This window comes from Salvia splendens, chromosome 20, assembly GCF_004379255.2.
Source record: "Salvia splendens isolate huo1 chromosome 20, SspV2, whole genome shotgun sequence".
Taxonomy (NCBI): domain Eukaryota; kingdom Viridiplantae; phylum Streptophyta; class Magnoliopsida; order Lamiales; family Lamiaceae; genus Salvia; species Salvia splendens.
The window spans coordinates 25,978,848-26,037,623 of record NC_056051.1 but is presented as its reverse complement, the minus strand read 5'-3'; the positions used below and the strand labels follow the sequence as shown (position 1 = coordinate 26,037,623).

Genomic DNA, 58,776 nt, shown 5'->3' with positions numbered 1-58,776 from the left:
CGTCGTCGATCTTCTTCGAGTGATTGTTCCATTAATTGGCGCATTTGCTCAAAAGGATCCATTTGTTTGAGTTGATTGAAGATGGAAATTGGAGTGATAGAGAGGATTTGAGAGGAATAGATGTGTGTTTGTGTTTGAAATGAGTATGGAATAGAATTATTTATAGAGTAAAAAAATTAAAAATTTAAAAAATGAAAATAAATATTTAACGGTAATATCACCGTTTGAAAAAAAAAAAAATTTTTTTATTAAAAATCGATTTTTTTTAAAAAAAAATGAATTATTGCGTCATCAGTGACGACGCCCACTCGCGGGCCAGCGAGTGGGCGTCACGCACGCATGGGGACGTGCCACGTGTCCCTGGCGCGTGGCGAGACAGCTCGTCTCGTGTCTCTCCGAGACGAGCTACGCGACGAGACGGTCGCGAGCTGGAGACGAGATGGGCGCTGCAATGCGTCTCGCGGGGGTCTCGTCTCTCCGAGACGAGACGCGAGCCCGGCGCGAGACGCGTTGTGGATGGTCTTAGACCGTAGTCTCACTTGATTATTATATTTTCATTTTGTTTTATTTACTTCTCAAATTATCATGTTGAATTTCAAAATTATCTTGATTAGTGGGTTTAGAATTGTTTTATTTTATGTTTGTGACATAAATAAGTACATAGTCATGTCAAAACGTTATTAGACACTTTCGAGAGAATACAATTCAATAAGATCTTGTAATGTAATAGGTTAAAGTTAAAAGTAAACTTTTATAGAATCAGTCGTGTCGGAAAGCACCGTGAGCATCCCTAAGATCGCGGGGTACATTAATTAGACCATTTATTATTATAGGTAAAAATTAAGTATACATTTATCGAATCAGTCGTGTTGAAAAACACTGCAATCATCCCGAAGATCGCGGGCAAATTTGTATACTTTTTATGTAAACAACATGTCTTTAACACCACTAAATATGTCGTCTTGCACATGAATGAACCTACAAAGAAATTAAACATCTTAATTTAATATTCTGTCTACAAATTTAATCAGACTTCATTTTAAATGACTTATCCCTTAATTAATAAATCAAATGTTGGGATATAAATGGTACTACCAGTTAATTTCTTTATAATCTCTTGATATACATATATCAATGCACATCAAATCAATATTTTGATATTTTAGCATGATACATTTATTAAATAAAATTTGTCGAGAAGCACTGCAAGCATCCCGAATATTGCGGCACATCTATATACGTTTAATGAAAACATAATACAATTTAATGTACCACTATATTAATTAGACCTTGTATTATTTTTTAGGTGAAAAAATAGATGTACTATTCTCGAATCTGTTGTGTCGGGAAGCACCACAAGCATCCTGAATATTGTGGGTACATTATTTAGACCTTGTATTAATATAGGTGAAAATTTAATTATACTTTTATCGAATCAGTCGTGTTGAGACGCACCACAAGCATCCCGAAGATTGTGGACACGTCTGTATACTTTTAATGAAAATAACATGTGTGTAACACCACATAAAATATGTCGTTTAGTGTGTAAATGAAACCATTAGATAAAATAAAACATCATTATTAGACTTATAAATCTTACAGAACCAATTCATGATTAAAATAACTTATCCCCTTAACTAGAATATCAGTGTTGGGATATAAGTTCATTTCCTTATAATCTTCAGGTATACATGATATCAATACACGTACCTGACTCTGATAATTTAGCATGATACATTTGTTAAATAAAATCAGTCGTATCAGGAAGCACCGCAAGCATCCCGAAGATCACGGGAACATCCATACACTTTTACTAAAAACAATATTTCTTTAACATCACCAAAATATTTAGTTTTATATGCAAACAAAACCATTAAGATAACTTAAAACATTTTAATTTTATATATTTAGTTTACAAATCTTACGGAGTCGAACATTATATGATTATATAAATGACTTACCCCTTAATAGAAACTCAAATGTAGGGATATAAATGGGTAATTAATTTGATTATAATATCTTGATATCCATGATGATATCAATACACATACCAAGTGATGGAGTACGAAATAAACAAGCCCAACAGCAGTAAAGCCCGAGACAGAGTATCAGTTCGGCATGACTAAAGAGTATCAGTCCGGCGTGACTAAAGAGTTCGGCCCCAGCCTACAGCTCGGTGAAAGCCAACCAATCAAGCTCTGCCCTCAGGTCGGCATCAAGCTCTACTCTCAGATCGGCAAAAGCTGCTCAGCAATAGTTCAACAGTTCGGTCTCAGCATCGGCAAAAGCTGCTCGGCAATACCGAACTGGGAGACACGATCTATCTAGTGGTGGACCCATGCAGCCTCCACGACATCCACGACATCCACGACATAATTACTGATGATGTAAGCCACCGCCTAGTTAGTGGCCATGCAGGATCTCATGACCTCCGTGACCTCCACGACTTAAGGTGGTGATGCAAGCCACGATCTCAGTTCAATATATAAATAGAACTTAGATCTGGTAGAAGAGGGTTGGAAGCTCTCTAGAGAGAAAACACCATATAGCAAGTCTGTGTTGTAAGCTGTAATTCCAGATCAAGCAATACAAACCTGCCCCCATTTCTCCCCGTGGACGTAGATTTACCTCAGTAAATCGAACCACGTAAATTCTCTGTGTTGATCTTCATTTATTTCCTGCATTTACAAACATCAAAAATTCGCCGCTTCATCACTGGCGCCGTCTGTGGGAAACTCAGAACCAAATTTGTGATAAAGCGAGTTTTTGATCCTCCTCCACCAAAAAAATGCATTCCAGATCACGTAACACCCATAATTCTGTCCGTGACAACCGTGAGGAAGTAAGTCTAGCTCGCAGGTCTGAAAAACGGCCTCGGGAGACATCTACTTCCAGTTCTCACGAAGGAGCAAGCCACTCCAGGAGTCATCGCACAGAATCTTCCCAGCAGCCCGATTTAAATGAGGTTGTCAAGCTGTTTTTGGCCGAGAAGCAGGAGGAGTTCTTAGCCTTCCTGCAAAAAAGCCAGCAGCCGGAGAAGAAAACGGGGGATTCTCCCTCCTCCTTCAGACATGAAAGTCACTACCGCAGTAGTGACGTGTCCTCCAGGAGAGAGAATCCTCACCCCCGACATGTTCTTCCTCGCCGAACTCCTTTTGAAAGAATTCAGAGGGCACCGGTACGAAGTAGATTGGGACCACGTCTCAACCCTGAGACGCCACCCACTCAGTTCGTACCATTGAACAAGTCAAGAGCGGAAATTTTCGAACTACATCCCGAAATGTTCGAAAAACCAAAACGGATGACGAAATCGGCCACACGCCGAAGTCTTGACGCATATTGCTCCTTCCATCAAACCCACGGTCACGATACCGAGGAGTGCCGAAATTTGGCTGCAGATATTGATGTCCTGGTGAAAACAGGAACGCTAAAAAAATACCAAAGCAAGCAGCCGAAAAACAAAAAACAAAAAGCAGAGGGGTACGAGCTGCTTTCCTCAGAATCCGAAAAGGCAACAGGATCCCGAAGACGATGACGAGCAACAATATGATGGAGTAGTCCTGACCATTGATGCTTTCCCTGCCGGGAAGGCTAAATCGTCCCTGAAGCCGTAATTCCGGTTGAGATCGGCATACCCAGTTTCCGAACTCTAAACTTCTTCTCAGCAGAACTGAAGGAGGACGGACTGAGGGCCGAGCTAGATCTTGCCGAAGAAGAGAACTGGCCTGCATAAAAGCAGCCAAGTACAAGGAGCAAGTAGCCCGGTATTATAACCAAAGGGTGAAAAAGCTGCAATTTCAAGTGGAAGATCTCGTCTTGAGAAACAACGAAGTAAGCCGAGCAGAAAAGCTGGGCGAACTCGAACCCACATGGGAAGGTCCATATCGGGTGTCAGAAGTCCTCGGCAAAGGGTCTTACTAATTGACTCACGTGTCAAGAGCACAAGTACCCCGAACATGGTACGTTCCCAACCTCAAAAAGTTCCATTTGTAAGAGACAGTCCGGTCAATGTGCTTTCTTTGGTTTGCTTGGTCTGTGTGTTTCTGTGCGTTTTGTCCGTGCGTTGTGTCTGTCTATGTGAGTGTCGTCTCTTACAAATATAACTGAGGTATCTTGTTCTTCAAAGGCTGATCCCCTTTTTAGAACATATAAGCCCACGATTGTGCGTCAAAGCTTCTACAGAAGATACAAGACCACAATTCAGCTTAAACAAGCAGTTCGTCTGAAACGAGCTGCAACAAGCCCACGATTGTGCGTCAAAGCTTCTAAAGAGGATACAAGACCACAATTCAGCTTAAACAAGCAGTTCGTCTGAAACGAGCTGCAACAAGCCCACGATTGTGCGTCAAAGCTTCTAAAGAGGATACAAGACCACAATTCAGCTTAAACAAGCACTTCGTCTGAAACGAACTGCAACAAAAGTCTGATTCTCGCGATAAAACTTGCCTGAATTACGACTAGGGAAAGTCTGATTCTCGCGATAAAACTTGCCTGAATTACGACTAGGGAAAGTCCGATCCACGCGATAAAACTCGCCGAATTAGGACGACCAAGTTCGGTCAAAGCAGTTTACCTCATAAGACCGAGGACGACCATGTCTAGTCAAAGAGGTTTACTGCATAAGACCACTTCGGTTAACTGGGAAAGTCCGATCCACGCGATAAAACTCGCCGAATTAGGACAAGGGAAAGTCCGATCCCCAAATTAGGACAAGGGAAAGTCCGATCCCGAAATTAGGACAAGGGAAAGTTCGATCCCGGCGACAAAAATCGCCAAATTAGAACACAGACCGACAAGCCAAGTCCGGACAAAGATGTTTATTTCATCAGACCAAAGACGAGTCCGGTCAAAGATGTTTATTTCATCAGACCGACAAGCCAAGTCCGGACAAAGATGTTTATTTCATCAGACCAAAGACGAGTCCGGTCAAAGATGTTTATTTCATCAGACCAAAGACGAGTCCGGTCAAAGATGTTTATTTCATCAGACCGACAAGCCAAGTCCGGACAAAGATGTTTATTTCATCAGACCTAAGACAAGTCCGGTCAAAGATGTTTATTTCATCAGACCTAAGACGAGTCCGGTCAAAGATGTTTATTTCATCAGACCAAAAACAAACATCAACTTACCCCGTACCTTTATCCAGAATGCCGAAGTGACTCGCTTCGCCGAAGTGATTCACTTCGCTTTTCGGGGGGGGTAGTGATGGAGTACGAAATAAACAAGCCCAACAGCAGACGGCGCCAGTGATGAAGCGGCGAATTTTTGATGTTTGTAAATGCAGGAAATAAATGAAGATCAACACAGAGAATTTACGTGGTTCGATTTACTGAGGTAAATCTACGTCCACGGGGAGAAATGGGGGCAGGTTTGTATTGCTTGATCTGGAATTACAGCTTACAACACAGACTTGCTATATGGTGTTTTCTCTCTAGAGAGCTTCCAACCCTCTTCTACCAGATCTAAGTTCTATTTATATATTGAACTGAGATCGTGGCTTGCATCACCACCTTAAGTCGTGGAGGTCACGGAGGTCATGAGATCCTGCATGGCCACTAACTAGGCGGTGGCTTACATCATCAGTAATTATGTCGTGGATGTCGTGGATGTCGTGGAGGCTGCATGGGTCCACCACTAGATAGATCGTGTCTCCCAGTTCGGTATTGCCGAGCAGCTTTTGCCGATGCTGAGACCGAACTGTTGAACTATTGCCGAGCAGCTTTTGCCGATCTGAGAGTAGAGCTTGATGCCGACCTGAGGGCAGAGCTTGATTGGTTGGCTTTCACCGAGCTGTAGGCTGGGGCCGAACTCTTTAGTCACGCCGGACTGATACTCTTTAGTCATGCCGAACTGATACTCTGTCTCGGGCTTTACTGCTGTTGGGCTTGTTTATTTCGTACTCCATCACTACCCCCCCGAAGTGACTCGCTTCGCCGAAGTGATTCACTTCGCTTTTCGGGGGGGGTAGTGATGGAGTTCTCCTGTGATTCCGGTACCGAGGATTCTTTCTCCTGGAAGACAAGACACTACTGCGGTAGTGACTGTCTCGTATGGAGGGAGAGGGAGAATCCGCCGTTTTTGTCTCCGGCTGCTTTTGGCTTTTTTGCAGGAAGGTTAAGAATTCCTCTTGCTTTTCAGCCAAAAACAGCTTGACAGCCTCGTTCAAATCGGGCTGCTGGGAAGACTCGGTGGGGCGATTTTTGGAGCGGCTTGTTCCTTCGCCAGGAGAACTGGTGGTGGATTTATCCCTAGGCTGTTTTCCAGACCTATGGGATGGATTGGCTTCCTCCTGGTTCTCACGGGCAGGAATACGGGTACTCTGCGATCTGGTATGCATTTTTCGGGTGGAAAAAATGGATCAAAAATTCGCTTTATCACAAATTTTGTTCTCTGCTTCCCACAGTCGGCGCCAGTGATGAAGCGGCGAATTTTTGATGTTTGTAAATGCAGGAAATAAATGAAGATCAACACAGAGAATTTACGTGGTTCGATTTACTGAGGTAAATCTACGTCCACGGGGAGAAATGGGGGCAGGTTTGTATTGCTTGATCTGGAATTACAGCTTACAACACAGACTTGCTATATGGTGTTTTCTCTCTAGAGAGCTTCCAACCCTCTTCTACCAGATCTAAGTTCTATTTATATATTGAACTGAGATCGTGGCTTGCATCACCACCTTAAGTCGTGGAGGTCACGGAGGTCATGAGATCCTGCATGGCCACTAACTAGGCGGTGGCTTACATCATCAGTAATTATGTCGTGGATGTCGTGGATGTCGTGGAGGCTGCATGGGTCCACCACTAGATAGATCGTGTCTCCCAGTTCGGTATTGCCGAGCAGCTTTTGCCGATGCTGAGACCGAACTGTTGAACTATTGCCGAGCAGCTTTTGCCGATCTGAGAGTAGAGCTTGATGCCGACCTGAGGGCAGAGCTTGATTGGTTGGCTTTCACCGAGCTGTAGGCTGGGGCCGAACTCTTTAGTCACGCCGGACTGATACTCTTTAGTCATGCCGAACTGATACTCTGTCTCGGGCTTTACTGCTGTTGGGCTTGTTTATTTCGTACTCCATCACTACCCCCCCCGAAAAGCGAAGTGAATCACTTCGGCGAAGCGAGTCACTTCGGCATTCTGGATAAAGGTACGGGGTAAGTTGATGTTTGTTTTTGGTCTGATGAAATAAACATCTTTGACCGGACTCGTCTTAGGTCTGATGAAATAAACATCTTTGACCGGACTTGTCTTAGGTCTGATGAAATAAACATCTTTGACCGGACTTGTCTTTGGTCTGATGAAATAAACATCTTTGTCCGGACTTGGCTTGTCGGTCTGATGAAATAAACATCTTTGACCGGACTCGTCTTTGGTCTGATGAAATAAACATCTTTGTCCGGACTTGGCTTGTCGGTCTGATGAAATAAACATCTTTGACCGGACTCGTCTTTGGTCTGATGAAATAAACATCTTTGTCCGGACTTGGCTTGTCGGTCTGATGAAATAAACATCTTTGACCGGACTCGTCTTTGGTCTGATGAAATAAACATCTTTGTCCGGACTCGTCTTTGGTCTGATGAAATAAACATCTTTGACCGGACTCGTCTTTGGTCTGATGAAATAAACATCTTTGTCCGGACTTGGCTTGTCGGTCTGTGTTCTAATTTGGCGATTTTTGTCGCCGGGATCGAACTTTCCCTTGTCCTAATTTCGGGATCGGACTTTCCCTTGTCCTAATTTGGGGATCGGACTTTCCCTTGTCCTAATTCGGCGAGTTTTATCGCGTGGATCGGACTTTCCCAGTTAACCGAAGTGGTCTTATGCAGTAAACCTCTTTGACTAGACATGGTCGTCCTCGGTCTTATGAGGTAAACTGCTTTGACCGAACTTGGTCGTCCTAATTCGGCGAGTTTTATCGCGTGGATCGGACTTTCCCTAGTCGTAATTCAGGCAAGTTTTATCGCGAGAATCAGACTTTTGTTGCAGTTCGTTTCAGACGAAGTGCTTGTTTAAGCTGAATTGTGGTCTTGTATCCTCTTTAGAAGCTTTGACGCACAATCGTGGGCTTGTTGCAGCTCGTTTCAGACGAACTGCTTGTTTAAGCTGAATTGTGGTCTTGTATCCTCTTTAGAAGCTTTGACGCACAATCGTGGGCTTGTTGCAGCTCGTTTCAGACGAACTGCTTGTTTAAGCTGAATTGTGGTCTTGTATCTTCTGTAGAAGCTTTGACGCACAATCGTGGGCTTATATGTTCTAAAAAGGGGATCAGCCTTTGAAGAACGAGATACCTCAGTTATATTTGTAAGAGACGACACTCACATAGACAGACACAACGCACGGACAAAACGCACAGAAACACACAGACCAAGCAAACCAAAGAAAGCACATTGACCGGACTGTCTCTTACAAATGGAACTTTTTGAGGTTGGGAACGTACCATGTTCGGGGTACTTGTGCTCTTGACACGTGAGTCAATTAGTAAGACCCTTTGCCGAGGACTTCTGACACCCGATATGGACCTTCCCATGTGGGTTCGAGTTCGCCCAGCTTTTCTGCTCGGCTTACTTCGTTGTTTCTCAAGACGAGATCTCCCACTTGAAATTGCAGCTTTTTCACCCTTTGGTTATAATACCGGGCTACTTGCTCCTTGTACTTGGCTGCTTTTATGCAGGCCAGTTCTCTTCTTCGGCAAGATCTAGCTCGGCCCTCAGTCCGTCCTCCTTCAGTTCTGCTGAGAAGAAGTTTAGAGTTCGGAAACTGGGTATGCCGATCTCAACCGGAATTACGGCTTCAGGGACGATTTAGCCTTCCCGGCAGGGAAAGCATCAATGGTCAGGACTACTCCATCATATTGTTGCTCGTCATCGTCTTCGGGATCCTGTTGCCTTTTCGGATTCTGAGGAAAGCAGCTCGTACCCCTCTGCTTTTTGTTTTTTGTTTTTCGGCTGCTTGCTTTGGTATTTTTTTAGCGTTCCTGTTTTCACCAGGACATCAATATCTGCAGCCAAATTTCGGCACTCCTCGGTATCGTGACCGTGGGTTTGATGGAAGGAGCAATATGCGTCAAGACTTCGGCGTGTGGCCGATTTCGTCATCCGTTTTGGTTTTTCGAACATTTCGGAATGTAGTTCGAAAATTTCCGCTCTTGACTTGTTCAATGGTGCGAACTGAGCGGGTGGCGTCTCAGGATTGAGACGTGGTCCCAATCTACTTCGTACCGGTGCCCTCTGAATTCTTTCAAAAGGAGTTCGGCGAGGAAGAACATGTCGGGGGTGAGGATTCTCTCTCCTGGAGGACACGTCACTACTGCGGTAGTGACTTTCATGTCTGAAGGAGGAGGGAGAATCCCCCGTTTTCTTCTCCGGCTGCTGGCTTTTTTGCAGGAAGGCTAAGAACTCCTCCTGCTTCTCGGCCAAAAACAGCTTGACAACCTCATTTAAATCGGGCTGCTGGGAAGATTCTGTGCGATGACTCGGCATGACTAAAGAGTATCAGTCCGGCGTGACTAAAGAGTTCGGCCCCAGCCTACAGCTCGGTGAAAGCCAACCAATCAAGCTCTGCCCTCAGGTCGGCATCAAGCTCTACTCTCAGATCGGCAAAAGCTGCTCGGCAATAGTTCAACAGTTCGGTCTCAGCATCGGCAAAAGCTGCTCGGCAATACCGAACTGGGAGACACGATCTATCTAGTGGTGGACCCATGCAGCCTCCACGACATCCACGACATCCACGACATAATTACTGATGATGTAAGCCACCGCCTAGTTAGTGGCCATGCAGGATCTCATGACCTCCGTGACCTCCACGACTTAAGGTGGTGATGCAAGCCACGATCTCAGTTCAATATATAAATAGAACTTAGATCTGGTAGAAGAGGGTTGGAAGCTCTCTAGAGAGAAAACACCATATAGCAAGTCTGTGTTGTAAGCTGTAATTCCAGATCAAGCAATACAAACCTGCCCCCATTTCTCCCCGTGGACGTAGATTTACCTCAGTAAATCGAACCACGTAAATTCTCTGTGTTGATCTTCATTTATTTCCTGCATTTACAAACATCAAAAATTCGCCGCTTCATCACCAAATCAACACTTTGATATTTTAAATACATCCATAAGATAAAATAAAACAAAAGTTCCAAACAGAAAATGAATGGAACAATTCCAATCCATATAAATGCATTGGATTATTTGAATTTCCAAAGTAAAACCTTAAAATACGTTGAAGACCTAGTATAAATCTTCAACTGCTACCATCCTGTGATAATCACGGTGGCAGCCGCAGGCGTCGCAGTACAGCTCCGCGTCCGGCCTTTCTGGGCTTGGCGCAGAGGCCATGAACTCCCCGCAGCCATCGACCGCGTAGAGTCCTAGATGAGCTGCATGGTTCTTCATGCACTCCATGTAGACTACTCCATCTTCATCCTCCGGGCCAACTTCACGTCTGAGCACAATTATCTCTCTCGTCATTGCTTAATTTTTCCTACAAAATTAAGTTACAAAGTATAAAAATTATAGAACAATTTGTATTGTGAAGAACTGAATATACACACACTGACACACAAGGATGCATATGTATTTATATACATAATCACCCATTAAAATCCAAAATTGGTCATTTGCTCAAAGTATATTTTGGTATGATATATTAAATGTGTAATTAGCTTTTCGTCATAAAGAATATGTTTTGGTTTATATTTAACGGTTCCGTGATAAATTAATGGTGAACCACTTTTAAGGTGGTCTGGTACATATTTGATGCTACACATTTTAATTATGTTTTGGTCCATATTTAACCCATCAATAAGGTCAAAATGCGAATGACTGTTACTTTTGACAGAACAGTTATATATGAATCAAAACATATTGCTTAGGACCAAAAGCTAACACACTTATATCTAGAACTGAAAAGTTTTTTTTTTGACAAATATACGAGACTAATTTTGGTGTTTAGTAGTAATAATTATATAAAGGTAAATGGAACAGATAAGGTTATGTTGTTGGCTTTAATCTTTATGTCGAGATATGTGTTAACTTAATTGAAAGTGATAAGGTCAACTTATATAATGCTAACAGTATAATAATTTGGTTTGCTAAGTTAAAACCAGAAATCTTAGAATTTATCAATTTTTATGTTACATGTGAAATGATATCTCACAAGTTTTTTGTATCTTTCTATTTCAATTGTCGGTAGTTGACTTCAAAAACTCTTGAACGATAAATTAGTAATTCCTCATTTCCGTTAAATGTTAAGCATTTGTTTTTCAGTGTATAGTTTTATGTAGTTTTGTTTTGTGAGTTGATTGGAAAGATAATAACTTAGGGATGATGTTGTTTTTCCCATGGATTTAATTGCGGCAAATAGATTTAAAGAGACACGTTTATAATTTAGGCAAATAGCTTTGAATAGAGGAGTTTAAAATTGAGCAAATAGATTTAAAGATAAGATATGGTTCCTTTTCAATTATTTCATTAATTTGAGTTTTAAAACATTATGTGTGATTTTGAAGCGAAAATACTAAATAATAGTGTTATTTGATCATTATTAATTTATTATGGATGGCCATAAATATTCTTCTTTCATAAAAATGTACAAATTTAAATTTTATATAGTACTTACAAGGTCTAATTAATGTACTCGCGATCTTTGAGATATAATACTTACAAGGTCTAATTAATGGACCCGCAATCTTCTGGATACTTGAGACGCTTTGTTATTTCATCATTAAAAGGGATGGGCATAATTATTCTCCTTTCGTAAAAATGTATAAATTTAAACTTTATATAGTACTTAATAGGTCTAATCAATGCACCCACAATCTTCGGGATGCTTGCGGCGCTTTTCGATACGGATGGTCATAAGTATTCTCCTTTCATAAAAATGTACAAAATTAAATTTTATATAGTACTTACAAGGTCTAATTAACGTGTCCGCATTCTTTGGGATGCTTGCGGCACTTTTTGATACAACTTTTCGACAAAAATACACCTATGTTTTCACCTATAATAATACAAGATCTAGTCAATGTACTAATTAAATTTACTTAAATTGTATTCTGCCATAAGTGTCTAATAAAGTCTTGACATGATTATCTATTAAATTATGTCACAAACATGAAATAAAACAATCTGAAATCCTCCAATCCAGATAGTTTTAAAATTCAATAAGATAAACTGAATTAATTCAAGAAGTAAATAAAACAAATGGAAATATAATAATCAAGCGAGTCTAGGGTCTAGGACTTTTCACCTTGAAAAGTAAATGACAAATAAACATAGTTTCCTCAAATTCAAATCAATCAAATAATTAAAAAAATTAAGATAAATATGCATAAATTATATATGTACATAATACTCTTAATTTTTACATTTAATTTAATCATAGTATTATGTAGTTTTGTTATTTGTTCTGTAGCAATAAAAAAAGGTATACCATAGGCCTACTTTTAAAAATTGCTGAGTTTCGTTCAACAATTTTACTCTAAATAACATAGCTATACATGTATATCCTTCTGTAATATTTCGATCTCAAATCTTTATTTTGTGTATATGTGTACTCTATGTAATCTCTACTATACCACATACAAAACAATTATCTTCAAAATTAATTTTCCTCAATTGAGCTGCATGGTTCTTCATGCACTCTAGGTAGACGACTCCACCCTCATTCTTCTGGGCAACTTCCTATCTGAGCACAACTATCTTTCTCGCCATTGCTTTCTTCCTACAAATTAAAATTACAAAGTAATTAAGTATAAAACTGATAGAATAGTGTCTATCGAGAAGGACTTGAACATAAACACACAAGATGCATAAGTATTTATATACATAATTATTGACTAAAGTCCAAATTGGTCTAGCTCATTTGCTCAAAAAGTATTTTGGTATATACATTAAATGAGTAATAAGCTTTCTTCATAAACAATATGTTTTGGTTTATATTTAATGGTCCCGTAAAAAATTAACGGTCAACCACTTTTAAAGTGGTCCAGTACATATTTGATCTTACATATTAAGTGGGTCAGCTTTTGGTCATAGAAATATTTTTTGGTCCATATTTAACTTATCAATAAGGTCAAACATGAATGACCGTTACATTTGACGGAAATCGTTATATATAAACCAAAACATACTATCAAGGATAAGAAGCTAACAATTTATTTAGATAAAATGGGACTAATTTTGTACTTTAGTAATAATTATATAAAAGTAAAAATGGAATAGATAAGGTCAAGTTATTGTTTTTTATGTGGAGATATAATTTGTTACTTTAGTAATAATTATATAAAAGTAAAAATGGGATTGATTTTGTACTTTAGTAATAATTACATAAAAGTAAAAATGGAATAGATAAGGTCAAGTTGTTTTTTTTTATGTGGAGATATGTGCTAATGGTATAATTTATTTGAAAATGATAAAGTCAACTTTTTTAATGCTAATAATATAATTTGGTTTGCTTTAAGGTATAATGAGAAATCTAAGAATTTATAAATTTTTATGTAATATGTGCAATGATAGGACACTAAGTTTTTTTGTGTTTTTCTAAACAATTGTCAATAGGTGACTTCGAAAACTCTTGAACGACGAGTAATTCCTCCTTTCCATTAAATGTTAAGAATTTTTTTGGAAAGATACCAAAATCATATAAGTTGATGGGACCCTAGTTGGGATTTATTCAATTTATAAAATCTCAAGCAACTTTTTCTTTCATTTTTTCCACTTTTAATTGTGGCAAATAGATTTGAAGATATATGTGTTTGTAATTGAGGCAAATAGATTTAAAGATCAAATATATCTCTTTTTCAATTATATCATAATTTGAATTATGAAAAATTATGTGTGATTTGAAGCCAAAATACTATTATAGTGTTATTTGATCATGATGATGGATGGCCATTTTCCATTCATAAAAAATGTACAAATTTAAATTTTATATAGTAGTACTTACAAAGTCAAATTAATATACCTGCAATCTTCAGGATTCTTACGGTGCTTTTCAATATGACTGATTCAACAAAAATACACCCTAACTTTTTCACCTATAATAATACAAGATCCAATTAATGTAGTACGTTAAATTTACTTAAATCTATTCTCTCAAAAGTGTCTAATAAAGTCTTGACATGAATATCTATTTAATTATGTCACAAAAATAAAATAAAACGATCTGAAATTCTCTAATCAAGATAGTTTTAAAATTCAACAAGATAAATTGTATTAATTCGAGAAGTAAATAAAACAAATGAAAACATATTAATCAAGCGAGTTTATGGTGAAGAAAGATAGGAAGAAAGATGTTTTTATTTACTTGATTATTTGAGAGTACATGGAGGATACATTATATAGGACTCTAGATATAAATGTTTTAGGAACTATACTTATTGGAACCCTCCATAATAAATGTTATACACTTCCAACATGTTGGGACTCTACATCCTCTTTGGAACACTTCAATTTAGCTTTCCAACACTCCCCCTCAAGTTAAGTGATGGGATTTCCAACACTCAACTTGTCAAGTGCTTCTCGGAACGACTTCGAATTCACTGCCTTAGTCAATATGTCAGCCAATTGATCTTCGGACTTAACAAACGGTAACTCGACAATTTTGGCTTCAATGTTATCCTTTATAAAATGTCGATCCACCTCCACATGTTTAGTCCTATCATGTTGAACCGGGTTTTCTGAGATGCTAATCGCAGCTTTATTATCACAGAACAACTTACAAGGTTGTGATGAATGAAGACCAAGTTCAGCCATGAGTCTTTTTAACCATAATATCTCGGTGAGGCCACTCTTTATGCCTCGGAACTCTGCTTCTGCACTTGATAACGCAACCACCTTCTGTTTCTTGCTTCTCCAAGTGACAAGGTTTCCTCCTACAAAAGTGAAGTACCCGGCGGTTGACTTTCTATCATTCGGGTTTCCTGCCCAATCTGCATCAGTGAACCCATGTACTTCCAAGTGACCATGTTTTTCAAACAGCACCCCATGGTCTGCCGTTCCTTTCAAGTATCGAACGATCCTTATGGCAGCTTCCCAATGATCTTCCTGCGGTGAGTGCATAAACTGGCTGACGACACCTACTGCATATGCTATATCTGGTCGAGTATGTGAAAGGTAGATGAGTTTTCCTACCAATCTCTGATATCTCCCCCTGTCGGTGAGCTTTCCTCCTTCACGTATTTGTAATCCATGATTCTGTATTATTGGAGTGTCGGCAGGTCTGCAATCTATCATTCCCACTTCTGCAAGCAAGTCAAGCACATACTTCTTTTGGTTTATGAAGATTCCCCGGTTTGATCTCAAGACTTCAATGCCCAAGAAGTATTTGAGGAGGCCTAGGTCTTTCATCTCGAACTCTGTGAACAAGTTCTTTTTCAATTCACCTATTTCCTCTTCATCGTCTCCTGTGATAATCATGTCATCGACATAGATGATGAGACACGTGATCTTTCCTCCCCTTTTTTTGAGAAATAATGTATGATCTGAGTTACTCTGCTGGTACCCATATTTCTTCATTACTTCGGTGAACCTGCCGAACCAGGCTCTCGGGGACTGTTTCAGCCCATATAGCGTTCTTTTCAGCTTGCACACTTCTCCAGTCATAAATTCGTTAGTGAACCCTGGGGGAGGAACCATAAACACGGGCTTTGGTAGTTCACCGTGTAGAAATGCGTTCGTGACATCGAACTGATGGAGAGGCCAGTCTCTGTTTGCTGCAATCGAGAATAATACTCGTACGGTGTTGATTTTTGCTACTGGGGAGAAAGTCTCGGAATAATCGACTCCATATGTTTGAGTATATCCCTTTGCTACTAGTCGGGCCTTATATCGTTCGATTGACCCGTCTGGCCTTCTTTTGATAGTGAACACCCATCTACATCCCACAGCCTTCACTCCTTCTGGCAGTTTTTCTTTCACCCAAGTATCATTCCTCATCAAGGCTTTCATCTCGGTAAGCATAGCTTCTCTCCAGTGTTTGTACTTCATTGCTTCTTCAGCAGTCTGCGGGATCTCCTGTTCTTCATATAATGCAGCCTCAAATGCTCGGGCCATTTTCGTCAGATTGCCTTGAACAAAGTTTGCCACTCCATATCTGCTTTTCTTTCCAATCCTCTCCGGAGAGTATCTCTTCGGAGGAATTCCTCGAGTACTTCGTGGAGGGAGAACATACCTCCCGGTATCACTGTCTACAGTATTATCCTCGGTTTCTGCATTGTTAGTATTAACTGTAGAACTTTCCTCAGAGACTGGTTCCGGACATACCTCGGATATTGGTGAAGGAGAGTCAGATGGGCGCGGTTGAGGAGACTCTGGAGGGGCCTGCTCGGCGACAGTGACAACTGTCTCGGGTGGATCCTCAATCGAGTGGCTTGGAAGTGGCACAAACCAACTTAGACAGTCCCCATAATTACTTTCGGATGTCTCCCCCTGACTGTTAAGGTGGTGTTTATAGAAGAACTCGGTTTCAAGGAAGTCACAGTTTATGGTGGTGATGATTTTCCTGGTGTTTGGATCGTAGCATCTATACCCTTTTTGGTTGACCCCATATCCCACGAAGACACATTTGGTTGCGCAAGGGGAAAATTTGGTTCTTTCATGTTTAGGGATATGAATATAGACAGTGCATCCAAAGACTTTTGGTGGCATGCTAAGGGATTCTGGTATTTGGGCTTGTTGGGAAAGGATGTCAAGGGGGGTTTTGGTTTTTAGAATTTTGGTGGGTAGTCTGTTTATGAGGTAGATAGAGGTTGCAACGGCTTCTGGCCAAAGGAATTTTGGGACGTTGGACTCAATCATAAGGGCACGGGTCATTTCCAGAATGGTTCGGTTTTTTCTCTCAGCTACCCCATTTTGTTCGGGCGTATAAGCACAGGATGTTTGGTGAAGGAGACCTTGTTTATGAAAGAAATTGGACATAGCGGTGTTAACAAATTCCCTCCCGTTATCTGAACGAAGAATTTTTATGGTTTTGTGGAACTGGGTGTGTATCATATGGAAAAAAAGAATGAATTTGTCAATTACTTCTGACTTATGTTTCAAGAAATAGATCCAAGTCATTCTCGTGCAATCATCAATGAATGTCACAAAATATCTAAATCCACTACCCCCAATAACAGGTGCCGGCCCCCACACATCAGCATGCACTAAATCAAACATGGATTTCATACGAGTATCTGAAGGTTTAAAACTCTATCTGTGGCTTTTGGCCAAAACACAAGTTTCACAAGAAAAATCTTTAGGTAAAGAAAAATTTGGGAACAAAAGTTTAAAGTAACCATGAGACGGGTGTCCTAGTCTTCTGTGCCACAGCCAAGCCTCCTCTTTCGTGGACCCGTGAGCCAGCATCGCACTGCCATGTTGAGCTACCCCATCCACGTAGTAGAGTCCTCGATCCTCAGTGCCACGCCCAATGATCCTCCTCGTCCGAATATCCTGTAAGATGCAGAAAGTTGGATGCATTAGCAGTGTACAATTTAATTCCCTTGTTACGTGGCTTACTGACATTAGCCGCTGAGACAGGCTAGGGACAAACAGACAGTTTGATAATCGAAGAGTAGGGGAAATTCTTATGGTTCCTGCCCCTGCTACAGTAATGAATTCCCCATTGGCAGTTCTAATGTAAGTTTTAGTAACCTCTTTAAAATTACTAAAATCAGATCTTTCTGGTGTCATAGTGTCTGTGGCACCACAATCAAAAATCCATCCCTTCCTATCAACATTTTTTGTATTTTTTACAGATAAAGCAGCGGAAAAATTCATCAACGGTGTAAACCGATTATGTGTGGAGATATGGCTAATTGGGGGGCGTAAGTCGGACTTTCTAGGGAATTTGGGGTTGGTTTCGCAAATATCCAGATCTGGGGGGTCACATTTGGGATTATCAATAAGTGGCGGACTAAATTGCATGACTTTCATATTCTGGGGATTAAAATGCAATAAAGGGATAGATCTAGGGTTTGATCCTTGACCAAACCCGATACCTCCTATTGCTGCGCCTCCATTCCATTTCTGTCTCTCGATCTGAGTTTCCGTTCTCTCGACGAAATTTCCAACCCGAACTCCGCCGCCACTGCTGCCACCGCCATTATCACCGGGGTATTTTGGGGTACCTGGATTCGGTCCTTCCTTTGGTCCTTCTCTGGGTTGATTTTGGGGATTCCCCTGCCTTGTTTCGCCGATTCCGACGGCAGCGAACTTCGTTTGTGCTCGTGCCCTCTGTTTATCGTCCCACCATTCGGGGAATCCCACACGGAGGAAGCAGGTATCTCTCGTGTGTTTGTTTTTCCCGCAATGTGAACACCATAGCTTGGTTTTGTCGATTCTTCCTCCGTCTTGGTGATTGGCTCTGGTGGGTGGCGGTCGCGGTGGTCCTCGATTGATTGGCCGGTCTCTCTGTGCTCCGTACCCGTAGCCGATCTCCCCCGATGATGTATCGGCGCTTCCAACGCCAGGAACTTCGGTAGGTGTCGAGGATGCCGGTGGCAAGATCTTCAATCGAGCCGTCTCCCTCTGGACCCTTCCGTAAGCTTCTTCGACTGAGGGGTAAGGTTCCTCTTTGAGGATATCCCTTCGAATTGTATCATACTCAGGGTTAAGTCCAGTGAGAAACTTGAATAGCCTCATGGTGTTTGAGAACTCTCGGAACTGCTTGACCCCCTTGTCGCAACAATCCACCGGTTGTTTTCGACACCTATCTACATTGATCCACAGTCCGTGGATTCGTCTGTAGTAGGTTTCGAGATCCAGACTTCCTTGGCGGAGTGCGATGGCTTTATCCTCTAGATCGTATATAAGATACGGATCTTTCTTGCCTTCGAACGTTACAGCGAGATTGTCCCAGATTGCCTTTGCGGTTTGGTGGTGAGCAAAGTCGGCAATTATGTCATTTTCGACGTTGTCGATGATCCACGAAAACACCACGAGATCAGTCTCCTCCCATTCGGCATACCCGGGGTTCTCTGGTTCTGGCGGTGGATCTTTGATGTGGGAATACCCTCCTCGGCTTCCTATCGCGACTTTCATTAGTCGGGCCCATAAAGGATAGTTCTTCCCATTTAGTTTGAATGCAACAGTGACGTGCTTGCTTGTTTTCATCTTGGATGTTTTGATTGTGGGTTTATTTTCTCCTTCGGAATCTGATCCTGACATGTTTTATGTGTAGGGATTTTTGGGCAGCCTCTTGGCCGTGATTGGTATGGTATTTGGCTTGGGATCGGTTTCAGCCTCTTGGCCGAGATTGGTATGGTTCCTTGGCTATGATGAATCTTTTCTGAGCCAGATTTTACTCTGCTCTGATGCCATGAAGAAAGATAGGAAGAAAGATGTTTTTATTTACTTGATTATTTGAGAGTACATGGAGGATACATTATATAGGACTCTAGATATAAATGTTCTAGGAACTATACTTATTGGAACCCTCCATAATAAATGTTATACACTTCCAACATGTTGGGACTCTACATCCTCTTTGGAACACTTCAATTTAGCTTTCCAACATATGGTCTAGGACTTTTCACCTCGAGAATAATAGTAAGTGATAGATAAACATAGTTTCCTTTAATTTTTAATCAATCAAATAAAAAAAAGATAAATGTACATAAATTAAACATGTACATAATACTCTTAATTTTTAGATTTTACTGAATTCTATTATGAATTAGTTTTATTATTTGTAAATTATATGCACATTGGATTGATTCACAAATTTAGATTTATTATTTTGTTTATTAAATCATCTTTAAATAACGAATATCTTTCTATTCTGGTTAATCATTGTTACAAAACCAAGGAGTGTTAATTATCTTTGGTATTGCGATTTTAACTGTTTCTAAAAACAAATTTGAACCGAATTGAATATCTAAGTTATGAAAAAATAAAATTTGATCAAATGAAAATATTGGAAATATTTGAATTCAATTCAATATTTCATTTCAGTTCGATTCGATTAAATTATTGCCCACCAACCCCCTAGTGGCCATTAATGATTCCTAGAGCTATAATAAATTTGAAAATTTATTATTTTAATTTTTTGTATAATTTTTAAATAACCAATATGTTTCTATCGTAGTTAATTATAGTTACACAACAAGGAAGCATTAATTGAATTTGGCATTGCAATTTTAACGATTCCTGAAAATCCATTCGAACTGAATCGAAAATCCAAGTTATGAGTAAAATGAAATTCGATTCGATCAAAATATCCGAAAAATTTAAACTAAATTCGATATTTCGATTCGATTCGATTCGATTAATTTATTACTCATCCACACCTCCGGTGACGATTATGATTCCCAAATCTCAAAAAGTCAAACCCTAATTCTCAAATTTCTAGAATGTACAACAGATGACGCACAATGTACAACCACTTTATGCTCCACATAAAGAAGAGAGCTTATTTTATGAGAACTTTAAACCTACCGAGTAATTTACACTTCTTTAGCTCTTTTTCCCAACATTTCAAAGAGCCTAAAAACCTTAAAATAAAAATATTATAAGTAACATTAAAACCTTAATTAAAAACGGGTAAGTTGTTTTGAAGATATAATTATTCTTTTTTCTTCAAAACAAATCAGCAGTTTCCCTCAAGGCTATCTCGACGAAATCCCCATCCTGCCCCTGCGCCGCTGCGCCATCAAACAGCCACTTATCCAGCAATCCGAAGGGCATTTGCGTCTCCCCACAATCCGCCTTCAAATTCCCATCCTCCACAGAGATCCGAATTCGAGCAAGCGAAGGTCGCCGCCCCCTCGCTCGGGCTCGAGCTGATCCCGAGCGAGGGGTTCTGATCTCCTCTGTCGCTCGATCCCACCTCCTCGGCCTTCAGCGCCCCTTTCATTCAATTTTGCAGCAAGCGAGCGATGTTCTCGGCGCTTGCTGCATAGACAGACGACGACGCTCACATCGTCGTCGTCGTGGTGTTGGATTTGTCTAGAGAGAGGGCCTCGCATAAGGCCTGTTTGGCCGTGTGGATATCCGTTTGGAGACGCCTCTCCCATTTACCCTTGGAAACCGATCCCGAGGCGGTGCCGTTTTCGATGCACTCGTTGTCGTGGCATTGCATCTTCCCTAGTTTCTTTCGTAGATGCGTGTTCCAGTAGTTCTTGACGTCGTTGTCTGCTCTTTACGGTATGTACGACGCTATCGCAGCCAATCTGAAAGCAATTTAATTCGGATAATGTAAGTTTATTCGGAAACAAAAAAAAGTAAAAGTCAAAATCATTTGAGTTCTTCTCTCTTTTCAATAAAATGAAATTAGAGACAATCAAAACATATACGAATAACGAGGTCTCGAAACTCGCATTTCTATGTCTCTGACAATTATTCCAATAATTATATATCCAATTTAACCTATGCACGAATATGCCAGCATACAATGTCTATATATACCGATCGATCATAAAATGCAAATTAAGATTTATTCGGATTAAGCTTCCTTCCTTTTTGTTTAGAAGTTTTTCTTATATACGACTTTTAAAATATAAATTATTTATTCGAAAAACCAGACAACGGTTTTTGTTTCCGATCAACCCTAGATAGATTCGAATCTTGCATAAATTTTTCCTTTTTTCTTTTTTTTTTTCTAAGCAAGGTCGCGTGTGTTATGAGTGAAAATGTCATGAACCAGTTGCCAAGAAGAGCTTGGAGGTGGATGATCATTTTCTCTTCATGCTCGTTGAAATTTCCTCGCTTGATTCCCGGCCGGAGATAGTTAGTCCACCGGAGACGACAGCTCTTGCTGCACCGTAGCAAACCTGAGATTGCACCACAAAGAATTCAACAAAAATTTAAGAAAAAAAAAAAGAAAAAGAAGTGCATTATTCAAGAAGAGGGTAGGTGAAATATTTATTACCCACCTATTAATTTCTACAACTAACCCAAATTTGAGGTAAAATTAAAAATTAATTTCTTTTTTTTTTAAATTTTTTTTTTCTTGCCTGTATTAGAAGGAACAACTTTCCAATTTCCAGGGCCATGTTCTTGAATGTAAGAAACAAGGATGATGTCTTCTTCGGGAGTCCATGGCCCTTTCTTCACCCCAATTTTGTCACAACAAGGTGGTCTTCCCATATGAGAAAGTTTTGAATTTTGGAGAGATTTTTTTGGGGGGGTTTCAATTGGAAAAAAGGGTTTGTGAAATCTTGTTTTTCTTGAGATGGTTAGGATGATCACTTGTGTTTTGAGGAGAGAGACAAGAGTCTAAATGAAGTGGATAGGAAGAGTGTGAGGGACTATATAGATTAAAGAGAAGGTGTGTTTCTTGTTTAGGGTGAGATGTAGAAAGGGTTTTATTTCATTAGAAGAGTCAAATGAGGACAGCAAGTTGCATAATTCCATTTACTATTGTGTTTGCAAAAGTCAAGATCCTTCTATCTCTCCTAGTTTATACATACTACAATAATAGTACTACTACTATTTAATAGAGATGGAAGAGACGGTATACCATACCAAAAATATAATCGGAAAATATTGGTACGAGAAAAATATCATATGGAATTTTTGCTTTATCAAAGTTTAGTCTAATATACTTTACGATATATTTATATATTTAACATTTTGGTATATCGAAATACTATTTCATTTCACGGTATATTGAAAATTTGATATTTTCAGTTCAATAGGTTTTGGTATTTTTTTTCCACCACAAATATGATAAGCTATTAAAGATGCAAACGTGGCAATCAATGTTATCAATTTGATGCACTAATTAATGGAAAATTGAAGTTTCACTTAAATTATAGAGCTTTTTGTACCATTATTGTCCTTTGGCTAATTATGTTATTTTAATTCTACAATTTTTACATAGTTTCCTCTGTATTAGGAACACAAGACATTAAACATCCATGGGTCAAAATTATTTATCTCTATATATAGTGTAATAATGTAGAAAAATAAACTATAACGACATGAATATAATATTTTTTTACGTACGCCTCGTTTGATTAAATAGGACAAATTTTAATCAATGCTTTTTCAATACTTTTTCAGTTTTTCTCATATGGTTGAATTGCCAGAGTAATCATTCAAATCACCCGTGTAACTCGTATCGTCAAATATGTTTCTCCACAAGCTTAATCAATTGTAACATTTTTCGATTTCCAAAATAAATGTGTTACTCATTTATCAATTTATTCAATCAAGTTCTAGTAAACTAGCTAGCATGCCTTTTTAAGTTGTGACACGGATTGTATAGTTGCGTGTTTTTAGGGAAATAATCTTTATTTTGAATTAGTGTAATGTTTAAGGCTATTCAAATTTAAAATCTATATACACATATATATTGCCATAAACATATTACAAACTGTGTATGGTGAAATACATATATATTACGAGTTTAACTGATCAATATATACATAACTTGATCATGATTTGACAGTGCATATAGGAAAATTTGTAATATATATATAACTACAAGAAAGCAATATATGTAGGATACATCATATCACACACATTTATAATATCTAGACATATCATAAAAAAATGATTTAGATTGGTATGCTCATTTCTTGTATGGCCTAGTGGTCCTTCAAAGTAAAATCAATTTTATTGCAGATTTTGACAACAATTAAAGGAACCAATTGGAATTTTCTTTTGCAGCTATTTCACGTGCATACATGAGAAAATGTTTAAAATAAATTTAAAGCGAATTATAGAGAAAATCAAATTTGCCCAAAATTGGCCGACACCATTATTAATTATATCTTGAAATTTATAAAAGAATAATACTTATGAAACCTGCAAAATAATAATACTAACAGTGGTGTACGAAATATATCTTTTTTGTTGCTTCTAGAATAAGTTCAAATAAAATGAGAATCCAAAGAAGTACTAGTTACGGTATTCTTGTATTCATCTAATGAGCGCAGCGGAAATTGCATACAAGAATAACAGATCTAGATTCATAATCATATTGCAAGTTGAGCATGTAAAACACAGCGGAACTAAATCTTACTTGTTGTGTTGTTTTCTTCGATTGATTGAATCCTGCAAGTTGAATCAACTACTATCGAGGTCCACGTGCAATCCAATCCGATGCAGGAACTATCCCGGTACAATTACTATGTAGAAGAAAGCTAGGAATTCTCTCTACAGATATTTACGTATTTTTTCTCTAATGCTACGTTGTTTCTCATTCTCCACAATGAAGAATAAATAACCAATCTAAATCATATTAGTCCCTGCACATATATGGCCAAAATTTTCAATTCGGACACAAGTAAAACCTACCAAATTGTACATATTAGCCATAAGAGTCAAAAATAAACGAAACAAGAAAAAAAAAGAAGCAACACAAACTCTTATTCATAAAGAAACCTGGACGTATATCTACATAGTGCCAGTGAATCAATGATCAATCATTTTCGATATTTCCAACTTTTGGTATTAATTTTTGTGAGGCCAAGTTATACATGCACCACTAATTATTTCCTTAGTGGGACTGAATTTCCACGAAACCTTAAATTTTTAGTGGATGTTAGCTAAGGAGAAAGGTGACTTTGAGAAAATTTTCATATATACATTGAAATCATAACATATATAGCTATCAACCTTTAATTATGTATTTAAAGAATAAAAGTTATTGTTTTTCTAAATAAAAGTGATTATGTATTCCAACTAAAAATTACACTTTTTGGGATGAAAAAATATTGTTGTTTTTACTAAAATATGATTACTATTTTTAAATGTAATAAATTTACTATTTTATAAAGAACGGTTCAAGACAAGACCGGGTTCGGTCTGAACACACATTGTGCGGGCTCGCTTGTACACTCATTCGAATACGACTGTTTCGAGAAAGAAAATCTTGATCAATATCTTTGCTAAATACAATTGAATACACGAAGATCCATTTCTACACAATAAATCAGAATATCAAATTTGATTGAGGTAAAAACAGGTTTAAGACCAATAAAAGAGCCTCAAAGCAAACAAATGCAACGTTTTTAAATGTTTACAAGTAAATGTTTTATGTTTATAATCCACAAAAACTATCACACATAAGAGCATGACACACTAAAGAAATGTATATATGTCTTTGATTGAGGATTTACCTCTCTTCTCAGTTTCTTTAAGCTTTCGATTCAAAATTCTCCAGCAAAAACCGGTACAGTTCTTCGGCAACAACCTTCGGATACTCCTCCTGAGGCAGAAGAGCGCCCGGGACTTCCACGAATTTGCTTACACCCTTTGCTCCCCTTAGAGCCTCCATTTCAGCTTTTGACCTTTTTGGTGCATCCGTGGCTGAGACAACGAGGACTGGCACGTTTCCCTCTAGTCCCGCGAATAGTCGAACAAACTCCTCTCTGGAACCCACTGGATCGAGCATTCCAGTCAGAAAAGCAGCTGGCACATAACGGGCTCCCTTTCTTTTGGTGAGTGCATAGCGGCTGTCAATTATATCAGGGGTGACGTTTTCGGGGTCGGCATACACGTGGGATTTGTACTGCGACGTGATTGACTTTTCGTTGCTGACAAGAACGTTGTACATCATCCAGCCAAGAGCAGGAGCCCTCAAGGTCCCTCTTAGAAGGCCATACCTGAAAATTCACAAAATTGGTAGAAAAGAAATTGTCGGTTTGGCTTTAATCTGAAGGCGTGTGAGTCGGTTCATACCTAGTTTCCATACTCGAATCTTTACCAAACACGATGGGAAGGGGGCCAGCCCAGGTTGGTGCAACGGCAGCAATGGCCTTTGGCTTCAAGGAACCTTTTCTTGTCGCCTTAACAGCTACCGTTGCAGCATGCCCTCCTCCGAAGACCACATAGTCGTTATCTGTGTACAGAAACTGCAATCGTTAGCTGTAAGCAAACGGTGCAAAATCTGTCTTATTGTAGATCTACTGATGTTCTTGAAAATGGCTAAAATATTCTGCAAGACAAAGTTCAGACTTTTTTCTGGAAGAATGGCCATCATGAACTCAAGATAACATTAACAAACAGAATATTGGAAGACTGATAAATCAAACATCCTAACTCCTAAGCTTCTCATAAAAACTGTTGAGCTCATCAATCCTGCAATATAATCAATTCAAATAAATTCATTATTAGATCTAATCACATCAAACTTGCACATAATTAAAACTGGTTCGTCGGGATGTATTATCCCTAGGGACATCATCACATATTTCTCAGTATATATAATAGTATGCACTTGCAATATAGGATTCAAGGCATTAATATACTAGGTTGGTGTATATTATGGATGAAGCTAAAACTACAACTTACAAGCTCCCTTTCCTTATTTGAAATTGATCAAGTGTTCAAACGGAAAGTTCTATCAGTAGTATGATGGAGATCCTACAGAGTGGGAAACAATGAACAGCAGCAGCTGTTAATGGAGGCCTTTTACAAAATTACATGTAGATGCCAAGTGGGTCGATTTCCCCAAATCAGCAAGCATTAATGAATGTAAATAGGAAAATTGGCTCTTTTAGCAATATGAGTCAACTATTTCAGAGGAGCAATGATAAATACTATCAAGTAAAGCATGAACTAATGTGATCTCAAAGACATGTCATCCCCCACTGAGTATGAACTGAATGTTGTCATGCTCCGATAAGACCAATTGGTCAAGAGAAAACAAACAAATTTCTCCAAACTTAGAGGCTTTACTTACCATAGAGATACATATTGCACAGCACAGAAACTGGAAATCAAGCGAAATTCATTTCAAATACAAACTAAACATGTGAAAATGCATTATACCTTGCTGCTGGAAAAACCATTGAGTCAATATGCAGAAGAGGAAATGCATTGGAGCTTAACACAAAGGTAGCTGGATTATCAGTTGTTTTTAAGTTTTGAATAAGGAACTGAGCTTCGATGCAACAGAAAGAACAGCTCCAAAAAAGTAAACACTTAGTTGAATTGTTTTGTTGTTGAAATATTGTTACTTTTATTCAATTTTGTCTCCTTTACAATGACTTGTGATCTCCGAACCCTATCTACATCTTTTCCCCTTCCATTTCACCACTCTCAATCCAACATGTGATACCAATTACCAACCAACAAACGAGCCCCGAAAAAAAAGAAACCTCACAACCTCAAACAAGGGCTAACATAGGTTATTAGATTTCACCTTCGACCTTTCGATCCCAAACAATAACCATGACTCCTTAGCATACACAATTCGCAGAAATGCAGACATTGATCCACGGTAAATATTGCAATAAACAACCCAAAATTATAGGCTTTTAAGCTACAGATACAAAACTGGTTTAAGTATTTTCAAAACAACTGCATCATATTAACTTCGGCAATTAGATAATTTAGATTTCGTTTCTTTATATCCAAAAAATTTTCCCCCAAATTACTCACTACCACAAACCTATTCCATCGCAGAACAGAAGAAAACACAATAACTAATCACAAAACAATAAGCATCATATAAGCAATAGCAATTACGAATCAAAGCAACTCAATCACACACCTGCAACGAATCCGGCGACGGGGCTATCTGGCGCAGTGACGAAATCCACCAAAAACCTCTCCATCACATCGGCATTGTAATCGAGCTTCGGCCGGTCCGAGTATCCCAGCCCAGGCCAATCCACAATCGTCGCGCTCCAATTGATACCGCCTCCGTCCCTCCCGACGATCTCCTCAGCAACGCCTCTCCACTCGTCAACAGTGCTGACATCGGAAATCGTCGGCACCAGAAGGATGTCCTTCCGCGGCTGATCGAGGCCGGCGCCGCCGTTCTCGAGGCGCTCGAAGTGGATATTGACGGAATTTCCGCCGTATTTCCAATTCCAGCTGCCGGAATTGGTTGTGGAGATAGGCTGCTTCGACGGGGAGGAGTAGTCAACGGATGTCGATGCCTTGACTTTGAAAATTAGGGATTTGGAAACGCGGGGAGAGATTGGGCGGGAGGATTGGAGTGGTAGGGAAAGGGATGCTGATGGAAGACGGAGAAATGCGGCGGCCGCCATTGATGACGATCGGAATTCAGCTGAGTTCACTGATATTTTTTGGGGGTTTTAACATTTAATTTAAGTCATTGAATTTCGTTTATGTTATTAGTTGAATTTTTGTGGTGGTTAGGTAGGAAATGTTTCTCTTAGGAAAATTTGTGTTTAAATCATTATCTTTATGATTTCTAAATTGTATGAGTCCAATTCTAATTTTACTATAATTAACAATTGTCTCATGAGAAAGTCCAGATCATGGTGAGTTGCAACGGAACGAATTTGTGAAGCTTTAAAAAAATCCTTAAATTGCTTAAGAAGATTGAAGTTTATATATATTATACGGTAACGTTCTAATGGGGAGTGATCCATTGCTAACTCACTCTTTAATTGCTAACTACAACTAATTTAAGACCATAAGATTTTAGAAATCCAGTGATCTAAAATTTGTCACGTGTGTAATTTTTATTAATTAAATCGAAAAAGATAAAAAAGACTATCAAATTAGGGTTTTGGATTTGAAAATATAAACAAAATGCTTTGAGAATGTCAACACATTAAAAATGACATTCTACATGTATTATATTGACATATTTTATATAATATATTGACATTTGTTGCTTTACGAAAAAATTGAAAATTTTTTAATTTTTTTTTCTAATTTTGACATCGGAACATATGCAAGTGAGATCTCGTTATAATCCTTATGAAATTAACTTTAATTTGATATATTTTGTATGAAAAAATAATTTAAATCGAGAAAGTTATATGCGTTTTAAAGTTATGTGATATTTTTCAAAAGTTAGTTACAACTAATTTGTTGTAAATTGACTTAGACGAATCTCATTATAGGTTTTTTAAGAAAAAAAATCTATATTTAGATTTGCACTAAAACTATACCAAAAAACTTTTTAGATTTTGTTTTATTATGTTCAAAGGCCAAATGATTTTATATTTATCAACATAGGAAAAGGGAAGAAAGAGGGGAAGGGAGAGAAGTAAAAATACACAGAAACAAAAAGAGTGATGCTAAATGGCCATAATGTGGTCAGCCATAAACATAAAATATCAAATTTATGCATTTAATAATATTTTACTTGAAATTAGTTCATTTTAAAAGTATCAAATTTTCAAGACTAATTTACCCATGTGCATAAATAAGGACTAGAGTACAACTAATAATAAATAATCTTGAAAATATTATATTGTGTATGTGTAAGTTTCTTTTATGTCATATTTCTTTTTTTCTTTTAATTATGTTATATTATTATTTAATTTGTATTATATAACTACTTTTAAATTAGAATATAAATATATTCATGATATTAAAATTATATAATTGGTATCTAGCTTCACCTACAAATGAAATAATTTAAACTATATTATATTTAGCATTAATATTTAAATAACTTATAAATAATAGTATAAATAAAATAAATGTAAACATTACTATAAAATTATTTTATATAAATTTAATTCAAATATTATATTATGGAGAGAGAATGTTGTAAATTTAAATTTGAAGTAAAAAATTGAGAAAAGGGTAATTAAGTAAAATTATCTTAGCACTAACTATTACTATTAATTTATTGCATTGACTTTTATAATTATTTACAAAAATGTCATTGTGTGGCTGGCCACATTATGACGGCATAACATTACTCAAACAAAAACTTACCGGCACTGTTCCAGCGACTGGGAGAAGAAGATAGAAAATAACCTAATTCATTGTTTGGTTGGTAATTAATTAGTGGGCTGGCCAATATTAGTATATACACATTTTATTGATTAGTTAAAAAGCTACACACGTTTTTTTTCCTAAATTAAAAAATAGAAATATTAATTAGTTATGTCTATTAATATTGATTAGTTATCCTTTATTAAATTTCTACATAATTTGATAGCTTTTAAATTTTAATATTAAGAATTGATTTATTTTAGTTTAAAAATTGACAAAAAAATATTTAATTTTAAACTAATATTATGCCTAATGCATAATATCAAATTATATACGCCATCAAGTATAACAAACAATAGTTAAACATTATTTTTGTCGTATTTAAATGAATTTTAATTTTGAATTTTAGTTAACTTATTTATACCTTGTGATAACTTTTGTAGTATTTTTGTTGTATTCAGATTTTCTAAATTATGTAATTTTTTATTTAATAAATAATAGATTTTATATATATAGTTATATTAATTAATAAATCTTATCATATTATTTAATTAAATTTAAGTTATTGACAAGTGACATGGGGTTAGTGTGTAATTTAGATAAAAATATATAGGTATGATTGAAAAGTATAAAAAGTAAGTGAGTGGGGAATATTCTTTTGGGTTTGAGTTTAGTATAAATTATTAGAGTAAAATCAATATTTAGTGTAGCATTTACACTAAAATGGGTTTGAGTATAGTGTAATGGTTGAAGATGTTCTTAATACCCTTATTGACGTTTTTTATTGATCGTATTGATATTCCGAAGCTGATGATTTAGACCCTTGATTTGAATATCTAAGGGCTATTATTTAATTGTAGTTAGCAATTAAGTATTGAGTTAGCAATATTGATAACTTTTATAGATTGTAAATAAAAACCAATCCTACAATTGTGATTTAAATAAAAAAATTTCCGTTTAAAACACTTAAAATGTGTTTCTAATGTTTCAAATATAACTTTAAAATATCCCAATAAAAATCATAAAGTACTTACCAAATTGTCCTATACCATTTAAGCAATTAGGGCCAATTTTTGGAAAATTTTCAGTGGAACACTTCTAGCCAAAATTAACATAGTACTATATTTTATGCAATTACCTTGAAGATTGAATACTTTTATTACATAATCGGTATTTTTTAAAGGTTAATTCATATGATTTATTTTTTAAGTATTAGTCATAATATATGTGTATATTGAGAAGTGGTATATAATAGTAACCATTAAATTATTAATTGTGCATGCAAGTCATAGAGTCGTTAATGGGCGTTAATATTTATACTTTAATTATGAATGTGATGTTTATATTCTTGTGAAAAGCCATTAGATTAACCAAAATACTAAAGTTAGTTTGGTTTGCATTCATCAATTTTGGTTCCATTGACTTATAATTGATAGTATTTCAATGTTATTTAAGTTGTACTACTCTATCTTAATTTTTACTATTGTAACGAAATTATTGATATTCATATGCATATTACATATAGTGCACATCATGATTATTTTAAAAGAATATAATTTAAGAATCAGTCAAATTTATTATATTTGACGCCAATAGGTTAAAATTTCTTAGTACTATATAATTACAAAAAAATGTGAATAAAAAAGGTAAAGCAAATGTAATTATTTACAAAAGAAAAAAGAGAAAAAAAAGTAGAGAAATGGTTTTTGAAAATTAAAATATGTCAAGAGTGGGATTTGAACCCACGCCCTTTCGGACCAGTACCTGAAACTGGCGCCTTAGACCGCTCGGCCATCTTGACTTATTGTTTTATTTTCCAACACTTTCATAAATGTATTATATTTGAGATAATCCAATTTTATTAAAAAGTCTAACGACTACAAGTGGGCTGGTTCGTCACCAACAATCAAGTAGATTAGAAGGTCTTCTTCTCCTAAATTATACTACCAATTTTATCTTCCTTAAGGTGGTGGCGTTCGTTTGTCAAGATAAAATAATATCAAGATATAATTTGGATTGAGTTGTGAGATTATTTTAGTAATAGGGTTAGCTATGACTATTATCGTCTAGGATTGAGTTGTAAAATTGAATCTCATTAACCAAATACTACAAATTTAATCTCAGATACAATCTTGCAAACCGAACCCCCTAAATATATTCATGATTTATTTATTCATATTTATTAGGATTTGATATAGAATATCTCCCAAATCCTATACTATAATACGTCCCAAATCACGAATTGTTATAGATAGGAATGGAGTATAAAATTTTCCAAAATTTGTAGTATAAATATGTATGAAAAGAATGATTATCATATTCCTATACCTAATTGATTCTTACTTTTCATAAGCCGCCGTTAAAGTAATATGGAGAGAGCCTTCCAAGACTTGCAAGAAATGTGGATACCCCAAGAAATATGGAGAGAAATCCTTTCGAGACTCACGATCAGATGCATTATGAGGTGTCGGAGCATTTGTAAGTCAGGGTGCGATCTAATAGAAGGGGATTGTCTGCTTGCGAAACAATTTATGGCTTTCGTTCGTCAAGACATGGAGGGGTATGGAGTCGCTGATGAGGACGGCCAGCCACTTTTTCGATTCGACTTGCCCCCTAATTCAATTCCTCACTATCGTTTGGTAATTAGTTAAGTTAATGGTTTGCTTTTGTTGTGGGATGGATTGGACAATAATCATGATATTCTTTTCGTAGTCAATCCAATGACTTGTGAATATATTGAGCTTCCTCCTCTACCTACACGTAGGTGTCTAAATGGATTTGGACTAAGCAAATTAAGTGGACAATATAAGATTTTATGTGTCGATAAATCTAGGTTTTGTCACATGTACACTCTAGGAGGAGATTGTTTGTCGAGAAGGATTCCTGCATCAACGACAACTAGATTGCCTGGATTGTACTACTTGAGACAACTAGATTGCCTGGATTGTACTACTTGAGTGAATATAAACGTAGATACTCACTAGATTATGCTATATTTTTTAACGGAAATCTTCACTGGTTGCATGCGATTTTGAGAATAATATGTTGGTTTGTTGCTTTGATCTTGAAATAGAGGTCTTTACCAGTTTTCCTCTTCAGCTCCTTAATGAGCGTTTCTTGGTATTTCCTGAAAATACACGTTCGATTTTATTATATTTTGGATATCGGCTATGCATTCTACAGGATCGGCTATGTTTATGTGATACATCGTGTCCTACACGTTCCAAATTATGGAAAATGGTCAATTATGGAGATGCAAGTTCTTGGATAATGGAATATACCTTCAAATCACCGACATATGCCACTCCGCTCAAAGTTCTGACTAATGGTGACTTGTTTTTCAATAGCCAAAATAGATTATTTATCTACTCCAAAAACACTAAAGCTTTTGAAGCTTTTGCTGCACATGATATTGGTTTTTTTCAACATCACGCCTTTATTGATTTTCCTAGCATCATTATTTATACACCAAAGTTTTTTTCACTTAAAACATTGTGAATCCAAAATGTTCAGTCATTATGTTTTCATTAGGAAAAGTTCTGTACTGTAGATTTTTGTAAGTTGGTTCAACCAATAAAGTTTTTATTCACCTTTATAGATTTTTGTACTATTTCTTTCGGTATATAATCCAAAAGTATCATGACATATACTCCCTCCGTCTCATTAAATATGAAACATTTGGTTTCATTACGAAATTTTATATAGTGTTGTTTTATAAGTGAAATGAAGAGATTGTAAACTAAGAGAATGAAAAAAGTAGAGAGAATGTTGTTTTCATCTTTAGAAACATTTTATTCTTAATGGGACGACCGGAAAAAGAAAACGTGTCACTTTTACCGAGACAAAGAGAGTACTTTGGTGTGACAATTTTTTTCTCAACTTGCAAAGAATTAAAAACCTTGGATTTCAATACTCGGCCTTATATAGGCCACAGCAAAGATAAAATGAGTATTAATTTATTGATTTTTATATGGTAAAAGAGCTGTATATATAATAAAAACATGTATGCAGTATGCCCGGCCCAATTTTAACGAAGACATGTAACACGTCATAATTTTTGCCCAAGTTAGATATATAGATTAAGAATCTTTTTAAAAGTTATACTCCATTCGTCCATAAAAATAGTCTAATTTTATTATTTTGAGATATTCACAAAAAATAATCTCATTTCTAAAAATAGAAACTATATTTTACATATTTTATATATTTATTTTTCTCTCTCATACTTTTTTCATACTCTTTTATTTTTTTAATTTCTTATTAAAACTCGTATTATGCACAAATGAGACTATTTCTTTGTGAATAGATGGATTAATAGACTTATTAGAAAGGGGTCAAATTTTATTTTCCTCCGGTTTTCCATAACCTAAAATATTGTCAAACTATTAATAAAAAGTACTATTCCCTACATCCTATAAAACTTGGAACTCTTTTCTTTTTCGGTCTCTAAAAATAGAAAATTTTTATTTTAAGAATTTTTCTACTTTGGAACAATGTGGAATTTATTTTTCATTAATATTTTTCTTTTATCTTATTAATTTTGCATTACAAGTACTATTTAAAATTTTATGGGAGGAAAGGAGTATTAATAATCTAGGAAAAAGGAAATCAATTTACCACAGCTTCGAGTGTGAATCGGAACGACAATGGTTTCAATGTAAAAGCAATGAAACTATCTCTCTTGAGCAGCTGCAAATCCCTTCGATCCCTCCAACAACAACTGCAAGCCCACGCCACCAAATCCTCCCTCGACGCCGACCCTCTCTTCGCCGGAAAGCTCCTTCTTCACTGCGCCGTCCACATCTCCGACGCCGACGCCCATGACTACGCCGAGCGCATCCTCCGCCACGCCCCGAACCCCGACGCCTTCATGTACAACGCCGTCATCCGCGGCTTCTCCGATTCGGACTCCCCTCGCAGCTCCATCTTCACCTTCTCCCACATGCTCAAGAATCTCAGCTCCCAAATCGACAGCTTCACTCTCGCATTCACCCTGAAATCCGCCGCGAATCTCCGCTGCCTCCGCACCGGAGCTCAGCTGCACTGCCAGGCTGATACGAGTCTTATACTATGAATATTTAGTTTAGATATATTAGGGATTTGCGTATCTTTTTCTATATCTTTGTTTTCTTGTTCATTAAGTTAGTAGCATTATAAATAGGAGTTATTGTTATCACTTTTTTCATTCAATCAATATAATATTTTCCCTAAACTTGTCTTGAGTATCAAGTATAATTATTGTTCCCTATTTGCTGCTGATCGGAGAACGTCTGTGAATCAGCAAATCCGTGAGCCTTCCTTCGAGCTTGTCGAAGGATTGATCACCCTATCCGTCCGAGAAGATAGATAGCCGGTCACGTTACGGAGGACGTCCGTAACAACTGGTGCTTTCATTGAGAGGTGACCCTCCCACCATCTCGAATCCCGCCGGACAACCTTACTTCGCCAACGCCTGACGGGAAGGATTCCCGCGCGCCGCGTCGAAGTGATCTCATCCTCCGAGTTCTATTATCATGTCCTACAACTATCATCGCCAATTCGACCAGAACCATGTGTCACGCAGCTACGCCGGAGTTGGGCGTAGTGCACAAAACACCCTGGATTGGCAGCAGCTATTCCGACCACGACGTGCAACCTGCTGGGACCCTCCGAGCAGCCGCGATCCACCGGGTTTTCCGCCCGATGATCAGCCACCACCCACGTACAGGCGTGAACCCTACGGTCCGCCGCAACCTCACCGAATGGGGTCTTTCCAGATGCGCTGCCCCACTTGTTGGGATCCGCCCCGACAACGAACCGATAACTGTTATCCACCACCGTATCGTGATCCAGATATGGTCCCAGATTCATACGTCGAGCCACGAAACTCCTACGCCCGATATCGCCCGTGGCAGCCTCAATATCACCCTCGTCCAGCCACCAAAGCGGAGGACCCGATTAACGCAAAGTTAGACCGCTTAATGGAAGCATGTGACAAGATAGAAACTTGGTTCGAAGCCACAAATCACCGGTTTAGCAAATTACGATCGTTACCGCAGCCCGAGCCAGATCTTGATCAGCCCCATGTTTCTGCACCACTCCGAAAGATGGCATGTCCTCCATCAAGAAATAATGAGGCTTCTTGTGGGCCTTCACGTTTTGTTCCCAAGGACTCAGCGGCTCCACCACTCCAACCGCAGCAGCCGAGTCCAGCACCGCCCTTGGAGCTGTTGTCCGACTCCGCACCGGGACCTTTCCAGCTCGTGCCCCCGCCGCCTGTGACGACACCATTTGCGACCTTTACTCAGCGTCCAGCAGCTGCTATCCCGAGCTCCATGAAGAAAGAGTGGGAAACGAATACACAAGAAGGAAAAGAGCCAATGAAGATTGAGAATATTATAGTTGAGTACAAGACTGCAGGTGAGACAACAAAATCGGACCTTAAGGTAAAAATGGAGGTGAGGAGAAGCTTGTTTGAAGAAGAGCCGAGATTAAAGTCTAAACAATTGGGGAAGAAAGAAGGTGGTTCTTACGTTGGTTTGCCCATGATTGCTTATGTCCATATGGATTTGAATGTCGGTGATGTTACAAGTATGAATCATCGACCAACATCACTCGATGCTAGGTTGATTCCTCCGCGCAATGCAACATCATGTTTGGGCATTCTGCGAGGTACGGAAAAGCTTTTTGTTTTAGTATGGAATTGGGGTGACCACATCAGTCGGCCTTCGTTGCTTTTTTATGGAGGTGATGAAGGGACACGAGCAACTGCTCGGTGTGTGTTTGATCCAGGAGGAGACGCCTCGCCAAGCTTTTGCTTTCAGCTCTCATCCTTAGTTCGTGGTTCCCACCTTGAGGACAAGGTGGATTTTAACCGTGGGGGAGTTGATACGAGTCTTAGTTTTAGGAATTATTAATTTGTTGAGATATTTTAGAGATTTGCATATCTTTTCTTATATTTATTTCTTGTTCCCTAAGCTAGTATTCTAGTATTATAAATAGGATAGATTGTTATCATTTTATTGAATCAATCAACGAAATACAATATTAATCTTTTGCCCAACGACGAGTTGAGAATTATCTTTTACATAGATTCTGCGCTGCCCGACGGATAGGTCTTCCGCGCACAGCCAGATCTTCGCCTCCGCCGATCCTACGCAAGGACGCCGGAGAAAAGATACGAACAAGGTTCGTATCACAGGCGCTGCTGCGTGGGCTCGACACCCACGTCTTCGTCGGGACTACCTTGATCAGCATGTATGCTGAATGCGGCCGTGTTGAGTTTGCACGCGACATGTTCGATGAAATTCCTGACCCAAATACTGTGACGTGGTTTCTTCCGGCGCGGAGATGTTGAGGGAGCGGAGAGGGTGTTTGCTGCGATTCCGGCGAAGAGCCCTACCTCGTATAACTTGATGCTCGGAGGCTACGCGAAATTGGGGGAGTTCGCACTTGCGAGGAAGGTGTTTGATGAAATGCAGCTGAAGGATGAGGTGTCTTGGAGCACGATGATTCTGGGGCTGGCGCAACACGGCTTGTTCGAGGAGGTGTTTGGGTATTTCCAAAGGCTGCCTGGGGTCGCGACGAGGCCGAATGAGGTGAGCTTAACCGAAGTTTGTGAAAATGGTGCATTGCTTTGTGGAGAAAGTTGGTTTGATTTGGATCACTCCTGTGAACAACCCGTTGATGGATACTTACTCCAAGTGCGGGAGCGTGGATATGGCTCGTATCGGGTTTGAGAGGGTGCCGGGGAAGAGGAGTATCGTCTCGTGGACAACGCTGATCACGGGCCTAGCAATGGAAGGTCACGGCGAGGAAGCACTTGCTCTGTTTCATGAAATGGAGGGCTATGGTGTCGAACCTGATGGGACCGCGTTCGTTGCCCTGCTCTACGCTTGCGCGCACGCTGGTCTGGTCGAGGAAGGGAATGAGATGTTCGATAAAATGTCCAAACTATATCGGCTCGATCCTGAGATTGAGCATTATGGATGTATGGTTGATCTATACGGCCGGGCCGGCCAGCTCACTCGTGCGTACGAATTTGTGACTCAGATGCCAATCCCCCCCAACGACGTCATCTGGCGGACGCTTCTTGGCGCGTGCAACTTCCACGGAAACGTGCACCTCGCGTAGAAGGCGAGGGACAAGCTCTTGGAGATGGATCCAAACAACTCTGGCGACCGCGTCTTGTTGTCGAACATCTACGCGGTCGCAGGGAGTGGAGGGACGCGGCCGCGGTGAGAAGGTCGATGGCAGAGCTCAAGCTGAGGAAGCGCCCGGGCTGGAGTAGGATCGAGGTCGATAAGATGGTGTATACTTTCGTAGCCGGTGTGAGGGGGGATGACGCGACGAGGGAGGCGTACGAGAAGCTCGGTGAGGTGATGTCGAGGATCCAGGTCGAAGGAGGGTACGTCCCGGAGGTTGTGAGCGTCCTGCACTACATGGAGGAGGAGGAGGAGAAGGAGGGCGCAGTGGCTGCGCACATGTTAAGAGCCTCCTGCTCCTAACGGTGAATTCCGTCCGAATTCACAACTATAACACCACAATTCCGGCGCCCTCGTTTAAGGGTCGGCAGACAAACGATAGGGCTGGCGCGGAGGAGTCTCCGTCGGCAGCGTTGAGAGTTTAAATCCGTTGATTAATCCGGCGCCCAAGTCTTGGGTCGGCGGTGATCTCCGGAGATAGAGCTGGGCGCAAGAATGAATCTTGTCGGCAACGATAGATAATTTTAGATGCTTGATACTCCACAAGTGGGCAAACGATAATGATTTTATTAATTGATTGAATGAATAAAAAAGATAACAGTCTATCCTATTTATAATGCTACTGACTTAATGAACAAGAAAACAAAGATATAGAAAAAGATATGCTAAATCCCTATAATATCTAAACTAAATAATAATAATAGAGGTTCGTATCAACTCCCCCACAGTTAAAATCCACCTTGTCCTTAAGGTGGGAACCACGAAGCAAAAAAGGAGAGTTGAAAGCAGAAGCTTCGGCGAGGCAACTCCTCCTGGATCAAACACACACCGAACAGATGAACGTCTCCCTTCTTCACTTCCATAAAAAATCAACAAAGGAGACCCAACTTTGTCGGAAAAACTCCTTGCCAAATCGAAAAGCTTGTCCACGCCTCCCAGAATGCCCAAGCATGGCATGTCATTACTCGGAGGGATCAACCTTGCATCTTTGTCGAGCGATGTTGATCGATGATTCATACTTGGAACATCACCGACATTCAAATCCACATAGACACAAGCAATTACGGGCAAATCGGTGTAAGCACCATCTCCTTTCATGCCCCAACAATTTCCAACAACATTTTTGGATGACACTTGAACAACATTGAGTGAGGCGATTATCTTCTCCACTTCACCGATAGAACCATCCTCCTCTTTATCTTCTAGCAATATCTCCTCCTTTTCTCCAATCTCCTCATCATATACCCCAACGAGCACTTGCGGTGGCTCATTGTCGTTCTTGACAATCCCTTCGTTCTTGAGGAACTCTCCAGGGGACTCGTTGTTTGGAACATCAAGAGGAGCGCCATCATTGTGAACATCGGTAATGTCATTGGGAACATCATCATCGAATACTATCGTGGGAGTATTATCAGTTTTCTCTTCGGCTAAATTCTCATCTTGAATGTTCTCCTCAAACTCCTCCCCATCATCCGCATAACAGAGAATGCGTTGTTTACACACATGTCCCATCACCCATTTCTCGGGACAGTGCCAGCAGAGACCCAACCTGGACCGTTCTGACTTCTCCGCCTAGGAGACTCGTATTAGCGGCAGGCGTGGCTGCTCCGGAGTTTGACTAGTCACACGTGCGGGCTGACTGTACAGGTCCCGCGTTGGCCTTTCGGTGGAGTAGCGGGGCTGGTGGGAGGCGGGCTGGACTCACGCTCTCACCTCCTCTCGAGGGCGAGGTCGTTCCCAGTACGTCTCCGAGCGTCGAGGCCGGTTAACGGTCGGGTAGCCGCGGTCCTGCTGTTGCGCCGGTGGGTCCCAGCACGTTAGGCGGTGCCGCTGCGTTGCGGTTATCGGGTAGCGATCAAACCCTAATTGGGTCTGATGATCTCCGCGATCAGATAGGTGGCCACCCCTCTCGACGTAGCCACCGTGGTGTCGGGGCCAAGCGTCTTGCGCGCGATTGCGGTACCCGATGGGCTGGTATCTCGGCCGTGGGCGACGATCAGGTGGATCCAAGTGGTGTGAGACGTAGGGTGATTCTGGATCAGGCCACGACGGCGGACGGAGTACTTCCACCCGGCTGCTCGGAGGGTCCCAACTGGTTACACGGCGAGGTTGGACCGGCTGGTAGGGACGAAATGGCTGTGTGGCCTGAGGGAAGTCGTATTGACGACGACGATAGCCGGCGTAGTAGTATGACATGTCGACGGATTGAAGCGTGGCTGTGGTGGATGATGATCGTCTGACTTCGACGCGGCACGCATGAATCCTTCTCGTCGGGCGTTGCAGAAGTAGTGTTGTCCGGCGGCTAGTGCTCGGCGGACAGGCGGGACTCGACAACCAAAGCAGTTGCTGTGCGCGGAATGTTTTCCGTCGGGCAGCGGTGTAGCTTCGGTTCGAGATTGTGGGAGGGTCAGCTCTCAATGAAAGCACCAGTTGTTAAGAGCCTCCTGTTCCTAACGGTGAATTCCGTCCGAATTCACAACTATAACACCACAATTCTGGCGCCCTCGTTTAAGGGTCGGCAGACAAACGATAGGGCTGGCGCGGAGGAGTCTCTGTCGGCAGCGTTGAGAGTTTAAATCCGTTGATTAATCCGGCGCCCAAGTCTTGGGTCGGCGGTGATCTCCGGAGATAGAGCTGGGCGCAAGAATGAATCTTGTCGGCAGCGATAGATAATTTTAGATGCTTGATACTCCACAAGTGGGCAAACGATAATGATTTTATTAATTGATTGAATGAATAAAAAAGATAACAGTCTATCCTATTTATAATGCTACTGACTTAATGAACAAGAAAACAAAGATATAGAAAAAGATATGCTAAATCCCTATAATATCTAAACTAAATAATAATAATAGAGGTTCGTATCAGCACAGCGAGAAGCTGGCGGTCGCGTTCGGGATGGCGAGGTCGGGCGGGGCCAGGAGGGTCAGGGTTGTGAAGAACTTGAGAGTTTGTAGGGATTGTCATAATGTGATGAAGTTGATTTCAAAGGTTTATGAGTTAGAGATTGTGCTGAGAGAGGAGTAGGTTTCATTGTTTCAAGAATGGGAATTGCTCTTGCAAAGATTATTGGTGAAATTACTTGAATAAAAGTGTGATTTTTATAAATAAGAGGTGTGTTGTTTTTTTAGGTAAATAAGATGTGTTCTAATGTTTTATGTGAATAACGAGAGTAGTTAATTAGGTAGTATTAACTCTAGTTTATTTATAATTTATTACTATTATAAAATAGTAACTAAAAGATAATCAATAAAGAATCGAATCTTGTAACTACGTGGACTTGGGCCCCCAAATTTCTTATCCTTACAAGGCCCAATTATTTTTTTCTTCGGCCCAACGTTCTTCTGCGCATATTGTATGGATTTCATCGAATTTTATCTTCCTTAATTATACTCAGAATTTAATTTATTTCGATGTTGATTAGGATTTATTTAATATAAACCTTAGATTATAAATACGTACGAAAAGAATTTAATTCTTACTTTTCATAAGCAGCCGTCAAAGTAATATGGAGAGAGATCCTTCCAAGAAAGATTTGAAAGAAATATGGATACCGCAAGAAATATGGAGAGTGATCCTTACAAGACTCCCGAGCAGCTGCATTATGAGGTGTTGGGGCGTTTGTAAGTTATGGCGCGATCTAATAGAAGAGGATGGTATGCTTGCGAAACAATTTTTGGCTTATGTTCGTCAAGACATGACGGGGTTTGCAGTCGCGGATGAGGACGGCCAGCCACTTTTTCGATTCAACTTGGCCCCCGATTCAACTCGATTCAACTTTGCCCCTGTTTCAACTCTTCCTTACCATCGCTTGGTAATTAGTTCAGTTAATGGTTTGCTTTTGCTGTGGGATGGATTATATGATTATAAGGATTTTCTTTTCGTAGTCAATCCAATGACTTGTGAATATACTAAGCTTCCTCCTCTACCTACACATAGGTGCGTATATGGATTTGGAATGAGCAAATTGTGTGGACAATATAAGATTTTATGTGTCGATGAATCTAGGTTTTGTCATGTGTACACTCTAGGAGGAGAATGCTCGTGGAGAAGGATCCCAGCACCAGGGACAACTAGATTGCCTACATTCCCAAGATTACGACCGCGGAGCAAATTTAAATTACCTAGACCGTCACTTGATTATGCTATATATTTTAGCGGAAATATTCACTGGGTTGCATGTGATTTTGAGGACAATTTTTTGGTTTGTTGCTTTGATCTTGAAACAGAGCTCTTTACCAGTTTTCCTCTTCAACCCCTTAATGTGCGTCTATGGAGATATCCTGAGAATACACGTTGGATATTATTATATTCGGGATATCGACTATGCATTTTAGAGGATCGGCTATGTTTATGCAATATATCATGTCCTACACGGTATAAAATTTGGAAGATGGACAACTATGGAGATGCAAGTTCTTGGATAATGGAAGATATCTTCGAACCACCATTACACGTACGTGCCAATCCGCTCGAAGTTCCGACACCTGGTTTTCTGCAGCCATATGCCTATCATCAATTTCCTAGCATCACTATCTACACCCCAAGTTTTTTTTCGCTCAAAACATTGGGAATTCACAATGTTCACTCATTAAGTTTACATTAGGAATATTTTTGATACTTTTTATAGATTTTTGTATGTTTGTTTCATTGTGAACATTTTTTTAAAATTTATAGATTTATTGTACTGCCATTTCTTTCAAGTTCAATCCAAATAAATCACAATATATACTTTGGCGTGTATATTTTGTTTTTAACTTGGCAAAGGAATTAAGAGCTTGCATATTAATGGCAAGAAAGGCAATTCCTTATACCAATGCGCAAAATCTACAAGCATGCGAGGTGCATAATTCCTGATTATTGGATTCATTCATATTTGGTAAAGATAAAGTGGCAATTTACTGATAAAATTAGAATCTTAAACCTTGCTTCTAGCAAATTCTAATTGATGAAATGTTTTGTTGGGACATCATTTCACTTTCATTAATAGAGATTTGTGACAGGTATAGGGTTATTTTTATTTATTCTTTTATTTTCTTGGATGCTCTTTAGAAAAATATAAAATAAATTGTGGGGTATGTTCGAAAAGGAAACTACATATCCTGTTACCTGTATAGCAAATGCTGCATATTTTTATGTGAATGGTGAGAGTAGTTAATTAGGCATTAATTATAATTTTATAAATTAATTGTGATTTTTGATTAATTAGTAGAATAAATGCTTATAAACATACGTAAAGCCCAAGATGTAGAACACATCTAACCGATGGCCCAAACGAATTGGCCTTCAATGTCTACAGGCCCATTCTCAAATGGGCCTACTATATTTTCAATCCCAATCTATATATCAAAAGTTGCTTAACATTAGTTTGTCCCGAGATTGTCCGATATTGAAACAATTATGAGATTATTCAAAATTAAACGTTATCACAAAGATAATGATAAGACTCATAAATCAAAACCGATCTTCCATCATAAATAAAGTAGCAAACTCTTCTTGCCTAATCGAACAACATTTATAAGGCTCACTCTTATCGAAACCATCAAACAGACACCACCATTATTAACACGATTGGATATGGTAGTGATTCACAAACCTAATCTACTCTAGCATGTTTCTCAAAAAAGATACATCTTGTTAGCATGAGTACTTAACACCTATCAAACCTGTTAAGCTCTCCTTAAATATAAAGTTCATATCTCCATATTCTCATAATTTCTTTCATTCTGGTGTGTTTTGGTTCATTCATTGCCCCATTTCAGATGTAGGAGTTCACTTCTTGTATGTGCCTATGCACCGACGATAACTCCCTACTTTTGCTCCGATGTTCATATACAATTCGAATTAATACATTATCTTTCCCATTAATGGCATGATCACATACCATCCACCAAATTATGTGCACAACTTACTTGGAGCATAAAATTTTTGAAGATTTAAATGGGAAAATATTATTGTGAAATGGAAAATGTTGTCCCTACACATTGTTGAATGAATGGATGCCCTTGAGCCATGTTTTTCAGCCACCACTTCAACTTAATACAAACCTCTCTAGCTCTGAAAATTCAGCCCCTCCTATTAAATGACTATAAACTCAATAAAATGTGATAAATACTCATACATATTATATATCATATTCATTTATAACTACTATAGTGACTCTTACACATGCCTCCATTTAATTTATTATTGAAATTAATCCTGTTTTCCAAAGTTTGTATTTGTTTGATGTCGATATTTCTGCAACTTGGGTGAGAGAGGTCTGAGCAAGCTGTGATAGTATAACTGGATCAAATGGGACGTCCAGAGCTTTTGTCCTAGCGGCAAGGGACTTAGACATTATTGGATGAGGTGCCGAGTTCGAAAAAAGTTATGAACAAATTAAAATTGGTTAAATTGTCATTTAATTATTACTTTTAGTTAATTGTTGGCCAATCCCATGACTTTCGTGCCCTGGGAATTACATCATAGCTTTACTATGGTTTTATGTAGAAATTAATGGTGGCGACGAATCCGAATTTCCGACCTATACAAATCGTTGGTTTTTCCTAATGTTATCTAGGTAGGCTTGATACGACATTGTTTTCATAATTTTGGTCAATATTAGGAGTGAGTAGTGATTTAGAGAAACCACTACTTAAATGCATAATTAGAAAACACGAATTTAGTTCACTATAAAAGCGATTTAGTTCACTATAAGATTGATTTAGTTCACTACACGAAGAAGTGAACCAAAACACCGTTATAATGAACTAAATCCTTCACGAAGTAACTACTTCACTATAATGGTGTTTTGGTTCACTCCTGGTTTTCAAATTCATATTGTGAACTAAAACGTCCATATAGTGAACTAGATCGTTTTGATCTAATGACTGAGATTTGTTCACTAGTTCTAGTTATGGAATTAATATTAGTTATACTTTGATCATCTCCCTTACCATATACTCTTTCTATTTGTCATTAAAGGTCTTATATTGCCATTTTAAAATATCCATTATTAAATGTTTAATTCCTTTCAATTTTCCTATTTTTGGTAAATAAACTTCAAATTTCACTACCTTAAAATCCTTACCTAATAAAAGAGACATTTCTTCTTCGACGAATAATTCTTAAATCTATCATTTCATATATAACACATGCATACAAACCAATAGCCTAGCTTTAACCTCATCAACCATAAACTAAATCCACTAAATTAGAATCAATCAATCACTCAATCAATCATACACACACTTTAATCATTTCTTCACACAACATATATTACTATACTAACACTAGATGAAACATTAAATAAAAACAATATCCCTAACCCTAAAACCATTACAACACAAAAATGATTTAACTAGTAAAGTGACTACAACTCACAAGCTTGTAGGCTCCCTCTGTCTTTGCCCTTATCTTCCCCTCCCCATTCCTACTTAACCCCCACCTTCTCTTCAAACCCTTCACTCCAATCTCCCTCTCTCTCACTCTATTAACATCTTCACATTTATTTTATTCCAGAAATGAACTGATAATCTTTGTATTATTATTTAGCATTATTTTAGTACATATCACTCTCCCTCTCTTCAATGGAGACTCAAGACGGCAGCAACGGTAGCCTTCGCGTCGCGTCGTTCTCGTGCTACCTCGATAAAGCCAAAGAGAGCCTCATCCACCGCGTCTCCGCCCAAGACCACAACAACATGACCATCAAATTCTCAACCAACGCCGCCGCTGCTGCCGCAGCCTCCGGCGGCGGCGGCCTCCGAGTCGACTCGTTCTCCCGCGCCTCCGACCACAACGTCCTCGTCCAAGTCCCCGCCCCCGTCCCGGACCCCACCGCTGCCTTCTCCTTCTCCCACCAATCCGCCGAGATCGGCATCTTCAGCGCCGACCGCTACTTTAATATGAAGCTTCAATACCCCCCCGTCGCCGCCGGCCCAGCCCCCCTCCGCGCCGCCATGACCTCGGTGTCGGGATCGGAGTCGGAATCGTCCGCCGCTACCACGTTGAACAGCCAATCCACTCTCCTCCGTTCAAATCAATCAATTCAATTAAAGCAGAAGAAAGCCGCCGCCGTCACCGCCGCTCGCCTCTTCACCGGATTCAGCTGCAGAACCCCCTGCTTCGGCAATAAATCCGTCCGGATCAACGAATTCGCCGCCGCTCCGGCGAAGAATCAGCTAATTGAGAAGATCGAAGATTCGCGGCGGTCGATTGAAGTCTTTGGATCGTCGCGCAAAATTAGGGTTTCGAAAGGGGGAAATGACGTGGAGACGAACATGGAGCGGAAGCTGTCGATGCTGACGTGGGACGCGATTCCGGTGGGCGGGAGCAGCAACCTCCCGACGTCTTCAACCATCGGGAGCAGCGGCGGCGGCGGCGATGAGGAGAGCGACGCCAGCTCGGATTTGTTCGAGATCGAGGACGTTTCCGGAAACATCTACCCGCTTCTAGAAGGCGCGGACGACGACGACGAGCCGAGCTGCGTGATGAGCCCCGCCACGTCGCTTTACGCTCCGAGCGAGGCCAGCATCCAGTGGAGCGTCGTCACCGCCAGCGCGGCCGACTTCTCCACCACGATGTCGGAGTTCAACGACGACAGCGTCAGCGTCGCCGCGGCCGTGAAACCGAGGGCTAATAGCAACCAAGGGCAGAAGAGTAGGGCTTCTCATGGATTGCTGGGGTGCAAGAGTGTTAAAGCTGTGGATGTTGCTAATGAGAATGTGTGTGTTAAGGTTAAGAACAAAACCCTAATTAATTAATTAATCAATCAATCATCAATTTGTTGTTTATGTTGAGTGTGAGAGTTTAGTTTCAATACTATTAAGGGTTAATTGCTGTAAATTTACGAAGTTTGATCAAATTATGGTTTGTTTCGCGCATTTCCAAATTTGAATGATAAATCACAAAGTTTCAAAATTCTCATTGGTCTCACATCGGTTTTTCCAGATAAATGCAATGCAGAGTTGGCGCACACGTATAAATATTTGGTAATATTGATGAATTGTGATGTATCAATGTGACTACGTGTACAGCTAAACCCCTCCGTATATGGTTGGACGAGACAATTGAGAGTTTTAAAAAATTCGTGATTCAATAGCCAATTCATGATATTATTAATTAATTTTGTTGATTGTGATTAGTTATAGTATATGATGATTGATGATTCCGTGTAACAAGGCTTTTTGTTTTCCAATTTGTGTGTGTTTTAATTTTTTTGTGTCATCCATAGGTAGAACATGTGTGTGTTGAAAACCCTAAAAAGATTGTGTATATATGTTGAGGTGGGCGTTTCTTGTCTGAGGGAATCGATAGTTTGATGCACTAATAGTTTTGTCTGTGTTTGTTGTGTGATTAAATATTGTGGAGATTCTTGAACTGTGGTCACCAAGAATGTTTGCTTTTGTGACATAAATACCAACAATTCTATTATTTGCATGTTGACATGCATGTGTTTCTTAGCAGTTGAAGGTCCTACGTATGTTAATAATTTCATGTTCAATAAAATGTTTGCACTTATGTAATGTATAATTCAATGGGTAGAAATTGGTAGGGTCTAGTGAGCCTATTTTTCTTAAGTTCACATATATATACTAGATTAGGTTACCGTAAAAATTATTTGGTAAATTGTCAGAAAAACCACCAAGCTCGGTCAATTTCTGAACAGTTTCAAAACTTTATCAGTGGTTGATTATATTGTAACTTTGGCATTTGTTCTCAATTTTCTAATGGAAAAAATGCAACGTACTATATGTCTGAATTTATTAATGTCGTGGATACCTATGTAAATTTAAAGACGTGGTTGACTATGTGCATTAAACAAAACATAGCCTATACACATTAACCCTAGCTCCCGCAAGTCGAATTTGCCACCGCACGACCATCTTCTTCGTCATGCTAGGGTTTTGAAACTCTAGCGATGCCGTCTTGAATTTGCACACTCTACTCCATGCAATTTAATCGTAAAACTATTTTCTATTAAATTTCGATTAGTTAAACGTTACTCCTATTTTTTATTTAGATATTTAGTTGTCATAGACTTATTAACTCAAGGAAGAGGTCCCGGAATGGAATGTTTCTCCAAGGGACCAAATATAGGTGGAATGTCAATTTCATATGTAATTATAGTGTAATATTTATAGGTTTGAACAAATACACTTAAATAAAAAAAAAATTGGACCACGTCGAATTAAATAACCTACCTAGATCTCTTGATAATGTGTCAGAAATATTATGGTTTTATACTTTTATGTATAAAATAATACTAGTGTATAAAATAGTTGAATGCCATACATGATTGCAAAATCTAGTGTATATATATACTTCTATCTTGACCCAAACCAATTTTGGCCCATTAATCTGCTGCGATAAACAGACAAGCCCAAACCTCCAATTTATTCATGTATAGTATTTAATATTTAGATGAATTTTAATTATTCCAAGAGTAGTAACTTGAAATGTGTTCCTGTGTATGAAAAAATACAAGGTCTTAGACTCTTAAGAGAACAATCCTAATCTAATACAAGAAAAAAAAAAGATTTTTAAATTTAATACTCCCTCCGTCCCGTGCTACTCGCACGTTTGCTTTTCGGCTCGTCACAAAGTCCTTACACTATATATAATTTAAGTTAGAATTAATGCATTTAATTAATATGTTAGTTTAAGTTAAGAACTCTTTTATTAAGTGATGTCTCATTACACCTAAAATTCTTTTTTAATTACACAAAAAAATCAATCCCAAATTTACGGCCTAAAATGAAAAGTGCGAGTAGCATGGGACGGAGGGAGTATATATCATCACACTAAGAAATGATGGAGAATTGCTACCCTAAGTCATATGACCAATACTCGATATTAGAAACGAATTTCATCGGGTAAGATGCAGTCAAGGATCCCTCGGTGTTATACGAATTCATTATTGTCAAGAAATACTTAATTACGAGTATTTTATTTATTAATAAAATATTAATTATATAATAAAATAAATCTATACTAATAAAAAGTGCCAGTTGGATAAAATTACTATGATACCCTTTTTGGGGGAAAGTTGTCCATTGGCTAAAAATTATTTATTTATTAAATAATATTAATACATTAGTTAAACAATAAAGCTGCAATCCTTAAAGCTTATTAAATAAGTTTTCATCAGACAAAAAAGCTGCAATGTTGTCCAACAAGCTAATCAAAGAAGTTTTCAATCTCTATATATAGACAAAAATAGAAACGCAGCTTGAAAAAATTAATACAAAGAGAAATAGAATGAAATATAAGATTAAGTAACCGAATGAATCAAATCGAGAACTGTTTCAGCACATCAAAACTGTTAGTAATTCTTGTATTCATCTAATGAGCGCAGCGGAAATTGCAGACAAGAAAAACAGATCTAGATTCATAATCATATTGCAAGTTGAGCATGTAAAACACAACGGAACTAAATCTTACTTGTTGTTGTGTTTCCTTCTACGATTGTGTCCTGCAAGTTGAATCCACTACTATCGAGGTCCACGTGTATTCTGATCCGATGCAGGAACAATTCCTCGGTACAATCGCTCTATAGAGAAAGCTAGGAATTCTCTACAAAGCTTTACGTATTTTTTCTCTAATGTTACGATATTTCTCATCTCCCACAATGGAGAATAAATAACCATTATATAGACAAAGAGTCATTAGGGTTTCATGATTGTTGGGCTTATGGACTAATTATAATTGTAGCCCAACTATAATTATTTAATCCATATTAATCTAATCTAGCCCATATCCTTTCAATCTCCCACTTGGACTAGCATTAGATATAATACGCAGTTCCAACTTTGTACCCTTGAGCGGATCAAAATACACTTATAGTGTGACCCTTTAGGCCACCATTATCGACGACGATCTAATCGAAGTCTGCACAAAACTCCTAGACTGCGTTGGCAGCGTAGCTCGATATATGACGGACGTTTACGTGAATTCGGTAAACAAACCTTTACACAAAGTTTATAGTAATATCCTTTCATTCACGAACCACCCGATTGAGCCTAAGATTTGTCATGTGTCATCCAAATAGCTCAATCACTTTATCTCATCTTTATTAAATGACCCATTCGATCATATTCAATTACTTTAATTGAATATATCTTTGCATTGGCCAATGACTTAATGGTCAAGTAATATAGAGAATTTGAGTGTTCTCTCGAAATTCTAATCGAGGAATGAATCTCATTCTTGGCTCAACTACCATTTCCATTTATCTTATGATGTACCCAACACAAGTCCGTGTCTTAATCCTCCGAGGGGAGGCAAAGCGTTGTACAAGGTCAAAGCACATCACTCAACAAACAAAATGTGTAATTAGGGATGTCAATCGGGCCGGCCCACCGGGTTTCGGGCCAACCCTACTCGGGTTGCGGGTCAATCGGGTGCGGGCTAATCGGGTTGAGATTTTTTCGGGTTATAAAAGTTCAACCCTAACCCTAAACGCTCGGGTTTCGGGCTGGCCCAGCGGGTTAATCGGGTTGCTACCGATAAAATTAACATGCGATTAATCCAATAAATAATGACAAAAATTAGTTATATTTATAAAATATAAATATTTAGTTATGATAAATTTGAGATTTATACTTAAACTCAAACACAAACATGATCAAATACTAATATTTGAGATTTGTGTAAAATAAAACATAAATTTAAATATTTTAAAGCATGTTTTAAAATATGTTTATAAATTTAAATATTTATTAATGAATTAGAAGTTTCTAATTTATTTATTTATTATTATATTAATAAAAATTTAATATATAATTTATATGTTTAATATAAAATTGAATGTTATTTTTTTAGTTATCTATATTATAAAAATAATCAATGAAATTGTCCAATTCGGAGTCAAACAAATAGAACAATAGAAATTTTATCGGGTTTTCGGGCCAGCCCATCGGGTTTTCGGGTCTGACCCTAACGGGTTGCGGGTTAATCGGGTGCAGGCTAATCGGGTTGTAATTTTATCGGGCTAGAAATTTTCAACCCTAACCCTATAAATTTGGCGGGTTATTCGGGTCAGCCCACGGGTTGCGGGCTGCATTGACATCCCTATGTGTAATGACCTCAGATCCAAGGACTATTACATACTTCATGTACTAATAAACTGTAGACACTTCACAAAACAGTTTAATAGTAGGGTATACCAATACTCTCCAAAGTATACCATGTGTCCATCACGAGTATCTAATATCTCATAGTTGTGAGAACAACTACATTCTCGAAGAATGTGATGCAAACCCCATGCTAACCTATAACATATCACCAATATCCCATTCTTGATGATCATTGGTTAGGGCTATTTTAGAATTATACTATATCATTAATGTCTCACTCCATTAACGACAGTCATAATTCAAGGGAACAAATATTTAGAATAAATGCAAACATTTTAAACAATTATTCCAATAAGTGCACAAAACCCATAGAAAATAAAATTTTCATATAATGTGATCAAGTAATATTGTCTCAACACAAAATATTTCTAAGACATATAAAACTGTAACTCCCACTGATTCAAAGCCATCTACCAAGATGCTTAACACCTAAGCTCTCAAAGTGCTTGTTGTGTTTTGCTATACATAACGGTTTGGTGAAAGGATCAGCCAAATTATCATCAGTGGGTACTCTTTCTAATTTTATGTCGCCTCTTTCAATTATTTCTCTGATCAGATGATATCTTCTGGGAACATGTTTGTTCCTGTTCGTAGCTCTGGGTTCTTTTGCTTGCGCAACAGCACCAGTGTTGTCACAATACAAAGGTATTGCACTATTGGCACTCGGAATGACACCCAGTTCTTTAACGAACTCTAACAAAGCAACAGCTTCTTTGGCAGCTTCAGATGCAGCAATATACTCGGCTTCGGTGGTGGAATCAGCAGTTGTACCTTGTTTGGAACTATTCCAACTCACTGCTCCACCATTGAGGACAAAAACATATCCAGACTGAGACTTATAGTCGTCATGGTCTGTTTGGAAACTAGCATCAGTGTACCCAGTAACTGATAACTCTGGTTGTCCACCATAGACTAAGAAATATTCTTTAGTCCTTCTAAGGTACTTAAGAATAGTCTTAACGGTTTTCCAATGTTCCTCACCGGGATTTTGCTGAAATCTGCCTGTCATGCTAAGCGCATAGGCCACATCTGGCCTAGTAGAAATCATGGCATACATAATAGATCCTATAGCCGAAGCATACGGGATCCTTTTCACGTTGTCTCTTTCTTTGTCATTAGAAGGACAATCCTTCTTTGACAATACAATGCCATGTCCCATAGGAAGAAAACCTTTCTTAGAATTCTCCATTGAGAAGCGCCTTAGTAACTTGTCTATGTAAGTGGATTGTGATAATCCCAACATCCTATTCGGTCTATCTCGATAGATCTTGATTCCAAGGATGTAGGAAGCATCACCCAGATCCTTCATCATAAAGGAACTAGACAACCATTCTTTCACGGATTGCATCATGGAACGATCGCTTCCCATAATCAAGATGTCATCAACATATATGATGAGGAAGACAACGTTTCCATTCTCGCGTTTACTATAAACACATGGGTCATCTTTGCTTCTGACAAAACCAAACGATTTGATTGTTCTGTCAAAACAAATATTCCAACTCCTCGAAGCTTGCTTAAGTCCATAGATAGACTTCTTTAGCTTGCACACTGCATTCGGCCTTTCTTTCGATACAAAACCTTCTGGCTGTGTCATATAGACATCGCCTTCTAATTCTCCATTGAGAAATGCGGTTTTGACATCCATTTGCCAAATGTCGAAATTGTAGTATGCAGCAATTGCAAGTAATATCCTAATGGACTTGATCTTAGCAACTGGCGAAAAGGTTTCATCATATTCAATGCCTTCGCGCTGACTATAACCCTTTGCCACTAACCTAGCCTTGTAGGTTTGTACTTTGCCATCTGCATCTCTCTTCTTTTTGAAGATCCATTTGCAACCTATGGGGTAAACCCCATCTGGCAAGTCAACTAGTTCCCAGACTAAGTTGAAGTACATCGAGTCCATTTCAGATATCAAGGCTTCAAGCCACTTCTCTCGATCGGTGTCCGACACCGCCTCGGTATAGGTCTTAGGCTCATCATCATCTAAATCAACTTCATCATCTTGGTTCTCAACCATTAGATTCAGTCTCTCAGGTGCACGACGAATCCTTCTAGGCCTATTGAGTTGGTTTTCTTCTGGCTCGGGCTGTTCATTCTGATTGTGAGTAGGCCCCGGAATATCACTATGATCTTCTTGAGGTAGAGGTGATGCAACTATTGTATCATCTTGTATTTGATGCATCTCATTGTCTTGAGGAGGTTCTTCGAGAGTCCCTCTAAGGTCTCCTCTAATAGTATTTTCCCCTCCCAATAGATCATCAAAAACTCCCACTGAGTTATTGTTCAAACCATTTGACAATACATCATCCTCATTGTTAACTTGTGGTTCTTGAATTTCTTCAAGATCTACTGTATTTTGACCTTGTTCCTTGCAGACATAACTGTCTTCAAGGAACGTCACATTCCTTGATGTTATCACCTTGTGATTTTCAGGACAGTAGAAATCGTATCCCCTAGTTTGTTTAGGATATCCCACAAAGTAACACTTCTCACTTTTAGATTCCAACTTATCAGTCATTTGTTTCTTAACAAAAGCTGGACAACCCCAGGTCCGCATATAGTTAAGACAAGGCTTTTTGCCATACCATAACTCATATGGTGTTTTCTCAACTGATTTAGATGGAACTCTATTCAGAATGTAAATAGCAGTCAATAAAGCATGACCCCAGAGAAATAAAGGAAGACTAGCTAAACTCATCATGGATCGAACCATATCTAATAATGTTCGGTTTCTCCTTTCAGATACTCCATTCATTTGTGGTGTACCAGGAGGTGTCCAGTCCGACTGAATTCCATGCGATTTCAAGTAATCAAGAAATTCTCGGCTCAAGTATTCCCCTCCTCGATCTGATCGAAGAGTTTTGATACTTTTCCCAAGTTGTTTCTCAACTTCACACTTAAACTCTTTAAATTTCTCAAAGGCCTCGGATTTGTGTTTCATAAGATACACATGTCCATACCTTGTCAAATCATCAGTAAAAGTAATGAAGTACGAATAACCACCTCTTGCTTGAGTTGGAAACGGTCCGCACACATCTGTGTGGATCAACTCTAGCACATCATTAGCACGCACCTCTATCCCAGAAAGTGGTTTATTAGTCATCTTTCCTTTGAGACAGAATTCACAAGCACCATATGATTCAAAATCAAATGAATTTAGATAGTCTAACTTTCTCAATCTCGCTATCCTTTTCTCATTGATATGACCAAGTCTACAATGCCAAAGATAAGTAGCATTATCCGTATTACATAGCTTAAGTCTTTTATTTTGCACATTGAGAATATTCCGTTTGCATTCAAGCATATATAATCCATTCTCTAACGAGGCATTTCCATAAAGCAATCCATTAGTAGAAAACGAGCATCTGCTGTTTGCAAAATGGAAGGAAAAACCTTCGATGTCCAACATCGGAATGGAAATAATATTCTTTGAAATAACTGGAACGAAATAACAATTATGTAAATCTAGTCTATGTCCTGAGGGAAGATCTAATCTATAAGTTCCCACGCGTTCGGCAGCAACTTTTGCTCCATTTCCAACACGTAGGTCTACTTCCCCAGGCCTCACTTTCCTGCTGTCAATTAAACCTTGCACATTATTACAAATGTGTGAACCACAAGCGGTATCCAATACCCAGGATTGTGAGTTATTCATAGACATATTTATCTCAATGACAAACATAGCTGAGCTCCCACTCATTGCACCTTGTGCCTTGAGTTTTGGGCAGTCTCTCTGCCACTCCGTGAAATTTGACCTAGTCAATTTGTTTGTTTCCATCTTACACTCATAAGATAAGTTTGACATATTATCTGAACAGAAAATAAAACGAAAAGTAAATTAGAAAAGCATACAAAGATCACAATCGCATCACTAATCAAACAAGGGTTTATTGTATTGATTAGCTCCCACTAATTTTAACATATATTATGTCCCCCAAACATAAAATACGAATTTATATCTAATATAAATTTTAGTGGTCCAAGATCCAAGTCTATATTATTGCAGCCTCTGCGAGGGCTGATGACTACAATAATATCACCAGGTAGGCCTCCAAGCCAATTGTAACAACAATTTTACAATTCTTGGTTTATTAATCTAATTAATATACGTCCATAAATTATTCTGGTTGCGAGGGCTACTCAAAATAATTTAAGCAAGTCAACCCCATCACACGATGCCAACCATGCATCTATGAATGAGCCTAAACCTTGTAGATTTAGAGTAAACGCGAGGGCGTAAAACTCGTGGTCGAAAAGACTAGGAACATCAAACAATTGTGATGGACGACGCGTTTGTTTCAAAACAAGACTTATATTTTGTGGGGAAAAGTGTGATACTAGTTCTGTGAATATAATATCCAATATTAAATTTCAAACAATTACTGGGCGCCGCCTACCCAGACATAGTATAACACGGACTACACATACTGGACGCCGCCTACCCAGACATAGTATAACACGGACTACACATACTGGGCGCCGCCTACCCAGACAATAAAACGGTCTCTAACTACTATAGTTAAAAAAATAAGCATAAAATCAAATAGCTTGCTTATCACAAAAGATATCAAATAATGCTCAACAAATAAAATCAAATTTTATTCTCTAATTAAATGTGGATTTAATTATATTAATTCTAAATTAATATAATTATATATATTTAATATTAATTCCAAATTAATATTGTGTTGTGGAGTATATATTATCATTTCCAGATGATAACTATGTCCCAATTTGTTAATCTAATTAACGAAATTAATCCAATCTATATTAATTCTAAATTAATAAATTTGTAAATCAAGTGATAATTCCAAATCATCATCAAGCACACATATATTATTTATTATTCCAAAATAATAATATTAACAAATTCTAGCTCATTAATCCATTAATCAAATAAATTTATCATCTAATCTATATCAATTCCAAACTAATATAAACAGATATTTAATATTAATTCTAAATCAATATTAAAACACATTTACTATTATTATTCAAAATAATGATAGTAAATAATTTATTGGCTTGATTAATATTATTAATTCTAAATTAATAATGTGATTTACAGTGAACAAAACCGCGATTTGGATCCGACCCGAATCTTCAAAACCCGCTAGGGTTCTGCGAAAAGAACAGTCGCCCCCTCCATGGGTTGCCTTCACGCCTTGGCTACTGCCCCAACCGAAGTCAGGGCTGCCGCTGTCCACAAGCCGGCGGTAAGCATGGCTGTCAGACGTGGTGCAGATTGAAGCCGACGTCGCAGCTGCCAAGATCTGTAGCTGATCGCTGCTGCTGTCCAGTGGCTGTGCAGCTGCTGCCCGGCGACAACACAGCTGCTGTCCGACGAGGACAGTTCCTCCGCCGCCGCCTGAGGACGACGCAGCTGCTGTTCGTTGCCTACCGCCGGAGCTGCCGCCTGCTGGAAGAAGGAGCTGCTGTGACTGCAGCGTTGCTGCTGTCCAGCCCTTCTCTCGCTGCCTTGGCTGCCCGGAAAGCAACTGCCGCTGTCCGAAGACTACGGCTGCTGCCCGGTGAAGACGATGAAAGAATTTTGAAATCTAATTTCCATAAATAGATTTCAATGATAAATCCTTTCAAACCATGATTTGTTAACTTTTCAAAAACGTAAATTTGAAGTCAAACTCCAAAACGGTTTGCAAGTTGCGGTAATTTTTACAAAATTATGTTAAAGGAATCGAAATCTAATTTCAACTTCTAACCAATTTCATGAAAATTTTGAAATCAAATTTCGAATCAGATCAATCACATAATTCTGATTTCTAAAATTATTCCACAAGTAATTAGATTACAAAGTTAATTAAGAATCAAGCCCTGGGCTCTGATACCACTGTTAGTAATTCTTGTATTCATCTAATGAGCGCAGCGGAAATTGCAGACAAGAATAACAGATCTAGATTCATAATCATATTGCAAGTTGAGCATGTAAAACACAACGGAACTAAATCTTACTTGTTGTTGTGTTTCCTTCTACGATTGTGTCCTGCAAGTTGAATCCACTACTATCGAGGTCCACGTGTATTCTGATCCGATGCAGGAACAATTCCTCGGTACAATCGCTCTATAGAGAAAGCTAGGAATTCTCTACAAAGCTTTACGTATTTTTTCTCTAATGTTACGATATTTCTCATCTCCCACAATGGAGAATAAATAACCATTATATAGACAAAGAGTCATTAGGGTTTCATGATTGTTGGGCTTATGGACTAATTATAATTGTAGCCCAACTATAATTATTTAATCCATATTAATCTAATCTAGCCCATATCCTTTCAAAAACGACACCGGTGAAGCATGCTTGCGGTGAGGCATGAGGGGGGAGAGCCGGAGAGGGAGGACGGCAGGTGGGCGGCAAAGCGACGAGGCAAGGCAGAAAGAAAGCCGGCGCTGGAGGAGAACCACCGCGCGCAGCAATGGCAGGGATGACTGACGGCGCTGAGGTGGTGCTGTGGTTGACGGCGACCGGCGAATGCAGGCAATGGCGTTGGCCGAGAGAGAAAGAGAGAGAGATCCGGAAGAAAGATAACTGGAGAGGTTGAGAGAAAGAAGATATTGAGAGAGAAGGGTCGCCGACGACTGGCGGAGGCTGCGAGAGGTTTAGACTTTAGACCATCCACAATAGGCGCCCAACGACCGCCCAGCCGAGCGCCGGCGCTGGGCGGTCTATTGCAGCCGCCCAGCGGCTGAGTGGAGAGAGAAACCGCGCAGCGCTGGGCGGTTATGTGGCGCTGGGCGGTCCGTTCGGCGCTATTGCAGCGCCCGGATCGCCCAGCGCACCGCCTAGCGCGAAAAATAATTTTTTTTCTTCCGAAACACTATATATACGCGCTTTGCTCGTCATTTTCATTCGCACCACTTGTTTTAACGAGTACTCTCTCTATCTTAATTTCTGTTCAAGATCAACAACGGGAAATGGATCTCAACAACGAGCCTAGTTCCGGGAGTAGCGGGTCACAAACTCCGACGATCCCTGTGGGAAGTGGATGGGGTCAGGTGCCCGGGTACTACAACATGTACCCGTGGCAGCAGATGATGCCCGGGGCCCCAATGGAGGGGAGTCCGCCGGGGGGGTTTCCGCCGATACCGAGCGACGGCGATGGTGGCGGCGGCGATGGTGGCGACGGAGGCGACAACGACGGAGACGAGGAGTGAATTGTCACTCTTTTTTATTAATGTATATTTTTTTTAAATTAATGTACTTTTTTAAATTATTGTACTTTTTTAAATTTTAATAGTATTATTAAACTTTTCCCGTATATGTCTCGTAAATTAAATTTCGCATATTGTGTGATTGTTAATTATTTCATTTTGTATATATTTGTTAATAGTGATGTGGATAGTATTATTAATGTTTCCCGTATATGTCTCGTAAATTAAATTCCGTATATTGTGTGATTGTTAATAATGGCATTTTATATAATTGTTATTAGTGATGTGGCTATTGATGTGGCTAGGCTATTTATGATGTGGCTAGGCTATGGCTGTGCTATTTATGATGTGACAGGAGGATTTTTAGTGCTGATGATGTGGCAGTGGCTAGGCTATGGCTGGGCTATTGCTGGGCTATTCCTATTGTGGATGGCCTTAGAGAGAGGGAAGATCACTAGGGTTTGGGAAAAAAAATGAAGATAACTAAGTTGAGTATTTATATTTTGAGCTAGGGGATTTATATTTCCCTTGGCCTGAAATCAAAGCAAGAATTCATGCATAATTTGAATTGTTGCTCCGATTCACTGTCCGTCTATTAATGGATCTCACACTATTTTTTACCTCAACTTTAACAGACGATACATCCATTCCTGTTATTATTTATGGATCACACTATTTTATTCTTTTTCATTTTATTTTTTCAACCAATTTAATTTTAATTGAAATT

The 58,776-nt window shown here is 38.8% G+C and overlaps 2 protein-coding genes, 1 non-coding gene and 2 pseudogenes across 3 annotated transcripts; 2 read left to right on the top strand and 3 right to left on the bottom strand.

The window, feature by feature from the left end:
* Positions 1 to 20,233: 20,233 nt before the first annotated feature.
* Positions 20,234 to 22,261, bottom strand: LOC121781847 (annotated as a pseudogene).
* Positions 22,262 to 24,885: 2,624 nt separating this feature from the next.
* LOC121781846 lies at positions 24,886 to 28,015 on the bottom strand. The gene is made up of 3 exons (XM_042179548.1): positions 27,417 to 28,015; positions 25,601 to 25,760; positions 24,886 to 25,524 (listed from the first exon to the last, which is right to left on the bottom strand). Exons 1-3 carry the CDS (start codon positions 27,916 to 27,918, stop codon positions 25,056 to 25,058), a joined length of 1,131 nt encoding a protein of 376 aa, XP_042035482.1. The 5' UTR covers positions 27,919 to 28,015; the 3' UTR covers positions 24,886 to 25,055.
* A 3,278-nt stretch (positions 28,016 to 31,293) lies between these two features.
* On the bottom strand, positions 31,294 to 31,373 carry TRNAL-CAG. Its single transcript has one exon. It is a non-coding gene; the product is annotated as a tRNA-Leu (tRNA).
* A 2,865-nt stretch (positions 31,374 to 34,238) lies between these two features.
* Positions 34,239 to 40,831, top strand: LOC121781755 (annotated as a pseudogene).
* A 4,322-nt stretch (positions 40,832 to 45,153) lies between these two features.
* On the top strand, positions 45,154 to 46,641 carry LOC121781845 (protein PHYTOCHROME KINASE SUBSTRATE 3-like). Its single transcript, XM_042179547.1, has one exon. The coding sequence runs from the start codon at positions 45,327 to 45,329 to the stop codon at positions 46,500 to 46,502; it is 1,176 nt and encodes a 391-aa protein (XP_042035481.1). The 5' UTR covers positions 45,154 to 45,326; the 3' UTR covers positions 46,503 to 46,641.
* Positions 46,642 to 58,776: the final 12,135 nt, after the last annotated feature.

Bases quoted from the DNA above. Each gene is read 5' to 3' on its own strand.
- LOC121781846 (XM_042179548.1), bottom strand. From the start codon at position 27,918: ATGGCGGCCGCCGCATTTCTCCGTCTTCCATCAGCATCCCTTTCCCTA. The intron at 25,761-27,416 runs GTGTGTGATTGA...TTCTGTACACAG, and splicing joins CGTCGCCGGATTCGTTGCAG to ATAACGACTATGTGGTCTTC. The intron at 25,525-25,600 runs GTATGAACCGAC...GTGAATTTTCAG, and splicing joins GATTCGAGTATGGAAACTAG to GTATGGCCTTCTAAGAGGGA.
- LOC121781845 (XM_042179547.1), top strand. From the start codon at position 45,327: ATGGAGACTCAAGACGGCAGCAACGGTAGCCTTCGCGTCGCGTCGTTC.